Here is a 72089-nt window from a genome sequence, read left to right on the forward strand (position 1 = left end):
TTGACATTTCTATATGCTCCCTGAGCATTGTCTTGGTATTAGTTGCTTTCTCCATTGATTTATTCTGAATGTATCAAGTTTATGTGCAGAATATGATAGCATCCTTACAAAATCCATCATAAATACAGTGTGAAAATATTTGTAAATTTTATTCACATGATAGTAAATTCGTTTTTTTCTTTTTCTCTCTTATTCAGTAGGAAAGGTAGCCTAATAATACTATATAATAATACCATAAAATACTATACTAAGAAGATCAAATATATTTGCAAGGTTAATGTAAAGAAGTAAATATACTTGCCATCTCAATTTATGATGTTTTTTTGTTCATATTGTATACTTTAGATAACTTTTAAATTACATATAAAACACTGCAATTCAAAAATATATACAAAGCAAAGCAGTAATTATATCTATCCCCAAGCATTCCTATTCTCCATGTATGTAAATTGATACAGCCTATGGCCTCTTCTTTGACCAAATGGAGAAATTCTGATGGACCCCCATAGCATAGAGAATATTCATCAAGACTGTGAGCTCAACCTGATCATTTCTGGGCTTCTCAGTGAACCAAGAGATTTCAGATGTCATAGTCCAGTCACCCTCACATCTGTGTGTGTATGCTGTAGGCAAACATTAATAAAAACCCACATATACACACTTGGTCCCCCACAACAGTCAGCATTTCTCTTTGTCTCTTGTTCCCTTTTGTTATGCATGATTCCCCAGGGAACTGCCAGGGCAGAACAATTAAAACCTAGATACAGTACATTAAATGTTCTCTCAGAGTACTAGCAGTGTTTATATAGCATGACCACCCTGGAGGGAATTTTCAACAACTGTCTCAAATCACAGTCTACTAAGTGTTCCCTTGTTGTGTCCACAAGATGAAGTGAAGTGAAGCGTTCAATATTTATTGGATCAATTAAAAGATACTTGATTTTGACTTTCAAATATTTCATCATCTTTTGTTCAAATTATAGGACTTGTCTGAAGTATAAGAACTGAATTACCTGAATCATTGTGTACTACTTTATTTATTTGAACATTTTGTTGACTTCTGGGATATTATGTTTATTTTTCTCTAAAACAATTTCATAGTAAGTTATTTGCTTCAGTAGCCAAAGAGCAAGGCAAGGCATCTTTGCTTCTTTACTAACACAATTTTTCACTGTAGAGTTACATATGGAATCTTAGGTAGTTCTCGACCTACACTCATATTCAAGGCTTACTAGACTATGATGGTGGTCACCTACATAGTAGTAGTTGAGAAGCTCAAAGAAAAACCTTTCAAATTGTCAACAGCCTGTGGCTCAGATCATGAACTCCTTATTGCCAAATTCAGACTTAAACTGAAGAAAGTGGGGAAAACCACTAGACTATTCAGGTATGACCTAAATCAAATCCCTTATTATTATACAGTGGAAGTGAGAAATAGATTTAAGGGACTAGATCTGATAGAGTGCCTGATGAACTATGGACGGAGGTTCCTGACATTGTACAGGAGACAGGAATCAAGACCATCCCCAAGAAAAAGAAATGCATAAAGCAAAATGGCTGTTTGAGGAGGCCTTACAAATAGCTGTGAAAAGAAGAAAAGTGAAAAGCAAAGGAGAAAAGGAAAGATATACCCATTTGAATGCAGAGTTCCAAAGAATAGCAAGGAGAGATAAGAAAGCCTTCCTCAGTGATCAATGCAAAGATAGAGGAAAACAATAGAATGGGAAAGACTAGAGATCTCTTCAAGAAAATTAGAGATACCAAGGGAATATTTTATGCAAAGATGGGCTCAATAAAGGACAGAAATGGTATGGGCCAAACAGAAACAGAAGATATTAAGAAGAGGTGGTAAGAATACACAAGAGAACTGTACAAAAAAGATCTTCATGACCCAGATAATCACGACGGTGAGACCACTCACCTAGAGCCAGGCATCCTGGAATGTGAAGTCAAGTGGGCCTTAGGAAGCATCACTACAAACAAAGCTAGTGGAGGTGATGCAATTCCAGCTGAGCTATTTCAAATCCTGAAAGATGATGCTGTGAAAGTGCTGCACTCAATATGCCAGCAAATTTGGAAAACTCAGCAGTGACCACAGGACTGGAAGAGGTAAGTTTTCATTCCAATTCCAGAGAAAGGCAATACCAAAGAATGCTCAAACTACTGCACAATTGCACACATGTCACACACTAGTAAAGTAATGCTCAGAATTCTCCAAGCCAGGCTTCAGCAATACATGAACTGGGAACTTCCAGATGTTCAAGCTGGTTTTAGAAAAGGCAGAGGAACCAGAGATCAAATTGCCAACATCCACTGGATCATAGAAAAGGCAAGAGAATTCCAGAAAATCATCTATTTCTGCTTTATTTACTGTGCCAAAACTTTGACAGTATGGATCACAATAAACTGTGGAAAATTCTGAAAGACATGGGAATAGCAGACCACCTGACCTGCCTCTTGAGAAATCTGTGTGCAGGTCAGGAAGCAACAGTTAGAACTGAACATGGAACAACATATTGTTTCCAAATAGGAAAATGATTATGTCAAGGCTGTATATTATTATCCTGCTTATTTAACTTATATGCAAAGTACATCATGAGAAACCCTGGGCTGGATGAAGCACAAACTGGAATCAAGATTGCTGGGAGAAATATCAATAACCTCAGATATGCAGATGACACCACCCTTATGGCAGAAAGTGAAGAAGAGCTAAAAAGCCTCTTGATGAAAGTGAAAGAGGAGAGTGAAAAAGTTGGCTTAAAGCTCAACATTCAGAAAACTAAGATCATGTCATCTGGTCCCATCACTTCATGGAATATATAGGGGGAAACATTGGAAACAGTGTCTGACTTTATTTTGGGGGGCTCCAAAATCACTGCAGATGGTGACTACATCCATGAAATTGAAAGATGCTTACTCCTTGGAAGGAAAGTTATGACCAACCTAGATACCATTTAAAAAGCAGAGACATTACTTTGCCAACAAAGGTCTGTCTCGTCAAGGCTATGGTTTCTCCAGTACTCATGTATGGATGTGAGAGTTGGACTGTGAAGAAAGCTGAGCGTCAAAGAATTGATGTTTTTGAACTGTGGTGTTGGAGAAGACTCTTGAGTCCTTTGGACTGCAGGGAGATCCTACTAGTCCATCCTGGAGCTGATCTGTCCTGGGTGTTCGTTGGAAGGACTGATGTTGAAGCTGAAACTCCAGTACTTTGGCCACTTGATGCAAAGAGCTGACTCATTTGAAAAGACCCTGATGCTGGGAAAGATTAAGGGCAAGAGGAGAAGGGGATGACAGAGGATGAGATGATTGGAAGGCATCACTGACTCCTTGGACATGAATGGGTAAACTCTGGGGGTTGGTGATGGACAGGGAGGCCTGGCTTGCTGCAGTCCATGGGGTCACAATGATCGGACACTACTGAGCGACGGAACTGAACTGTGGCAGATGCCGTAATTCCACCATTAGTGTATTCTTTCTACAAGTTCTTGTGTGAAGAATATATTATGACATAAATTACCTAGAGGAAACTCATTTTATGAAGTCAGTTTTTATTTTTTTTTTGGAAGCAGGAATGTTGGATCAAAAATCAAGTTTTGAGGAATTCTCCAGTGGTCAAGACTCCACCTTCCAATGCAGGGAGTTTGAGTTCAAAGCTTGGTTGGGGAATTAAGTTCCTACATGCTACAGGGAATGGGGAAAAAAACAACAACAACAACAACCTGTAAAAAGAGATCAGATCTTGGGTTCTTGGGAGTTGAGGGTACACTGAGGGAATGACTGCAGTGAAGACAGTTCAGAGATGAAGAACAAAGGCAATCTGGGATTAGGGATGAACACTATCTGATAACTTCTTACCAAATTCTTATAAGCCAGTATTACCAGACTTTAGAGAAGGAAGTGTGTGTGATGGGGCCCCAGAGCATAGGAGAATGGTCATTTTTATAAGCCATGTAAGTTCAACAGGTAAGTTAGATAAATCTGGACCTATCTGTGGACATTTCTGTGTTTTATTTTAGAAAATAAATCTAGATGGCACATCTCTGAGTATTATCACCTTCCAGAACATACAGGTGGGGTTTTAGATGAGAATGTCAGTGCAGGCTACATAACACAGACTAATTTCTCTATGTTTCCATGAGTCCTTACTTAGCATCCTCTGCATATAAAATCCAAGTAAAGTTCATTTAGTAGCTACATCACTGCTCTGTTATTATGTTTCTCCTTTGGGTCAAATCTTTCTCTCAGATTTACAGCTAGAGCTTCTCTTGACCTCCATAAGTAGGAAATATCCATGTACTGCTGAGTGTTCTGAATCCTAACAGCCAAATGAGATGACTGCCTCAGCCTTAAGCATTGGTTTCAGAGAAGGTTAGAGTATTCAGTTCAGTTCAGTTCAGTTCAGTCGCTCAGTCATGTCCGACTTTTTGCGACCCCATGAATCACAGCACGCCAGGCCTCCCTGTCCATCACCAACTCCCGGAGTTCACTCAAACTCATGTCCATCGAGTCAGTAATGCCATCCAGCCATCTCATTCTCTGTCGTCCCCGTCTCCTCCCACCCCCAATTCTTCCTAGCATCAGACTCTTTTCCAGTGAGTCAACTCGACGCATGAGGTGGCCAAAGTATTGGAGTTCCAGCCCCAGCATCAGTCCTTCCAATGAACACAGAGGACTGATCTCCTTTAGAATGGACTGGTTGAATCTCCTTGAAGACCAAGGGACTCTCAAGAGTCTTCTCCAGCACCACAGTTCAGAAGCATCAATTCTTCAGCGATCAGCTTTCTTCGCAATCCAACTCTCACATCCATACATGACCACGGGAAAAACCATAGCCTTGACTAGACGGACCTTTGTTGGCAAAGTAATGTCTCTGCTTTTTAATATGCTATCTAGGTTGGTCATAACTTTCCTTCCAATGAGTAAGCGTCTTTTAATTTCCTGGCTGCAATCAGCACCTGCAATGATTTTGGAGCCCCCCAAAATAAAGTCTGACACTGTTTCCACTGTTTCCCCATCTATTTCCCATGAAGTGATGGGACCAGATGCCATGATCTTTGTTTTCTGAATGTTGAGCTTCAAGACAAACTTTTCACTCTCCTCTTTCACTTTCATCAAGAGTCTTTTGAGTTCCTCTTCACTTTCTGCCATAAGGGTGGTGTCATCTGCATATCTGAGGTTATTGGTATTTCTCCCAGCAATCTTGATTCCAGCTTGTGCTTCTTCCAGCCCAGCGTTCCTCATGATGTACTCTGCATATAAGTTAAATAAGCAGGGTGACAATATACAACCTTGACGTACTCCTTTTCCTATTTGGAACCAGTCTGTTGTTTCATGTCCAGTTCTAACTGTTGCTTCCTGACCTGCATACAGGTTTCTCAAGAGGCAGGTCAGGTGGTCTGGGATTCCCATCTCTTTCAGAATGTTCCACAGTTTATTGTGATCCACACAGTCAAAGGCTTTGGCATAGTCAATGAAGCAGAAATAGATGTTTTTCTGGAACTCTCTTGCTTTCTCCATGATCCAGCGGATGTTGGCAATTTGATCTCTGGTGCCTCTGCCTTTTCTAAAACCTGCTTGTACATCTGGAAGTTCATGGTTCACATATTGCTGAAGCCTGGCTTGGAGAATTTTGAGCATGACTTTACTAGCGTGTGAGATGAGTGTAATTGTGCAGTAGTTTGAGCATTCTTTGGCATTGCCTTACTTTGGGATTGGAATGAAGACTGACCTTTTCCAGTCCTGTGGCCACTTGTGAGTTTTCCAAATTTGCTGGCATACTGAGTGCAGCACTTTCACAGCATCATTTTTCAGGATTTGAAATAGCTCAATTGGAATTCCATCTCCTCCACTAGTTTTGTTCTTAGTGATGCTCTCTAAGGCCAACTTGACTTCACATTCCAAGATGTCTGGCTCCAGGTGAGTGATCACGCCATCATGATTATCTTCGTCGTACCAGAAAATGTATCAACCATGTGAGATGTCAGTCTCCCTTTGGAGACACATAAGATAAAATTCTAACTTTAAATCATGATCTCCTGATGAACGTTTCTGTCCCTTGTTTTTAAGGAGATACTATTTCTTGACTGCTTGAAGCACATCTTTAGCAAGTCCAAAGTTTTAACACTCTGGCAATAACGGATACAAATTAAAATTACACTATGTTCTTCTCTCCTTCTCTAAAGCCACTTCAAAATAGCTTGTAATTGCTCTGAAGAGGATGCTTTCAAAATAACCTCATAATATTTGCTTAAAATTATGGTAAGGATGTTTTTGGCTCCAGGTGCCACAGGGGGAAAAAATTGCCTGCCAATGCAGGAGGCATAGGTTTGATCCCTGGGTCAGGGAGATCCCCTGGAGGAGGAAATGGTAACTCACTCCAGAATTCTTGCCTGGATAATTCCAAGGACAGAGGAGCCTGGTGGGCTATAATCCATGGGGTTGAAAAGAGTTGAACATGACTTAGCAACTGAGCACGCAAGGATATTTTACACCACCTGGAGGACCATACAGCACTTGAGAGTGATTATCTTCTTTCATTTTGTATTAGTTGCTTCCTGCTGCAAGAGTAGCAGTGCAATTTGCGAATTCTTCTGGGCCTCAAATACTGTATCTAGACGTTCTAAAGTAGCAGAGAGTTCATTGTTGTCTCATTGATTTGATCCAGTTTATTAGATAACTTAGAAAGCTGGCCTTCTCAAGTGATTCTTCCCATGACCCATACTAGGTTCTCAGTCATTGCTTTCAGTACATTGACTAATTTAACTGGAGAGTTTCGTCAACATATCATTCTGTGGTATATTTCAGCTTTGTCAACATGTCATTCTGTGGTATATTTCAGTTAATTCTCCATTAAAAAAAGTAAAAATAAAAACAGGGTGGATGGTTGAGTACTGTTCTTTTGTAGATTGGAATGATCAACTTTAAAACATTCAAATATGCATGGGACTGAGTTGGAAGACCCCCTCCCCCCCAGGAGCCCTGGATGTGGCTGAGGAAGAATGGCTGCCTTCCTTACATGAGTTTATAGGATGACTGCTCTCTGGTGTTTTTTTTTTTTTTTTTGTCCCCTTTCTAGGAAAATGCAAAAAGTGCTTTTCTTCACACCATTGGATAAATTATCTCAGGATAAATTGAATCCTGTTTACAGTCCAGTGGTTTTATATAATCATTTTTTTTTAAACCTGAGTTTCAATCTGGAACACTTCAATAATATAAAAAATCTGAGTAGTTTTAGGAGTCCTTTTTTCAAATGGTATGGGGAAAGAGCAATGTAACTAATTCTGGAAGTTTTACCGGTAATGAGGTCTAGAACAAGTCACTTATACGCTCAATGTCAGTGCATTCGTTGGGTATAATAATACCACCTCTGTTGTTGGTCTGTTGTTGCTGCTATTTTTGCTTGTTTTGTAAAAGTCAAATGACACAATATGAGTGTGCTTTGTAAATTCTCAAATGTTAACAAATGTTGAGTTATTATTTTGCTGATTCTCATTCCTTTCTCCATAAACTGGTCAACAGTCTCACCAATGAGCAATCCTCTTTTAAGCTTTATGTATCGACAAAAGCTGGATGATGAGAAAAGGAGGACAAAGGGGGGCTGTCAGATGAGACAAAGGGAACAGTGAGGGCACAGGAAGAAAGACTGGCATATGGTGAGGGGGGGAGGGCTGAGGCACAGAAGACACTGGTCAGTGGAAGAAACACATGGGCACACACAGTCAGCGCTGCATCTATAGAGACAGCTCTCACATGCAGAAAAGGCCGATGGTAGGGTTGAAATGTCTCTGAATGATCTTTTTAACCCAATGTTACCTGTAGTCAACTGTCAGTTCCAAACTGGCAGCTGCAGCTATGACTACTTCAACAAATTTAACCTCTATCTCATTTCATGGGTGGAAAGAGGCCTTTAAGTGACTCTTCCAGATTTGTTGTTAGGTCTTTATATATACTTATCCTTTAAAGAGGTGAGTCCTCATGTCCATCAAATGCAGAATTTAAGGTACTCCTCTGGCATTCTGGGTGTGTAAACAGTTCTGGAAACACCCTCTAGGGGGCATTATCAATTTCTTAGCCTCCAGGTGTGGTCCTAAGATTATTTGAAGTTGTGATTATATTGCAGATTCCTGGGACTGTCACACTGATTAGATCAATGTCAGTTTTGGTAGAACCTGGGAATATGCATGCTGAACAAAATGTTTTCAGCCTGTTGTTGCCCACCCTCCAAGGCAAGAACCCCTGATCTGGTCAATGTGGCTGCCGACTACAGGGTCCTGGGAGCCAGGCATCCTCATCTGCAGCAACTCCAGACTGTCTGGGAAGCCCGAGGCTCCCAGATATTTAGCTCAGAGTCTTTACCCTGGAGGACAAGTATTGGGTTCTTAGTTTCTCATCCTCCTTCAATCCTTTCTAAATGAGAAGTTTGGAGACACTTCATGGGCAGTTTCCTTTCAGTTTCATTGCTTTTTATTTTTAATCTTGAATCTCATTCAAAGTTCTCTGTTTCAGCTTGCTGGTTTAGTTTTGGTTACGGTTGGTGAGTCACAGAAAACATGAGGCATTTCTATCTGCAACTTTTGGTGTGCACTGGGACTGTGATCTGTGTATTTGGGCTAAAGGAATCTCTTTTCACGATTTAGGAGAAATGCAAAAGAGAAAGAAAACTTGGTATTTAGCACAGGGGCTACTGTCATGCCTCAATCTACATCAAAAGAACTCTGGGCTTCCGGCCCGCCCCCTGCTCACGGTCTGAAGGTCTGAAGCCTTCACCAGCCTCAGACCACGCTCAGCCAAAGGAAGTGTGCGGAAGTGTATTTTTCAGAGGAATTAACTCTTACAGCCAAACAAGCCCATCAGGTTGCTTTAGATCTATCACTTACCTCATAAACGGCCACCTTGTGTTTCCCTTGTCCACACTGGTGTTCTGTTTTGTTACAGCTTTGCAAATTCAATGAATGTTTTGTAGGTGAGGGAATTAAAAAAAGCCCATGGAATCTTTATTGCTTTATTTAAAAAAAACAATCTGTGGAGCAAGAAAGAATGTGACTGCATTTTTATTTATGGTCAATAAGCCTTGATGAATACGAGGTAAACGTTGCTGAGACCCTCACAAAGCAAATCACCATGTCACAAGAAATATTATTAAATTCTATAATTTCCTTTTCTGAAAGTAGTTTCTCAGTATGGAGATGGAAAAAGAAAATTACATTCTATATTCACCTTAACTGAAAAGCAGCTGAGTGCGGTGGCTGAGAGCCTATAAATAGCAGATCTGTGACCTCATTCCTGTTCTCTGCCTTGCCTGGCTGTTTCCAGTTTCAAGTTGAACAGAAAATTGTCAATCATCTGGCAAATCTGGGCGTATGGGCCAGCTTCTTTGGATGATTCTGTTGTTGTTCAGGTACTGTGCCTCCGTTTAAGTGAAGGTACTTTGCCGTCTGTGTCTGTTGGCTCTTTGCCTGCGTGGCCCAGGTAATTTGCAGTTGTGTGGAAATGGCCTCGTGTGACCTTGCAAACTGCTTAACCTTTTGGAGCCTCAGGTTATCCATCTGTAAAGCGAATATTGTACTGGCCTCTCCCTCATTTCAATGGAATGCTTTGAGAATTGATTAGATAGTGTGCATAAAGCAAGTTGACCTCCTCAAGTAGGAATACAATGTATGATTTTATTCCTGGTCTCTGAGCTCTTAGGCCAGGCCTCTCCAGTACAACGTGGTCATTATCTGTGCTTTTGGACTGCCTGGAGAGGAAATTCACACCATTCAGAGCAAAACAATCCACTCCAGTTTCTAAATGGTGGGGATTGTCTATCTATGGAGCACAAATTCAACAGATGGTTGCCAACCTTCCACTTGATTTTGTGACTCTTTAAACTGTGTTCATTAAAACTTCAACTTGCAGACAGCTTTGTAGAGTCTCGGAAGGACGTGTGAATAACAGTTTGTGATGCGTCAGGTACAGCATAATAAAGGCGACCTGAGCGTCTTCTGTCTCTTATTCTTAGAAGCTGTGGTTAAATTAACATGGAAAATAAGGAACAGGATCACTCTATCAGTAATTAGAACGGCTTGAGTTGTTTCCCATGTTTGTGAATCTCCTACTGCAGTCATCTTTTTGGAACTTCACTAATATTTAAAGAATTTGAACACAACCATGTTTCATGTTGAATTTCAAGTTCCTTTTTTTTTTTTTCAAAAGAAGGAACACAAACTTGAACCAAAGTTTTGGGGAAACAGAGACCAAGTCTGTTTCAGTTTTTGTTTTGTAGTCCTTTCCATTTAGAGATGGCATGATTGACTTAATTCTTTCTGCCTCCTGTGGGTCTGCTTGTGTACATGTATTCACTATTTAGCTTGTAAAGTTTTCATTTATTTAGCAAAAGTCTTGCTTTGCTGAACATTTTGACCATTTCAACGGACCATTTTGTGGCAAGAAATAAATGTGCTCTTTAAATGATTTATTTCTTTTTCTACCATCTTGGGAAACAAAATAAAATTGACATTCTCAGAAAACAAAGGTGCTGTTGGATGTGAAAACATTTACTCGGAAATAAAAATTTGTGTTTACTCAGAGTTCAGTTTTTGTTGAAAAACAAACATCATAGACCCTCAGAAAAAGAAGAGAAGACCCCTGCTGACACACACTATCCTTGATTGATGATGTTGTCTTGGTTGAGCGACTTCAGAAATGGCAATCAGGGAACAAACGGGCTGGGTTTTATTCAATAAAATACCTTTGAAAAAAGAAAAGAAATCTCAAAATTCAAGAAATTGTATTTGAAACCAGTGAAACACAGTCATATGAGTTCATTCTTTGAAACATAAAGAAAATGGGACTGTGCCTTGGCCTCAATCCTAGGACGTCAATCTGATTTGAAGGACAGCAGGTCACACCGCCGATGTGAGAAAATGGGAATATGGCATCTCTGTTTCCTACTGGATCATTCTAGCCAGTGCCAACCTGAGTGAATATGTACTTACTGAGGTGCAGAGAGATGGGGGAGGAAATGAGTGAAATGTTTACAGTGGGCCAGGCCAAGTGCATTACATGTATTAACTCAGTTTATCCTCAGGTTGGTCTTATGATTAGTCTTTTATACAGATGAGGAAATAGTCTAAAGTAGTTCAGTCACTAACTAGAGATCACAAAGTAGGGAAGAACAAAGCTGGGATTTGAACTTCAGTAGTCTGATTCTCCTGATTTACTGAAATGAGAATATAATAAATCAACTCAATATATCGACAATTTAGTACAAAAATAACTTCTGAATTGTCACATTGTTTTCTTTTTTTTTTTATTTCTAAAAAAGAATTTTATTAAAAAAGCACAAATGCAAAGAAATGAACAGAGGAAAATTTATGCGTCGAACCTGGACTGGTCACTTATGATAATATACTTGCTACAATTCCATTCTCCCCAATCATTCCACCTTCACCCTCTCCCACAGAGTCCCAAAGACTGTTCTAAATGCCTATGTCTCTTTTGCAGTCTCTTATACAGGGTTCAGGTTACCATTTTTCTAAATTCCATATATATGCGTTAATATACAGTATTGATGTTCTTCTTTCTGGCTTACTTCACTCTGTATAATTGGCTCCAATTTCATCCACCTCATTAAAACTGATTCAAATGCATTCTTTTTGATGGCTGAGAAATACTCCATTGTGTATATGTACCAAAGCTTTCTTATCCATTCATCTGCAGATGGACATCTAGGTTGCTTCCATGTCCTGGCTATTATAAACAGTGCTGCAATGAACATTGGAGTACATGTGTCTCTTTCAATTCTGGTTTCCTCGGTGTGTATGCCCAGGAGTGCGATCGCTGGATCATATGGCAGTTCTATTTCCAGTTTTCTGAGGAGTCTCCACACTGTTCTCCATAGTGGCTGTACTAGTTTGCATTCCCACCAACAGTGTAAGAGGGTTCCCTTCTCTCCACACCCTCTCCAGCACTTATTGCATGTAGACTTTTGGATAGCAGCCATTCTGACTGGTATGAAATGGTATCTCATTGTGGTTTTGATTTGCATTTCTCTGATGATGAGGGATGTTGAGCATTTTTTCATGTGTTTATTAGCCATCTTTATGTCTTCTTTGGAGAAATGTCTGTTTAGTTCTTTGGCCCATTTTTTGATTGGGTCACTTAGTTTTCTGGAATTAAGCTGCAGGAGCTGCTTGTATAATTTGGAGATTAATCCTTTATCAGTTGCTTCATTTGCTATTATTTTCTCCCATTCTGAAGGCTGTCTTCTCACCTTGCTTAGAGTTTCCTTTGCTGTGCAGAAGCTTTTGATTTTAATTAGGTCCCATTTGTTTATTTTTGCTTTTATTTCCAATATTCTGGGAGGTGGGTCTTGGAGGATCCTGCTGTGATTTATGTTGGAGAGTGTTTTGCCTACGTTCTCCTCTAGGAGTTTTATAGTTTCTGGTCTTACATTTAGATCTTTAATCCATTTTGAGTTTATTTTGGTGTATGGTGTTAGGAAGTGTTCTAGTTTCATTCTTTTACAAGTGGCTGACCAGTTTTCCCAGCACCACTTGTTAAAGAGACTGTCTTTTCTCCATTTTATATTCTTGCCTCCTTTGTCGAAGATAAGGTGTCCATAGGAGCGTGGGTTTATCTCTGGGCTTTCTATTTTGTTCCATTGATCTATATTTCTGTCTTTATGCCAGTACCATACTGTTTTGATGACTGTGGCTTTGTAATAGAGCCTGAAGTCCGGCAGGTTAATTCCCCCAGTTCCATTCTTCTTCCTCAAGATTGCTTTGGCTATTCGAGGTTTTTTGTATTTCCATACAAATTGTGAGATTATTTGTTCTAGTTCTGTGAAAAATATTGTTGGTAGCTTGATAGGGATTGCATTGAATGTATAAATTACTTTGGGTAGTATACTCATTTTTACAATATTTATTCTTCCAATCCACGAACATGGTATATTTCTCCATCTATTCGTGTCCTCTTTGATTACTTTCACTAGTGTTTTATAGTTTTCTATGTACGAGTCTTTTGTTTCCTTAGGTAGATATATTCCTAAGTATTTAATTGTTTTCATTGCAACAGTGAATGGAATAGTTTCCTTAATTTCTCTTTCTATTTTCTCATTATTAGTGTATAGGAATGCAAGGGATTTCTGTGTGTTGATTTTAGATCCTGCAACTTTGCTGTAATCATTGATTAGCTCTAGTAGTTTTCTGGTAGAGTCTTTAGGGTTTTCTGTGTAGAGGATCATGTCATCAGCGAAGAGTGAAAGCTTTACTTCTTCTTTTCCAATTTGTATTCCTTTTATGTCTTTTTCTGCTCTGATTGCTGTGGCCAAAACTTCCAGAACTATGTTGAATAGTAGTGGTGAGAGTGGGCACCCTTGTCTTGTTCCTGACTTTAGGGGAAATGCTTTCAGTTTTTCACCATTGAGGATAATGTTTGCTGTGTGTTTGTCATATAGAGCTTTTATTATGTTGAGGTATGTCCCTTCAATTCCCACTTTCTGGAGGGTTTTTATCAAAAATGGATGTTGAATTTTGTCGAAGGCTTTCTCTGCATCTATTGAGATAATCATATGATTTTTATTTTTCAGTTTGTTAATGTGGTGTATTACGTTGATTGATTTGCGGATATTGAAGAATCCTTGCATTCCTGGGATAAAGCCCACTTGGTCATGATGTATGATCTTCTTAATGTGTTGTTGGATTCTGATTGCTAGAATTTTGTTAAGGATTTTTGCATCTATGTTCATCAGTGATATTGGCCTATAGTTTTCTTTTTTTGTGGGGTCTTTACCAGGTTTTGGGATTAGGGTGATGGTGGCCTCATAGAATGAGTTTGGAAGTTTCCCTTCCTCAGCTATTTTCTGGAAGAGTTTGAGTAGAATAGGTGTTAGCTCTTCTCTAAATTTTTGGTAGAATTCAGCTGTGAAGCCGTCTGGACCTGGGCTTTTGTTTGCTGGGAGATTTTTGATTACAGTTTCAATTTCCATGCTTGTGATGAGTTTGTTCAGATTTTCTATTTCTTCCTGGTTCAGTTTTGGAAAGTTGTACTTTTCTAGGAATTTGTCCATTTCTTCCAGGTTATTCATTTTATTGCCATATAATTGCTGATAGTATTCTCTAATAATCCTTTGTATTTCTGTGTTGTCAGTTGTGATCTCTCCATTTTCATTTCTAATTTTATTGATTTGGTTCTTCTCCCTTTGTTTCTTGATGAGTCTGGCTAGTGGTTTGTCAATTTTATTCACCTTCTCAAAGAACCAGCTTTTGGCTTTGTTGATTTTTGCTATGGTCTCTTTTGTTTCTTTTGCATTTATCTCTGCCCTAATTTTTATGATTTCTTTCCTTCTACTGACCCTGGGGTTCTTCATTTCTTCCTTTTCTAGTTGCTTTAGATGTAGAGTTAGGTTATTTAGTTGACTTTTTTCTTGTTTCTTGAGGTGTGCCTGTATTGTTATGAACTTCCCCCTTAGCACTGCTTTTACAGTGTCCCAGAGGTTTTGGGTTGTTGTGTTTTCATTTTCATTCATTTCTATGCATATTTTGATGTCTCTTTTGATTTCTTCTATGATTTGTTCATTATTCAGCAGCGTGTTGTTCAGTCTCCATATGCTGGCACTTTTAACAGTTATTCTCCTGTAATTGAGATCTAATCTTACTGCATAGTGGTCAGAAAAGATGCTTGGAATGATTTCAATTTTTTTGAATTTACCAAGGCTAGATTTATGTCCCAGGATGTGATCTATCCTGGAAAAGGTTCCGTGTGCGCTTGAGAAAAAGGTGAAATTCATTGTTTTGGGGTGAAATGTCCTATAGATATCTATTAGGTCTAACTCTTCTATTATATCATTTAAAGATTGTGTTTCCTTGTTAATTTTCTGTTTAGTTGATCTATCCATAGATGTAAGTGGGGTGTTAAAATCTCCCACTATTATTGTGTTATTGTTAATTTTCCCTTTCATACTTGTTAGTAATTGTCTTACATATTGCGGTGCTCCTATGTTAGGTGCATAAATATTTATAATTGTTATATCTTCTTCTTGGATTGATCCTTTGATCATTATGTAGTTTCCTTCTTTGTCTCGTTTCACAGCCTTTGTTTTAAAGTCTATTTTATCTGATATGAGTATTGCTACTCCTGCTTTCTTTTGGTCTCTATTTGCATGGACTATCTTTTTCCAGACCTTCACTTTCAGTCTGTATGCGTCCCTCGTTTTGAGGTGGGTCTCTTGTAGACAATATATATGGGGGTCTTGTTTTTGTATCCATTCAGCCAGCCTTTGTCTTTTGGTTGGGGCATTCAACCCATTTACGTTTAAGGTAATTATTGAAAAGTACGATCCCGTAGCCATTTTCTTTATTGCTTTGGGTTCAAGTTTATACACTCTTTCTGTGATTCCTGTCTATAGAAGATCCTTTAGCATTTGTTGGAGAGCTGGTTTGGTGATGCTGAATTCCCTCAGCTTTTGCTTGTCTGTAAAGCTTTTGATTTCTCCTTCATATTTGAATGAGATCCTTGCTGGGTATAGTAATCTGGGCTGTAGGGTATTTTCTTTCATCACTTTAAGTATATCTTGCCACTCCCTTCTGGCCTGAAGAGTCTCTGTTGAAAGATCAGCTGTTATCCTTATGGGAATCCCCTTGAGTGTTATTTGCTGCTTTTCCCTTGCTGCTTTTAATATTTGTTGTTTGTGTTTGATCTTTGTTAATTTGATTAATATGTGTCTTGGAGTATTTCGCCTTGGGTTTATTCTGTTGGGGACTCTCTGGATTTCTTGGACTTGGGTGATTATTTCTTTCCCTATTTTAGGGAAGTTTTCAACTATTATCTCCTCAAGTATTCTCTCATGGTCTTTCTTTTTGTCTTCTTCTTGTGGGACTCCTATGATTCGAATGTTGGAGCGTTTAACATTGTCCCAGAGGTCTCTAATATTGTCCTCATTTCTTTTAATTCGTTTTTCTTTTTTCCTCTCTGTTTCATTTATTTCTACAATTCTATCTTCTAGTTCGCTTATCCTGTCTTATGCCTCTGTTATTCTACTGTTTGTTCCCTCCAGAGTGTTTCTGATCTCATCTATTGCATTATTCATTGTATATTGACTCTTTTTTATTTCTTCTAAGTCCTTATTAAATCTTTCTTCCATCTTCTCAATCCTTTTCTCCAGGTTATTTATCTGTAACTCCATTTTACTTTCAAGATTTCGAATCATTTTCACCATCAAAATTCGAAATTCTTTATCAGGTAGATTCCCTATATCTTCTTCTTTTGTTTGTGTTGGTGGGCAATTATCTTGTTCCTTTACTTGCTGGGTATTTCTCTGCCTCTTCATCTTGCTTATATTGCTTTGCTTGGGGTGTCCTTTCCCTCTTCTTGCAGTTTGTGGAGTTCTCTTTATTATGTAGTTTCTTCGCTGTGTGTGGGGTTGGACGGGTGACTTGTCCAGGTTCCCTGGTTAGGGAAGCATGTGTCAGTGTTCTGGTGGGTGGAGCTGGATTTCTTCTCTTTCCTTTAGAAGACAATGGACTACTTTTCTGGGAGCCTGATGTCCTCTGCCAGTATTCAGAAGTTGTTTTGTGGACTTTACTCCACGTTCAAATGTTCTTCTGATGAATTTGTGGGGAAGAAAGTGGTCTCGCCGTCTTGTTCCTTCCTCCCCAGAACACTGGATTCTTATATTCCACTTGGTCATGGAGTATCTCTTCCCAGCTGCTCCAGCAAGGCACAGCCGCTGCAGCTTACCTTGGACGAGGGGTATCTCCTCAAGGCCGCCCCTCCTGCTTTGAATGTGGATCAGCTCCTCCCGGCCCTCCGGTGCCCAAGCAGCCACCGCCTCCTGGACGTGGTACAGCTCCTCTCGGCCACCGCCCTAACCCTGGGCGCGGGGCAGCTCCTCTCAGCCACGATTCTGCACGTGGTCGGTTGCGCCGGGAGCCGGGCGTCTCTCGCATCTGCGCCGCCGGGAGCCGGGCGTCTCTCGCGTCTGCGCCGCCGGGAGCCGGGCGTCACATTGTTTTCATATTTTTGTTCTCTACTTTCAGGCACTCTTAGATTTTTTCCTGCTTCCCGTTTGTCCAATGGGTTCTTTTATTTTACTTTAATACTTTTGAACCCATATGTGATAACAATTTAACTTAATTCATGGGAGCTCTCTCTTTGGTTGCTGTAGGAGTCTATAAAATTACTTCAAGCAAATATAAATATCTTTTCCATTTAGTTTTAACTTTTCTTTTTAGCCATGAATACAAGTCTTAAATCTTGTTTTCAAAATATAACTTCAACTACTTATAATCACATCTGTGTTTTCCTCTTAGCTATAGCATTTCTTCGGAGAAGGCAATGGCAAGCCACTCCAGTACTCTTGCCTAGAAAATCCCATGGATGGAGGAGCCTGGTAGGCTGCAGTCCGTGGGGTCGCTAAGGGTCGGACACGACTGAGCGACTTCACTTTCACTTTTCACTTTCACACATTGGAGAAGGAAATGGCAACCCACTCCAGTGTTCTTGCCTGGAGAATCCCAGGGACGGGGGAGCCTGGTGGGCTTCCGTCTATGGGGTCACACAGAGTCAGACACGACTGAAGTGACTTAGCAGTAGCAGTTGCATAGCATTTCTTACGATTTGGGGGTTTTAAGGTGAGGGCATAGTAATAGATGTAGTTTTTCAAAAATGTATCTCCTATTTTCATTCCCCTCATATTTGGGGAGTTTATGTTTATTTTTGTTTACTTTTCCATTGAAATATTAGCAAAATTATTTGTGGTAATAAATGGACATCATTTAAAAGCTTCATGCATGTGTGCATGCTCAGTCATGCCCAACTCTTTGCAACCCCATAGACTATAGCCCACTAGGCTCCACTGTCAATGGGATTTTCCAGGCAAGTATACTGGAGTGAGTTGCCATTTTCTTTTCCATAAAAAACTTCCTAACCATTTATAAGACACTACAGTTAGAGTTTTGACATTTAAAAAAGTATGAGTTTGGATATTAAGTTTATGGGGACCCTTCCTCTAGGTCTTTATATGATTTTATGTGTGCACAAGTAGAATCTTGATCTATTCTCAAATACAGCAAATTAGGAAATTAAGCTCTATTGTACACTTAACCGATGTCGAATTCAGTGCTAAAAGCAATATAAAGACCAGCACATTGAAGACTTTGGGAAGTATAGGTAGTAAAAACTATAGGGTAGTATATCTAAATCTTATATATTATTACAATACGTTTGTTTCCCCATTATCTCACTTATAGTCTTTCTTGGAGCCATGCTGTTGAAGTGGGATCTTCTCTTAAATTTTGTCTACCAACCTGGACCAAAAACTTGATCCACCTTGCAAGATAGTGTTGCTTTAGGTAGCCTCAACACTATCATAATAAAGGCTCATGAAACAAGGATAACAGCAAAACTTCATTAAATGAGAAAATAAGATTGGATTGCCTAGGGTCCTTTCATTTGAAATGTAACAAGTCCACCCACCAGAGAACTTTCCTGGAGTGCTGGAATATGAGTCTGTGTGTCTTTAGTAACCACATTACTCCACTTTTCTGGAGCCCAGTCTTTTAAGCTTCAGTTTTTTAGAAAGATTAAATTTACTTTTGAAGTTCTAATAAAGATTCAGAAAGTGAAAACTTTGTTTACATGAGTCATATGCTGTACCAAAAGGACTAGACATTGAGTTTGTAAAAGCATTTTTTCCCCAGAGATTAGAGAAGATTAAAAAAAAAAAAATCATCATTAGGAAGATAATATTACTGGAATTTATTAGAAAGCAAGACTAAAATAAGAAAATGCAATAAATATCTCAATGAGGATTTCTGGGAAATTGACTCTTCTATAGATGGCTATTATGTTTTGTAACTTTGCTTGTATCTTTAAGCAAAATATCAATACGTCCTGATAAAATTTTTTAGTGACTAGCTTTCCATGTCAGTTTTCCTTTAAACAGACTGAGTTGGTTGTTGAGACTTGTGAATGTCTTGTGTACTTCTGCTTAGAGACGTTAAAAGTAGACATTTCTTGCAAGATGTTAAGTGAGAAAAAATGGAAAAGAAGTAGTGGCTTAAAAGAGAACTATGGTCAAGGGAAGGTCTGAATTGAAATGAGTTTTGAATCAGAAGATCTGGGTTTCCTTCCTTTATATTTATTCACAAATTAGCTCTTGTAACCAGATGAACTGTTCGTCTACTGTATATATGGTAGACATTATAATAGGCTCTTGGGATGCAGAGATAACGTTATTCATTTTCATAGACACTTCTTATAGACATTTATAAATTGCTTCATTGTACAAATAATTTGAAGTAAGAGAAATGAAAACCACCTTTAAGTTGCCCTTCAAGGGATCAAAGTCTGTCAGACAATATACCAAATTCACCTATAGAAAAATTTCAGTAAATGATATTACAAAGAGATGGGCAAAGTACCGTGGGAGCACAGTAAGCTTAGTAACTATATCAACAGTCTGTTAATTTGCAGCTGCTTCTTTTACTGAATCCTTCAAATTTATGTGACTCCACTACATGCTCTGGGAGAGTCCTAGTTTTCTTGATAAACAGAAAATTTGGAGTAACCATACAACCTTCCAGGCTTCCCTGGTGGCTCAGCTGATAAAGAATCTGCCTGCAATGTGGGAGAACTGGGTTCAATCCCTGGTTTGGGAAGATCCCCTGGAGAAGGGAATGGCTACCCACTCCAGTACTCTATCTCGCCTTGAGAATTCCATGGACTGTATAGTGCCTGGGATCGCAAAGAGTCAGACACGACTGAGTGACTTTCACTTTCACATGCAACCTTCCTAGATACAGAAATTGTTCATAAAGGAGTCCTGATAAATATATTAATACTAGATCCTCATGCATTTTTTTTCTAGTATCTCTAAAGCCCCATAGGTCAAAAGCACAGATGATCTAGACTTGATCTCTAAAGACTTGGAGCTTTTCTATGAGAATCCACTATGCCCAGAAATCTTGGGTGTTTAAGCAATGACTATTCTCTTATGGTCCTACTATTAGTAGAAGTGTGTTAATCTTTGAAACCTTTCAGTTCCACTGGTGATATGTGTGAGTTTATTTCCTTTTTTGAGAAACAAAAAAAGAAGAAAGAAAGGAAAGGGACTGGGTACCAATGAGTGCAAGTTCTCTTTTGTGGCATTTGTTCTTCTGGCTGGACAGAACTTTGTGTTCTCTATTTCAAATTCACACATAATTATACACAGTAAGTGTGTGTGCATGTAACTGGTTCTATGTGGTTGAGTTATATATGGATGGGGTTATACCAAGAACAGAAGATGAGGCTAAGTAGAATTATTGGTAAATCATTTCCTTTCTGACTTTGTTCCTGGCAAATAAATACATTTGCTTGAAGTTGAATGTGAACAGCTTTATATGAACTGGTGAAGTCAGATTTTGTAGTCTCAGGCAAAAACATTTTGTGTTGTGCTAATAGCTTTAAAATTATAATTAAGTGTATTTTATATTACAGCTTCTCCTACACCTTCTGGTAGAAGTAAATTCATGCTGAGTCTTGGCAAATTTCATCTTTAATTTTATTCCTGCAGGAGGGTCAATGATAAAAAGTTTTAAAATAGGAAATCCAGGGATTTTCCCTATTTCCTTCTTAGGGGTGTGTTGTAAAGGAGGCCACAGGTGAATTCATATATTTATCAGAGTAATACAAAGGTCAGTACATTCCTGATTGTCTGTTCTATCTCCCAATACAAACTGTTAATCACAAATATTTTCTGGATGAAGTGATGACAGATGTTACCAAAATGTCCCTATTATAAAATAGTGCTTCACACACACACACACACACTCGTGAAAAACAGCAGCAATAGTTTATTTATCAGGGAGCTTAAGGTGGTTGAAATTCAGTTATTATCCAAGTACAAGCTAAGAATTAGGCAACATTTTTCAAATTCCAGAAGGAATCACAGGGGGAGGGGAGAGAGAACTCATTAGGAGAGTGAGAATTGTATCTTGGGGGAGGGGAAGAGAATGGCCAGCTTTTTACACACCTGCTTCTTCTTCTTTCTGTTTATAGGAAAAAGAGCAGCCAGCAGAAACTAGATGAAGATCAACACGGTGTGAGGGTAGAGAGGCTAGCGACTGCTGAGACAGTCAATAGACAGATTGTTCATCCCGCACTGCCAGAGAAGATTAGCTGAACAAATGCACTGACAATGCTGATTAGCGACTTGAAATGCATCAGTCCTTACTGGGGAGAACAAAGAAGGTCCAGATCCCTGCCCTCCAGCTTAACTGCAATAACGGAACCCAGCTATGCTCAACATCATCTTTAGAGCTAAGAAATGTGGGCAACGTGTCTATCTGTTTGTATTCACTAAATTTTTCTCCTCTCTGGGATGGCCTCAAGAGATATGTATCTTATTTCTACCAGGTCCTCAAGAGACAGTCCTTTTAAAATCACACCCCCGCATATTTCAGCCCCTGGTGAGTTGTGTATTTCTTTCCACTTCATCTGAGAAGGTGGATGTCACTGAATTGTCACAGTTGGGCTTCTTCTTCTTTTTTTTTTTTTCCGACAATGACCTTGTAAATGCAGGTGATCATATTGGGGAAAAAATTGCTCTCAAAATGTGTTTTTTTTTTACTTCCATAAAGAGTGGGTACCAACAGTTATAAATATATTTAAGTACTTTAAAGTTGTGAATCAAAGTGGAAAATATTTGCTTTCTAGCCTTCCTATTAATATCTTCAGAGAAGGTTATGTGTTATTTGTTTTATCTTGATCTTTTTTCTTATTATGAGTCCAGAGACCTATAGCACTTTCCTCCTTTGGAGCTGTGGTTTAGAGACCCAGGAAATAAAATATGATCTTAAATTGGTGCTAATTCTATGATGCTAGAAATTTCATAGAATATTATTATTTTTTACACTATTACTATACCCATCACAGATAGTATTTCCATTTAATTGCTAGTATAATTAAACCTAATAATATCTCTCTTTACTTTTTTTTACACAGGTTAAAATAATCTTACTGTTATTTATATATTTGTGCTATTCTTTATTAGAAAGCTTTCTCTTCCTTAGATAAAAGAGCTTTACTTTAGTCATAATGCTCTTAACAGGATTCATCTAAGAGGAAAGCACTACAAAGCTGATGTATCTTTCATGGACATTTTATTCCTTATTGGCTTTGCAGTTTTTCTTCTTTTTAGGTATTTTTAAATACCTAACCTCACTTTATTTATTCATTTGCTAACATCTGATTCATTTCCATGACTCTTTTCTAAATTAGGGCAACAACAACAAAAACTTCAGAATATTTTATAGGAATAAAATTTTGTTTTTTTGCAGTTAACCATGCCACAGTTAAAAATGTAAAACTTATCAGAGGGAATTATTTGCACCAAAACTCAGAGACAACAAATTGTTAGCAATAATATATAAAGAACTTCCACAAATAAATATCTTAGAGAAAAAATATGTCAAAAAAAAACCAATGACAAAAACAGGCAATGTCTATAAATAAACATTCAGAGATGAAATGCAATAGCTAACCAACATATGAAAAATGCTCACTCTCACTGATAAATTAGGTTAAAAACAGACAGAAAATAGATTGCCATCAAATTGACACAAATTATTAAAGATGGATAATATCCAGGGTTGGCAAAGAAATGGAGAAAAGAGAAATAGTGTAATTTGAAGATGTTTTATTTTTAGGTAACTTGCCAATATCTGTCAAAATGTAAAACTGTACAGGTTTTCATCCATTGATGCTATTTCCAGAATTCTACTGGAAATACAGATGTGAGGATCAATACTTTTTTTTCCCTCTTTGAAGAGTTTTTTTAGAGAGACAAGTTAATTGATATAACTGCTGTTACAGTCACAAAAGTATAGAAATGGAATATTATATAGCATTGGTGAAAATGATGTCCTAACAGAAATATCCATGCAATATATTAAATCACAGAATGAAAAAATGAGTCTCAGAAGCATAAGCATTGAATGATTGGATAGATGCAAAATAAAAAGAAAGCCACCTATCTACCCATGTGTGTAAAACTGTAACAAATATCTGGAAGGGTAACCCAGGAGTGTTGCTCAGTTAACTCTGGGGGAAAGAGATAGGATTGCAGCATGGAAAGGTGAGGAATGAATCACTAAATTGTTTTAGATTTTTACAATTATGTTTTCTTTCGGTAACTCAAACAGATAAAAAGAATGTACTTTCAAGTACACAGATTGATTCAAATTAAACTAACAAAAATGCTAGCTAACAGAGGGCTGCAGGAAATATGCTTTCATGAATGAATAAGAAAAAGGCATTATTTGTGACTAGATTGTCATATAAAGTTAGTTCAGCTCTAACACTCATCTTGAAAATGCCAAATTTTCGAGTGAGATTGATGTATTAGGGAATAATTTGAGAATAACATAAATTATGCTGTTTCTTTATGTTTCATTTCACTGAAGAGAAACACTAGGTAAATCTGGAAAATGGTACCCAGCTCTGTTCAGTTGAGAGGCAGACACAAAATGTACACACACACACACACACACACACACACACACATGCCTCAAACATCTGCCATCTATCTCAGTTCACCAGGTGTGTTGTAAGCCACACCCATGTCTATCTGCTGTTATGACTTTCCATCTGATTTCAGATAATCCCCTTTCACCACTTCACAATAACTCAAAACTGAAACTCTCAACATTCACTTCCACAAGCAAACCAAGTTTTTTTTTTTTTTTAAGGGAAATTGTTATATTTATTGGAGTATTTACATTTTAGTTAATTATTTAATATGTTTAAAACTATACTACTCTTTTTATTAGGTTCTTATATTATTTTTAATGTGTCGTTGAAAAGTTTTTGAGTGTCATGCTCCTAGCTTCATTCCCCTCCCCCCAATCTTGTTTTATTGCACAATTTTACATAGGATGGCACTTTTAAGGAATGCATATGTTGTATTATTGTAGAACAGACTGTATTCTATGCATGGTAGACCAGTCTAGAACTTGGCTTTTATGGGAATCAATGAGTGACACTTGTTGGAAGACAGTTATTCAAAGGCATCTCACTCTTCCAACCACCTTCTGAGCAGAGGCACAAGGTGTCTTTCACCTAGATGATCTTTTCAAGGATGTTTGTATAGCAAATTGCCTTGGCAGTTAGAGAAAGTGTCTCTCTCTGGTGCAAAGGGCACATTTGCTTACAGTCTTGAAAGATGCAGGATTTCCTTTCCAGAGCAATGAACAGATATGCTTACTGCCCAGTATAAGTGGTCTGGTTCCCTAAAATTGAGATTTCTTTCCTGCAATCAGCTGTGTGTCCACATGTCAGTTGACCCTCTTTGTATCATCCTGTGGGAATTGAGGCTTGGAGAACTAGTGTAAAGAGAATCATTATCTAGCTACTGCTATTGCTTTGAGTAATAAAGTTTCCTTTGGTTTTGACTCAAGGGTTTCATGTCTCTTGTCAGCATCCATGAAACTGTGGCCAGTGAACAGACTGACTTGCTAACAGTAAAGATCTCAAGCTCTTCATAGTTTTTGACAACATTCTGTGTGATGTCACGATATTAAAAATTTCAAAAAAATTTCAAAATTTTTTTCTTTAGTATAGTTCAGTACTTACTGCAAAGATAGCAACATCAAATACTTTCTTTTTCACTTTTTTTCAACTTTAAAACATGATGTATCTGACAACAGGAAATTAAAGAGTATGTCGGAGAACTTTTGAACTAAGTCACTTTTTCAATGGTCAAAAGGTAGGATGGAGAATAGTTCTAGGTTTCATTTTATTTGACTGAGTAAACAACACTGTTTACATCACCAAAAGCAAGAATTATTTAGGTCAACATTGTTTTGCTATATGTAACTGATAATCTTTGAAATTCTTAGAAAAAACTTATTTGGTAAAATGTAAATAATTCTGCTATAACTTTCTTTATTTGATCAGACAAAGTGCATTCTTTCTATCCTATAAAAAGCCCTATGAGGATATAGGAATGAATAAGCACTTTCTGTGTTTTCAAAAGTTGAAACCCTAGTATAAGAGATAAAACGAAAGAAATATAAGCATTATACAAGGTCAGTCAGTCAGTCAGTTCAGTCGCTCAGTCGTGTCTGACTCTCCGTGACCCCATGAATCACAACACGCCAGACCTCCCTGTCCATCACCAACTCCCGGAGATACAAGGTAGTAAGTGCTAACTCCAACACAATAGTATCATGGGCATTCTGAGGGGAGAAAGACAGAAGATTTCAAGGTGATGAGATTAAACTAAGAAAGAGTACTTGAAAAATAAAAAGTTGTATGAGAAGGCAAGAAAGTTAACAGGCTAGTGGAAGAGAAGGCAAGAAAGTTAGCAGGCTAGTGGAAGAAAAGCCAAGAAAGTAGTGGAAACAGATTCTCAATCATAAGAAGTCATGAAAGATTCAGTTCAGTTCAGTCGCTCAGTCGTGTCCGACTCTTTGCGACCCCACGAATCACTGCACGCCAGGTTTCCCTGTCCATCACCAACTCCCAGAGTTCACTCAAACTCATGTCCATCGAGTCGGTGATGCCATCCAGCCATCTCATTCTATGTCATTCCCGTCTCCTCCTGCCCCAAATCCATCCCAGCATCAGAGTCTTTTCTTGTGAGTCAACTCTTCGCATGAGGTGGCCAAAGTATTGGAGTTTCAGCTTTAGCATCAGTCCTTCCAATGAACACCCAGGATTGATCTCCTTTAGAATGGACTGGTTGGATCTCATTTCATCCAAGGGACTTTCAAGAGTCTTCTCCAACACCACAGTTCAAAAGCATCAATTCTTTGGTGATCAGCTTTCTTCACAGTCCAACTCTCACATCCATACATGACCACGGGAAAAATCATAGCCTTGACTAGACGGACCTTGGTTTGCAAAGTAATGTCTCTGCTTTTTAATATGCTATCTAGGTTGATCATAACTTTCCTTCCAAGGAGTAAGCGTCTTTTAATTTCATGGCTGCAATCAGCATCTGCAGTGATTTTGGAGCCCCCAAAAATAAAGTCTCTCACTGTTTCCACTGTTTCCCCATCTATTTCCCATGAAGTGATGGGACCGGATGCCATGATCTTCGTTTTCTGAATGTTGAGTTTTAAGCCAACTTTTTGACTCTCCTCTTTCATTTTCATCAAGAGGCTTTTTAGTTCCTCTTCACTTTCTGCCATAATGGTGGTGTCATCTTCATATCTGAGGTTATTGATATTTCTCCCAGCAATCTTGATTCCAGCTTGTGCTTCTTCCAGCCCAGCATTCCTCATGGTGTAAATGTGGTCCACTGGAGAAGGGAATAGCAAACCACTTCAGTATACTTGCCTTGAGAACCCCATGAACAGTATGAAAAGGTAAAATGATAGGATACTGAATGAGGAACTCCCCAGGTCAGTAGGTGCCCAATATGCTACTGGAGATCAATGGAGAAATAAAGCCAGAAAGAATGAAGGGATGGAGCCAAAGCAAAAACAATACCCAATTGTGCATGATAGAAGCAAGGTCCGATGCTGTAAGAGCAATATTGCATAGGAACCTGGAATGTTAGGTCCATGAATCAAGGCAAATTGGAAGTGGTCAAACAGGAGATGGCAAGAGTGAATGTAGACATTCTAGGAATCAGTGAACTAAAATGAACTGGAATGGGTGAATTTAACTCAGATGACCATTATATCTACTACTGTGGGCAGTAATCCCTTAGAAGAAATGGAGTAGCCATCATGTTCTACAAAAGTGTCCGAAATGCAGTACTTGGATGCAACCTCAAAAATGACAGAATGATCTCTGTTTGTTTCCAAAGCAAACCATTCAGTATTACAGTAATCCAAGCCTATGCCCCAACCAGTAACGCTGAAGAAGCCGAAGTTGAACGGTTCTATGGAGACCTACAAGACCTTTTAGCACTGCTGTTGCTGCTAAGTCACTTCAGTCGTGTCCGATTCTGTGCGACCCCATAGACGGAAGCCCACCAGGCTCCCCTGTCCCTGGGATTCTCCAGGCAAGAACACTGGAGTGGGTTGCCATTTCCTTCTCCAATGTGTGAAAGTGAAAAGTGAAAGTGAAGTCACTCAGTCGTGTCCAACCCTTAGCGACCCCACGGACTACAGCCAACCAGGCTCCTCCATCCATGGGATTTTCTAGGCAAGAGTACTGGAGTGGCTTGCCATTGCCTTCTCCGGGAATGCAAAAGTAGGAAGCCAAGAAACACCTGGAGTAACAGGCAAATTTGGCCTTGGAGTATGGAATGAAGCAGGGCAAAGGCTAATAGAGTTTTGCCAAGAGAACCCCCTGGTCATAGCAAACATCCTCTTCCAACAACACAAGAGAAGACTCTACACATGGACATTACCAGATGGTCAACACCAAAATCATATAGATTATATTCTTTGCAGCCAAAGATGGAGAAGCTCTATACAGTTAGCAAAAACAAGACCAGGAGCTAACTGTGGCTCAGATCACGAACTCATTGCCAAATTCAGACTTGAAGAAAGTATGGAAAACCACTAGACCATTCAGATATGACCTTAATCAAATCCCTTACGATTATACAGTGGAAATGAGAAATAGATTTAAGGGACTAGATCTGATAGATAGAGTGCCTGATGAACTATGGATGGAGGTTTGTGATATTGTACAGGAGACAGGGATCAAGACCATCCCCATGGAAAAGAAATGCAAAAAAGCAAAATGGCTGTCTGGGAGGCCTTACAAATAGCTGTGAAAAGAAGAGAAGCAAAAAGCAAAGGATAAAAGGAAAGATATAAGCATCTGAATGCAGAGTTCCAAAGAATAACAAGGAGAGATAAGAAAGCCTTCCTCAGTGATCAATGCAAAGAAATAGAAGAAAACAACAGAATAGGAAAAACAGGAGAACTCTTCAAGAAAATTAGAGATACCAAGGGAATATTTCATGCAAAGATGGGCTCGATAAAGGACAGAAATGGTATGGACCTAACAGAAGCAGAAGATATTAAGAAGAGGTGGCAAGAATACACAGAAGAACTGTACAAAAAAGATCTTCACGACCAATTAATCATGATGGTGTGGTCACTCACCTGGAACCAGACATCTTGGAATGTGAAGGCAAGTGGGCCTTAGAAAGCATCACTATGAACAAAGCTAGTGGAGGTGACGGAATTCCAGTTGAGCTATTTCAAATCCTGAAAGATGATGCTGTGAAAGTGCTGCACTCATTATGCCAGAAAATTTGGAAAACTCAGCAGTGGTCAAAGGACTGGAAAAGGTCAGTTTTCATTCCAATCCCAAAGAAAGGCAATGCCAAAGAATGCTCAAACTACTGCACAATTGCACTCATCTCACACGCTAGTAAAGTCATGCTCAAAATTCTCCAAGCCAGGTTTCAGCAATACGTGAACTGTGAACTTCCAGATGATCAAGCTGGTTTTAGAAAAGGCATAGGAAGCAGAGATCAAATTGCCAACATCCACTGGATCATGGAAAAAGCAAGAGAGTTCCAGAAAAACATCTATTTCTGCTTTATTGACTATGCAAAACCTTTGACTGTGTGGATCACAGCAAACTGGAAAATTCTGAAAGAGATGGGAATACCAGACCTCCTGACCTGCCTCCTGAGAAATCTGTATGCAGATCAAGAAGCAACAGTTAGAAGCAGACATGGAACAAAAGACTGGTTCCAAATCAGGAAAGGAGTACTTCAAGGCTGTATATTGTCACCCTGCTTATTTAACTTATATGTGGAGTACATCATATGAAATGCTGGGTTGGATGAAACACAAGCTGGAATCAAGAGTGCAGCGAGAAATATCAATAACCTCAGATACCCAAATGACACCATCATTATGGTGGAAAGAAAAGAGGAACTGAAGAATCTCTTGGTAAATGTGAAAGAGGAGAGTGAAAAAGCTGGCTTAAAACTCAGCATTCAAAAAGCGAATATCATGGCATCCCATCTCATCATTTCATGGCAAATAGATGGGGAAACAATGGAAACCGTGACAGACTTTATTTTTTGAGATCCATAATCACTGCAGACGGGGACTGCAGCCATGAAGTTAAAAGACCCTTACTCCTTTGGAAGGAAAGTTATCACCAACCTAGATAGTATATTAAAAAATAGAGACTTTACTTTGCCAACAAAGGTCTGTCTAGTCAAGGGTATGGTTTTTCCAGTGGTCATGTATGGATGTAAGAGTTGGACCATAAAGAAAGCTGAGCATCAAAGAACTGATGCTTTTGAAGTGTGGTATTGGAGAAGACTCTTGAGAGTCTTTTGGACTGCAAGGAGATCAAAGCAGTCCCGAATATTCATTGGAAGGACTGATGTTGAAGGTGAAACTCCAATACTTTGGCCACTGATGCGAAGAACTGACTCATTGGAAAAGACCCTGATGCTGGTTAAGACTGAAGGCAGGAGGAAGAGGGGACGACAGAGGATGAGATGGTTGGATGGCATCACCAACTCTACAGACGTGAGTTTGAGCAAGCTCTGGATGTTTTTGATATACAGGGAAGCCTGGCCTGCTGTAGTCCATGGGGTTGCAAAGAGTTGGAATCGACTGAGCAACTGAACTCAACTGAGAATATGTTAACCAATTTTGTGGCTAACATACTTCTAAAAAAATTTATGCAATATTTGTCAAGTATTAAATGACTATTCTTCACTAATCTACAGTTTAGGAATTAATCTATTATCATCTTTAATTCTTGCAAAATTCCTGAGACAGGAAGTAGCTCAATTTGATAGATAAGGAAAGAGGGAATAAGAAGTTTTATAAGTAGTGCAAAGGCATAGAGTTAGTAACTAAAATTTAAATGTATATAGTTTTGCGATTTAAATCCAGTTCTCACTTACTCTCAGAAGTAGTCTGTTAATTATGCAATTCTTTTTATAATGCATTTTTGCTTAACCACAGTCCTGAGAAAGTTCTTGATCACTTAGGTGAGTTTTCATTATGTGGAGAGGAGGTGATGGGAGTGTCAGACAAAGTTTCTTTGAGAAAGTAACTGAGGAATCAAAGATCAATCATGTAATTTGATCTTCATTAAGATTTAAAATATTTGTTATTTCATATAGTTATGTTTATTAATATCATTCCATATATATTTAAAGCTTTGATAAAGTTGATACAGAAGCACTGGTGAAGCTCCCATGCGTTTAGCTTGCTGAAAACTGAACAGTCATGTGAAATCTTCAACAACTTCTCCTTATTAATGAATGTTAGTAATTTAATTTAAAATTAGAATAAATAGCTTTAAAATTATTTTGCTTTTTGTATTATTTTCAATTAATACATAGAGAGTTGAGACTCAGAGATGTTGAGTGATTTGCCCAAGGTCACACAAAAAGGCAATACAGAAAACATGATTTCTAAATATGCTTGAGTATCCAGTGTTATGTAATCTGAGACACACCATCATCATGTTACATAACAAGACTGGCCACCTATTGGCAGTTTTAATTGTTGGGTTTTAAATAGGGTCCTAAGAGAAATCTGCTTGTAGTTGCAAACCAAAAACACTCCATCCCTCAAAACTCCCTTTTTTCACTCCCTCTACTGTTTAAAGTACATTGTTCATTTGCTTTTCCATCAACACTTTTTATTCTACATTAAAGCACCTCTGGAATTAGATTGTCCTGTACAGACTTTAAAGAAAAGCTTAATTTTCCGTTTGGATACTATAAGTTGAATATGGGTTGTTAAAAAATTAATCAATCTTAATGTGAAGTGAGATGATTTATTTCAGGTGGATCTCAAGGAAAGGACTTTTCAAGAGGCAATTGGGGAAGCCCAAGCTGAAATATAACTCAAGAGGTTGGATTAGAATGTTTCCAAATGGGCGAAATGGTAAATATAGGACAATGTGATGGAGAGCATCAAGTTGGTAAGCACTTTGAATTTTATTTGTTAAAATATTCTTTTGAGGTTAGAGCTCTCTTAGCTCAATTCATAAATATTGCTTCCCTAGCTAAATTTGTTGTTTTATGTTGTACTTATACAATAAAGCCTTGGAATTTTGAACTTAATATGGAAAAAATCAGATCATTAGAGCTGCTTCTGTAAACTTTCTCTTAATTTGACTTAATTTACTATGTTGGATTATGGATTGTATAAAAAGGATTGGTTTGAGTGGTTGCGGACATTAAACAGTTCACCCTGAGCTTGAACCATGTGTTATTTTTTTTAACCTGGAAATTATGTGCTAGTTTAGGATAATAATTTGGGACATATCCACCATGAATAAATTAGACTATTTTCATATTTTAGGGAAATTAAATTTTAGATTTCTTGAGTAATAATTACTATAATAAGAACTAGTTATTATAGAACCCATGATATGTGTTCTAAAATAAAATAGACAGTGTGACAGTACATGCATGGTGTATGACTGATTCATAATAATAGACTCACAAATTCTCAGTAAAAATTGAAAACAGAAGTCTTTTGGATATTACCATTCCACTAAAAAAGTCTCTAACATCATAATTAGATAAGCTAAGCATTTCCTTTTTTATAGGAACTAAAAATGGTGAGAAGTGTTTCAGTAAAGGCAGGCTCTTGGAGAGTTGGATTCATCTTTATGCATTAGTTGTACATATTTTAGACTTATTAAAGAAGATTTATGATAATCAACATCACTTTCTCAATGTTGGCATCTGACAAAATTGAGAAATTGAAATGCAAAATTGTATTAATATATATAAACTTAAACAAATAAATGGGATATAATATTACATGATGTGATATATGATTATGCTATGAATTGGACATAACATTATATAATATTATCATGATATTTGAAATAATATTTTTTCAAACTTAAACTTCCCATAAGTTTTTTTTTTTTTTAACATTTGAGAGCATAGTTTTTAGACCCTTTTCAGAATACTGGCATGTCAAGATTGAGTGACAATGAATTAGGGTTCAATGGATCTTTATGTATACTTCATGGCTGTCCAGATGGAAGGTTCCCAAATAGGGTAACAACAATGGGTACTCCTTCTACCTCTGACTAAAGGGAGACTCCTTCTCCATGGGAGCAGAGAAGTTACCATGAAATGGTAGTTTTCTGACTTGGCCTCTATCAGTTCCCAACTTTCCAAGTGATGACTAGAGAAATGTGTTGTGTATTAAAGCTACATTTATTAGACTTGCAACAGCAAAGGGAAAATGCCACCTTGACAGAATCTTAGTGATGTCTCAGAAAAGGGAAGATGAGAATACTTCTAATCTCCAGAATGTGGACTGACTGATTTTAAGGTCTTTTAAAGCAGGGAACTAGTTGGGAGAGACAATATTTATAATAGTTTTGGTTTGCTGAGCCCAGAGAGGCAAAGATCTTGAAGCACATTGTGAACAAAGTGTTAGTTGTAATAAGTAATTGGTTGTTAAGGCTTTTGAAGCAAGCAACTAAGTTCAGTTCAGTTGCTCAGTTATGTCTGACTCTTTGCGACCCCATGGACTGCAGCATGCCAGGCTTCCCTGTCTATCACCAACTCACAGAGCTTGCTGAAACTCATGTCCAAAGAGTTGGTGATGCCATCCTACCATCTCATCCTCTGTCATCCCCTTCTCCTCCTGCCTTCAATCTTGCCCAGCATCAAGGTCTTACCAGTGAGTCAGTTCTTTGCATCAGGTGGCCAAAGTATTGGAGCTTCAGCTTCAGCATCAGTTCTTCCAATGAATATTCAGACTGATTTCCTTTAGGATTGGCAGGTTTTATCTCCTTGCAGTCCAAAGGACTCTCAAGAGTCTTCTCCAACACTGCAGTTCAAAAGCATCAATTTTTCAGTGCTCAGCTTTCTTTATGGTCCAACTCTCACATCCATACCTGACTACTGGAAAAACCATAGCTTTGACTAGACGGACCTTTGTTGGCAAAGTAATGTCTGCTTTTTAACATGCTGTCTAGGTTGGTCATACCTTTTCTTCAAAGGAGCAAGAATCTTTTAATGTCATGGCTGCAGTCCCCATCTGCAGTGATTTTGGAGCTCAAGAAAATAAAGACTGTCACTGTTTCCATTGTTTCCCTGTCTATTTGCCATGAAGTGATGGGACTGGATGCCACGATCTTCATTTTTTGAATGCTGAGTTTTAAGTCAGCTTTTTCACTCTCCTTTTTCACATTCACCAAGAGGTTCTTCACTTCTTCTTTACTTTTCTGCCATAAGGGTGCTGTCATCTGCATATCTGAGGTATTGATATTTCTTCTGGAAATCTTGATTTCAGCTTGTGCTTCATCCAGCATGGAATTTCACATGATGTACTCTGAAAATAAGTTAAATAAGCAGGGTGACAATATACAGCCACCTTTGCTTGTTCTCGGTATTCTGAGATAAGAACCTATGCCCAATGATGCAGGTAGTGTTTAACTTAAGGGGAAAGTTGATTTTAGTTTGGTTTACATAATGGTTATTCCTTGCTCTAAGCTGGAAGACAAGTGATTATCATGTGGGGACATGATCACTCCCAATATATACATTAAGCACCACTGCTTAATGTATAGAATTTCTGATGGTACCTGTTCCTGCCTTTGTATTTGCCAGGCTTTCTTGTTCTTTATGTGGGAATATTATTTGTTGAATTGTTTGCCAGACACTTTCTGCATAGTAGTATTTAAGGCTTTGGAGATCACATATCTGAGGATTATTTATCATCATTTGTAGCACATTTCTCAGAGAAGGCAATGGCATCCCACTCCAGTACTCTTGCCTGGAAAATCCCATGGACGGAGGAGCCTGGTTGACTGCAGTCCATGGGGTTGCTACGAGTTGTACACAACTGAGTGACTTCACTTTCACTTTTCCCTTTCATGCATTGGAGAAGGAAATGGCACCCCCCTCCAGTGTTCTTGCCTGGAGAATCCCAGCGATGGTGGAGCCTGGTGGGCTGCCGTCTTGGGGTCACACAGAGTCGGACAAGACTAAAGCAACTTGGCAGCAACAGCAGCAGCAATAGCACATTTCTAGGCCAAAAGCCAAGAGTTTCCATTTTAGAACAAAGAGATTCCTTTTTTAATCCAAAGAATCTGTGGAATCAAATAAGGGATATTGTTTCATGATTTTGTTGTTTCTGACATTTATTAGTAGTATATCAATACTTGCAAGATACATATGGCATATAAATGTACCGTAGTGAGCTCAGTAGTGTCCAAATGTTTGTGACCCCCATGGACTATTAGCCCACTAGGCTCCTCTGTCTGTGGAATTTTCTAGACAAGAATACTGGAATGAGTTACCATTTCCTTCCCCAGGGGATCCCCCTCACCCAGGGATCAAACCCATATCTCCTGTGTCTCCCGCATTGGATTCTTTGCCATTGAGCCATCTGGAAAGCCCTGTAAATGCAGTACTCTTTCCTTAAGGAAGCACTTATTCCATTTTGACAGCCCAGTTTTCAAGAGTCCCTGTTTTGATCCACTACTGTGAAATTTTCACGATCCTCTTAGAGTTTATGGTAAGTAGAATAAAAGCTCTCATATATGCCCATCTCCTATTACCTGGAACCTCCGAATATGCTTGTCATGTGGCAGGGGAGAACTAAGGTTGCAGGAGAAATTAAGGTGACTAATCAACTGACTCTAAGATGAGGAATTTTTTCTTGGATTATCCAGGTGAGCCCCATATAATGACAAGGGTTGTTATAAGTGAAAGAATGAAACAGGAGAGTCAGAGAAGGAGTTGTGACAATGGAAGCAGTGGTCAGAGTGATGACATGGTTGACTTTGAAAATAGCAGGCCATGAGTCAATGACTACAGGCAGCCTCTAGAGTTGGAAAAAGCCAGGAGACAGATTTTCCTCTAGAGACTTCAGAAGGATTGCATCCCTGCTTTGATTTCATCCTAGTATTATACATTTTGGACTTTTGACCTTCAGACGATAATTCGCTTGTGTTGTTCTAAGACACTAAGTTGGTAGTATTTGTTATGGAGACAATATGAAACTAATACTGCCTTATTGACATAGTTCAATTCACCTGCTGTATTCTGAACCATAATATGTATAATTTTTCTCATTTTTTAGGTCCCTTGAAAAACATGAAATAAAGGAGATTTGAGACAGAAGAAAGCAGTCCAAATTTCCGTTCAATGACTAAAGTTCTTTTAGACTTAATTCAAGGCTCAGCTTTTGTCTTTGAGCTAAACTATGTCCAAATCCCTTCTCTCAAGATGGGAAATTGGCAGGCAAGTGAGACTCAGGGATATCAGGGCTACACTGAAGGGAGGTATCAGTTTACAAAGATAACACAGACCCTTGCCCAGTTTGTAGGTAAGATGCAAGAAAATTCTGTGTTTCAAATCCAATGCGAGAAGACCACACAATGAAGTTTTCAGTCAAAATATCTCTGTGCGGTTTTAAAATATTTTGGTACCATTCATTAAACATGTGATCCAATTATAGAAAAGAGTTCATCAGGTAGATCTGAAGACAAGGAGTTTAGAGTATAGCGAAAGTGGTATGCTGTTTTGCTAAGGTATGTAAAAGTGAGATAGGGTTTCCCTGTTGGCTCAGCTGTAAAGAATCTGCCTGCAATGCAGGAGATGGAGGAGACATGAGTTTGATCTCTGGATCAGGAAGAACCCTGGTGGGGGAAATGGAAACCCACTCTAGTAATCTTGCCTGGGGAATCCCATAGACAGAGGAACCTGATGGGCTACAGTCCATAGGGTTGCAAAGAGTTGGACACGACTGAGCACGCACACATGTAAAAGTGAGACAGCATCCAAATATACAGGCTCTGTCCCCTCTTTAGTGTCTAACCCCTTTAAAAGTTCTATAGGTGGTGATTTCTGTGAAACTTCCTTTTTTAGATTTGACTTAAGAGAGGATTTTATATGTCTATCTTTCTAGTGTATATATTGTTTTTTATCTAGAAGTTGCTTAGAAGTGACTAAAGAAATCAACAGATTCAGTTTACAAGTTACTCTTATAAAAGGGAACTGGATGACATCTAGGAAAATGAGCACAAACCCTACAGTCATTTAAGTTGTGTGTTTTTACCAAATCATAAGCAAATTATAGCCAGGCATTGAATTTATATTAATACTAATGAGTGACTAAGAATGTCAAAGGCAGTGTTAAGCAGGGAATCTTTTTATAAATATCTCAGTTAAGAGGTAGCAAGGGTCTGTTAGAAATCCAGAGTCTTATAACAGCTAAGAGGAAAGAAAAATTACTGTGAAAATAAAAAACTGAGCGTGCAGATTGAAGTGTGACAGTCATGGTTCTTGTTTGTTGGTCTTACATAGGAGCTGTTAACAGTTATCTTTACAGAAGAGTTTTGAGTGGAAGCTTTCTCTTCCTAACTGTCTGCTTGTTTTCAGACCATTGTAAAGAATTTTTCTAGATTGAACATGACTCAAAGAAGATGTTTGTGTTTTTTATTGAGAAATGTGAATCTAAGGAACAACAGCCTAGAGTCTAATACCTTAGTCATGAACAACATCTAATATGGTCTTGTCAAATAAAGAAAATTTTCTTGGCATGGAAATTTTACATTTTCAGTTGACTGTTAAATTTATGTTCCTCTTTTTCATTTACAAATATTTGAATAACCATTACTGTAACTTTTAATGTATATGTGTAGCAATACATATAACAATGAAAGAGGTGAAGTTAAGTTTTTAATCTTATCTTTCCAATATGATTAACTTAATTACCTGTACATAATCAGCATGTATATATCATTCTAATGCTACCATTTCAATAAACTAGAACAGGCCTCTTAAAGAACAAAGTGTATTTATTGTCTTATATACACATTCCTGTTTCTCTGTAATCATATTAATTACAACCTTTAACTAAAGGAGCTAGCTTTTCTTTAGTGAATAATTTCTAGAAAAAATTAGACGGTAGTACATCAAGAATTAGCTAGCTATTTTCTTCCCTATAATCACATTTTATACAGTTTTAATATATTTCAATATGACAAAATAAATATATGAACAATGGCATTTAAGGAATTTGTATACCCTTTTAATATATACTCAGTCCATATATAAAATAAGAAAAAAGGATTGATTTAAAACAATATTTAATGACCAAAGCATGTAGTATTTTTTCTGATTTAAAACTTATCACCAGCACAACTTTGTAAAGCAATTATCCTCCAATTAAAAAAAAAGAACTTGTCTATCTATAAAAATGTATTTTATTAATTACAACTTAATATTAAGCTAATGTCTTAAAGTTGACTATAAGTCTGGAAATTTTGAATTAAGTGAACACATTACATACTTGTGTTTATAGCGTGATTAAGAATACATAAAATTAAAAAGGTCTCTATTAGTTTCATTTAGGTAAACATATTTTGGTATATATTTGTACTCTTAAACTGTTTGTAAAAATAATTTAATTGACTCATGGAAGAATAATATTTTCTGAAAGTTTAAAATATAATAAACTCAAATCATGTATTAATTAAAATATTGTGCTTGCAGTACTGATTTTGGTAGTGATATTATGAAGGCTGAAATGGTTTTAGGAAACACAACAGACATGGGTTCAATCCCTGTGTCAGGAAGATCGCCTGGAGAAGGAAATGGCCACTTGCTCCAGTGTTCTTGCCTGGGGAATCCTGTGAACGAGGAGCCTGGTGGGCCGCAGTCACAGAGAGTCAAACACGATGAGAGGCAGAGCACACAAAGAGAACTGTTTCAGGCTAAAATTAGTCATTCTAATTTATCTAAGTGATCATCTATTCGGGCTTCCCTGGTGGCTCAGACAGGAAAGAATCTTCTTGCAATACGGGAGACTGGGTTCGATCCCTAGGTTGGGAAGATCCCCTGGAGAAGGGAATGGCAACCCACTCCAGTATTTTTGGCTAGAGAATTTCATGGACAGAGGAGCCTGGCAGGCTACGGTCCATGGGGTCGCGAAGAGCTAGGCATGACTGAGAGACTAACACAATCATCTTTTTATGTTTTATGTACTTAAAAGTACAAATTAACCCTGTATTTATGTAACAGAAAAATCAATTAAGATTGTGAACCCATGTCAAAAGTTCTAAATGCCTAGCTTATCTTTTTATCCAACAAGAGCATAATCCAAACTCACAGGTTCTTATTACTTACAGTTTTGGCAGGTTGAAAAAACACTTAAAAAATTTCTTGAGTATTTATGTGGATTAGATATTCCTAGAATGTGTACAGAAAAATAAAACAATTATTTTTTGGTCAATCAATCCCTAAAGTTAGCCCAAAAATCAGAAAAAGGAGTTGGAAAGGAAAAAAGAAAGAAATGAGAAACTGCATGTTTCAGACCAATATTAAATTATCACTGCAAAAGACAAATTTGTCCTTTGCAAACAGAGAGGAAGTCTTAGCTTCAGGAAAATATATTTTTATACATACACACATGTATACTCATATATTACATGAGTATAGAGAGAAAGAGAAAAATATAGTTAATTTAAACAGTAACTCAAATTCTATCCAGCTGTGTGCTTTTTAATTGTACTTCAAACTTTGAAGGCTGGTCATATCAGAGAGAGTTTTAGACAAGAGATCTCTCTTTGAGACAGACGAGTCAGAAAACCTATAATCTATTTGTTTTAATGCCTCTCTAAAATGAACATTCATGTTCATGCCAAACATTTCCCAAAGGCCACTGAAGTGTCATATTATCCTGGGTGGAATTAGGTTGAAAAGACACGCATGTAAGTTAGCATGTGAAAGAGGTCCTTTTAATCGGTATAAGCCAGAAAGAGGTTACAATTCCTATTTTGTATCTTTAGACCTTTCCAAAGGTGACTTTTTAAATGCTGGGCACTCAGGGCAGACAAAACTAAATGGAAACAAGTACTTTTAATGGAAGTACTTTCTTTAAATGGAAACAAGTACTTTTATGTTCCACTGGGAATTAAACCCAGGATTTTCTGTGTGTCAAGCATGCGTGATGACAACACCATAGAACCTGAAGATCCAGCTTTGAGAATCAAAGAGCCTCAGGGGAATATACTTCTCCAGGTATTTGTATAAGGGATGAAGGCGTGTTATTGGTTGCCTATGGGACCTCCAGGTTTGTCAACTGTCGACTTCTTTAAAGTCTACTGGAAATACCTACTGATCAAGGAAAACTAGGTGAGGAAGAGGACCCCCTTGGGTATATCTTAACAGTGTTTCAGAAGGGGGAAGACAGGGTAGGCTATCAAACAAGATTTCAGGGCCTGGACTGGGAAAGTTTTCAGTCAGGTCCTATATATGTCAAGTCAGGTCTTGTACATAGAGTTGGGATTGGCGAGAGTATATTACATGATAGTTTTGGACTGATGGGCTTAGAGAAGCCAGGGCCTGGAAGTTATTCTCCACAAACAAGCTGTTAGTTTTAAATTGGCTATTTAGTTGGTTCACATTCTTATCCACAGGAAACAAGTACCTTTGGTGCAAGCAGCAAAGTTGAATTCGTTTTGCTTTCAAAAGTATCATTTCCTGTAAGAGCAAAAAATTATGTTTCCTTATGTTGCCAATTTTTCATTCCCTACTCCTCCCCCATCACTCCAGCTCCAGAAGAACTTGTTTCAGGTTTCTAGAGACTAGGACTGCAAAATGATTTCAATTAAAGTGTTGTAGAACTGGGCTATTGTAAGGGGGAGAAGGCAATGGCAATCCACTCCAGTACTCTTGCCTGGAAAATCCCATGGATGGAGGAGCCTGATAGGCTGCAGTCCATGGGGTCGCTAGGAGTCGGACACGACTGAGCGACTTCACTTTCACTTTTCACTTTCATGCATTGGAGAAGGAAATGGCAACCCACTCCAGTGTTCTTGCCTGGAGAATCCCAGGGATGGGGGAGCCTGGTGGGCTGCCGTCTATGGGGTCACACAGAGTCGGACACAACTGAAGCGACTTAGCAGCAGCAGCAGCTATTGTAAGGACTCAGACCTCAAAATGCCCTATTTGGAAGGCCAGTAATAAGCTTTATCCCACTGCTCTCCAATTAAATTAGCCATATTTGTTAGTGTATGTTGATTGACATACATACAACTTTATGATGGACTGTTTTGCATTTGATAATAATTTTCATGTACATCTGTGTTTTATAAACACATTACGTGTGTGTGCATGCTTAGTCACTTCAGTCATGTCCAACTCTTTGCAACCCCATTGACTACAGCCTGCCCACCTCCTCTGTCCGTGGAATTTTCCAGGCAAGAATACTGGAATGGGTTGCCTTTTCTTATTCCAGGGGAATCTTCTTGACCTAGGGATTGAACCCAACATCTCCTGCATTGGCAGGTGGATTCTTCACTACTGAGCCACCTGGGAAGTCAAACACGTTAATCCCATGACCAAATAGCAGGTCATCTTGAATTGACTCTTTAAGTTCTTTCGTACTTCTATCAAGCACATGGGCTGGGAGTCAATCCTGGAGATTAAGTTAGAGAAGAAATTAAGTGGTGACAATGATGATAAGTGTAGCATCAGTGTCAAAGTGGCAAATAATAAGGTCCGAAACTCATATCACTGCATCAGGAACTCACATCATCAGAAGCAATAGGAAGGCAGAATGATAAACCAAGAAAGGGGACAAACCCCTCACACTGCATGAAAACATCTTGATGCCCTGTTCAGGGCAACATCTAGAACTTAGCATACTTTAGGTCCTAAGGAAATTAAGTAGGTTTCTATATGTAATGGCTTTAGAGAGAAAAATAATTAACGATCACCAGTGGAAATTTAAGCCACTCTGGAGCTGTATCAAGAGAACAGAAAAACACGGAGCAAGTGAGTTCTAGCAGTAACATTTGTATTGTCTCAGAAATAGAGTACAGACTACCCATATTTCCTTGACTGAGCTCTCCAATGCCAGGTAGATGGATGCTAAAAAGACAAGGGTCACATTCACAGAAAAGAAAATGAACTGTTAAAACTCTAAAGGGATGTCAAGGGCACTACGATCATAATGCATTAAGAATGGATGAATCTGACCCATAAAAAAGCACCATGACAAAAACCTGAAAGTTGATTTAAGTTGCTCTTGAGCCTGGGAAGAGATAAGAAATTTAGAAACTACAGCATCTCCGTGGACTATTTTGAAAAAGGAAAATGACTTTTAAATTTGAATTTGGTCATTTGACCTTTTAGAAAAATTCTCTCAATTTATAAAATCACAAAGGAGATGGCTCCATAAAATTCTAATTACTTGCCATGTGCACCAATGCTTTCTGATAGAAATCACTAGCCCTAGAAATCGCAGGACCTATGACCAGGTGCTAGAAAATGGGTGGCTTTGTCGGTTTCAGGAGGCTTGTACTTGTGCAAATATTAACAGAGAATCAGGTTTGGATTACTTTCCTTGGATGGAAGAAACCACATGGTCCTCCAGGTGATTCCCTTCTCTGTTTGGGAACAGCAGCTGCTAATGGCACCAAGTCCTGAATATCTGTCTTTGAAGGAATGGAATCTTTAATGATCCTTTATTGGAAACTTTCTGGACTTTATTTTTTATAAGTGAACTTAGTGGCAGTTCTTCACAGCTTTCTGAAGGAAAAGAACCATTGAGTATCATTCTTAAACCTGTTAGTTTATCCCCTGGGGCTTCAGTGAATTCAAGGAAAAAACACTAGCCTGCAGTCAGTCAGCCTGGGGGCTGTAAAGTTGTCAGATCTCATAAGCTAGGCATAGTGTTTGGGTCTGGACTTGGATAGGAAAACTCAAAAGAAAAAAAAGTTCATGGAACACACATCTGTTATGCACCAGATGGCAGCTGTTATTTCATCTCCTGTGGAACTTTTTCCTATAATTCTTGTTACACTTCTTCTACTGCAGTACTTATGGGTTTTAAGGAAAAAAAAGCAAAATATTTTGGGAAAAAATGAGGTGAATGTAACATTAAAACCAAGGCTTTAATTGTTCCAAAACTCAGGATTTGCAGAGTTAAGGTTCCCACAGCAATCCTCCAACTGTGCAGCGTGCATTATAATAGGAGCCCTCATTACATAATCATCAAACCCCGGGTAATGTTACAGAGTGTTCAGCAGATAAAGGGCACAAAATAATGGAATGGAACTGCACTTTTTCTCTAATCTTAGATGTACAGAGAATATTATGTTACTGCATAAATATTACATGATCATGTAACAAAATATACTAATGAAATACATAGATGCAAAGCAAGAGTGCAAGGGTTGAGATTGCACTGGGAACAGTTAAATTGATTTTCTTATTCTTTGCTAATTCAAATTCAAACTTAATTTAGCATTTGTGTCTTTTTATGAGAATATAATATGTCATTGGAGACTTGACAGTTTCTAATGGTTTATAAAATGGTGCTTAGGGTCATTTAGACATACGACAATAATACTGTCTTTCATGTCCCAAATTTCTGTCCCTGACTGTAACTTAAGCATTTCATTATTGACCTAGAGGTTAATTTTTGTGCAACATATCTTCTACCTTGAGAGTAGAGTACATCGGTTCTTTATATTGAGGACAAAGATGTTGCCTTTTGGGTTTGGTGCATTTCTATTTGCTGGTGACAATATTTGTGTGCGAATTTGTCAGTCTATTCTGATAGACACACTCTACCAAATGATTTACATGGCACCTACTTGTATAAAGAGCTCCATTCTAGATTCTGATGTGATCAAAAGTAATTGTCATGGTCTTGCTTAAGAAATTAAGACCTTCAGTAACTGATGACTGTGTTAATTATATTCACTTTGAGTCAAGTTGTGTTGTGCACCCTAAAGCATAGCTTTGACAGTGCTGGCATATTACATCTTATTACATTTTTTTCTTTCATTTTACTAAAGCTCTATTTTATGCAAACATCTCTTGTGATTCTTACCACCAACATATGCTCCTTTTCTCCCACTTTCCTTTGATATTTTTATTTTTTAAAAACATTTTTATTAATGCTTTATTTTCTTAGAGCATTTTTAGGTTCAAAGAAAATTTGAGGGGAAGGTACAAATTTCCCAAAATACACCCTGTTCTCACACACTCACAGCCTACATAATTATCAACATCCTCCACTAGAGTGGTACATTTTTTTACAATTGATGAACCTCCATTAACACATCATTACCCAAAGTCCATAGTTTACATTCCAGTTCAGTTTTGGTGTTGTATGTTCTATGGTTATGAGCAAATGTATAACGATGTGTATCTATCGTTAGAGTGTCGTACAGAGTATTTCTGGTGCCAGAAATTTTTTGTGCTCTGCCTTTTCATCACTTGCTTCCCTCCCACGTCTTACTAACCCCTGGCAACCACTGATATGTTTCCTCTCTCCATAATTTTGCCTTTCTAGAATGTCATATAGTTGGAATCAGATGAGATGCTGTCTTTTCAGATTGCCTTTTTTCATTTAATAATATACATTTAAGATCCTTCCATGTCTTTTCATGGCTTGATAGTGCATTTCTTTTCAGTGTTGAATAATATTCCATTGTTTGGATGTACCATAGGACATCTGTGAAAGGCATCTTGGTTGTTTCTAAATTTTGCCAATTCTGAATAAAATCATGAACATCCATGTGCACATTTTTGTGTGGACATGCTTTTAACTCTTTTGGGTAAATCCATGTAAGAGTATGAATCCTGGATCGTATGGTAAGTGTACGTTTAGTTTTGTAGGAACCACCAACTATCGTCTAGCGTGTATATATACTATTTTGCATTCCCACCAGCAATGAGTGAGAGTTGCTGTTGCTCCACATCTTCACCACCATTTGGTATTATCAGTGTTCCTTTCCAGTTTGGGCCATTCTAATAAGTGTGTAGTAGAATCTCATTTTTGTTTTAATTTGCATTTCTCTGATGACATATGCTTATTTGCCATCTGCATATCTTCTTTAGTGAAGTGTTTGTTAATAACACTTGTGGCTCAGCTGGTAAAGAATCTGCCTACAATGCAGGAGACCTGGGTTTGATCCCTGGGTTTGGAAGGTCCCCTGGAGAAGGGAATGACCACCCACTCCAGTATTCTGGCCTGGAGAATTCCATGGACTGTATAGTCCATAGGGTCACAAAGAGTCGGACATGACTAAGTTACTTTCATCTATTTTTTAAATGGGTTGTTTTCTTATTTTTTTAAGTTTTTTGATTTTGGTATTAGTATAATGCTAGTCTCGTAGAATGTGGAGAAGGCAATGGCAATGCACTCCAGTACTTTTGCCTGGAAAATCCCGTGGACGGAGGAGCCTGGTAGGCTGCAGTCCATGGGGTCGCTATGAGTCAGACAGGACTGAGCAACTTCACTTTCACTTTTCACTCATGCATTGGAGAAGGAAATGGCAACCCACTCCAGTATTCTTGCCTGAAGAATCCCAGGGATGGGGGAGCCTGGTGGGCTGCCATCTATGGGGTCACACAGAGTCAGACAGGACTGAAGGACTTAGCAGCAGCAGCAGCAGCAGCAGTCTCATAGAAAATATTAGAAAATATTTTCTCTGAGATTGTAGAGAACTGATATTTTTTTTTCCTTAAATATTTGTTAGAGTTTGCCAGTGAACCTGTATAAATCTTGTAGTTTCTGTTTTAAAAGGTTATTAATTATTGATTCAGCTTCTTTAATAGATATAGGCCAACTCAGATTGTCTTTTTCCTTTTGTGTGAGTTTTGGCAAATTGTGTCTTTTTAGGAATTGGCCCATTACATCTAGAATGTTTGTGGGCATAGAGCTGTTCATTGTATTCCTTTATTATCCTTTATTGTTCAGTGGTTGATGATTGTTTTTTCTGTATCCTCTTTCTTTTGTTCTTAGATTGCCTAACTGGAGTCTTATCAATTTGATCTTTTCAAAGAACCAGTTTTTGGTTTTATTGATTTTTCTCTATTGATTTCCTGTATTTAACTGCATTGAGTTCTGTTCTAATTCTAATTATTTCTTTCTTCTGCCTACTTTGGACTTATTTTGCTCCTTTTTTTTCTGGTTTCATAAGATGACAATTTATATGATTGATTTTAGATCTTTTGTTCTAATGTATGCATTTGATTCCATAAATTTTCCTTTATTCACTGCCTTTGCTGTATCCCACATTTTTAATAAACTTCATTATTATTATTTTTTTCATTTAGTTCATACGGAAGACTCTTGAGAGTCCCTTGTACTGCAAGGAGATCCAACCAGTCCATTCTGAAGGAGATCAATCCTGGGTGTTCTTTGGAAGGACTGATGCTAAAGCTGAAACTGCAATACTTTGGCCACCTCATGCGATGAGTTGACTCACTGGAAAAGACTCTGATGCTGGGAAAGGTTGGGGGCTGGAGGAGAAGGGGACGACAGAGAATGAGATGGCCGGATGGCATCACCGACACTGTGGACATGAGTTTGAGTGAACTCCAGGAGTTGGTGATGGACAGGGAGGCCTGGCGTGCTGTGATTCATGGGGTCGCGGAGAGTCGGACATGACTGAATGACTGAACTGAACTGAAGTGAACATGCTCTTCATAGACATCATGGGGTATGTAGTCCTTTGTGTGAGGTTACTCTCAACCTTGTTATTGACATACTGTTTGTATCAATATTTTGTCAAGCAAAACAACCTTTATAGAATCAAAGAATATCATAACTGAAAGCAAAATTAAAAGATATCTAATTCCTTTTAGGGCTTCCCTGGTGGCTCAGAGGTTAAAGCATTTGCCTCCAATGCGGGAGACCCGGGTTTGATCCCTGGGTCGGGAAGATCCCCTGGAGAAGGAAATGGTAACCCACTCCAGTATTCTTTCCTGGAGAATCCCATGGACGGAGAAGCCTGGTAGGCTACAGTCCACAGGGTCGCAAAGAGTCGGACACGACTGAGTGACTGAACGGAACAGAATGGAATTCCTTTTAAAGAGGAGGAAATTGAGGCTCAGAGATGTTAGAGCTCTCCAAGTTCACATACGTGTTAGTGGCAAGGAGTGCTAAGAACAGATCTTCCCCTTTATGTGGTATATCTTCCTTGCATGTTAAGTTCTGTATGTTGGGCAGTGGTTGGTTATATGGTTACAGAATAAATTTGCTTTCAATTACATTCAGTGCTTAAGAAGTTAAACATATTTTGAAAAAGAAATAAACGAAAAAGCCTAGGTAGACATTAAGACATGAAAATGTAGACACAAAACTCTAGTAAAAAAAAAAAAAGAGAAATATTCTAAATAAACACTTTCATCACTGCATTAAATGATGCATCTTATTTAGTCAATTCCTTTTACTTAAAACTGTAATTTGACCTTAAAATTTTTTGTTTTTCATTTGTTTTTAAAATATCCCTTAGATTTTATTTACATTATTAAAAAAAAAGTTTTTTTGAGGTTCTTGGTGAAATCACAACTTGTTACAGATAATTGTTGTTTCTTTATTCTACATCCCATGAGGTTAATTTTGTAATTCAATTGTCAAATAATGTACACTTAGTGAAAACTATCTTTTTCTCATCAGTACCATAGAAATATGTGCTTATTAAGAATGATGTAAATATACAAATTTGAAATACCCAAATAATTTTAAAATAAGAAAAATTGTCTCTAAATATTGTGAGAAAAAAAATTAGTGAAGTACCCATAGTTGTTGATAAAATGTAGAATATTCCCTACCTACTATGGGTTTTTGCTTAAATATATCTTAACATGAATTTGCATTTTCCTTGGTGATGACAGTCGACTATATATCTCCAACAAGGAAACAATAGAACAGGGAGTAACTGGAGGAATGGAAAACACCAATAGGACCAAAATTTACTGCAGTAATTCTCAATGGAATCAATCATTAGACATCTGAGAAAAAGTATTAATATATATAGCACAAAACAAGTGTGAAATAATACATTAATTAGATAGGAATAAAGCAGTATTATAGTTGAGAAGATAGTTGCAAAGATCTGAATTAACATATTATCATGGAGAATTAGAATACCGTGGGCAAAACTGAAAAATCATGAAAAAAATAAAAGGAGATACACATTGTGAAGCAATAAATGAAACAGCTACACAAAAAAGCGCCCCATGGTAGGTAGTTAAATGTATTCTAAGTTAGTGAAAGTATTAGTTGCTCAGTCATGTCCGATTCTTTCCGACCCCATGGACTATAACCTGCCAGGTTTCTCTTTCTATGGAATTCTCTAGGCAAGAATACTGGAGTGGGTATCCATTCTCTTCTCCAGGGGATCTTCCCGATGCAGGGGATTGGGTATCCTGCATTGAAGACGATTCTTTACCATCTGAGCCACCAGGAAACAAATAGTTTCCAAAGTGTTTCAATCTGCATCACAATATCTTTATTTTAGGCATACTGCAGAGCCAGCCTTTACTTTTACTTGGCGTTAATTCTCCTCCTATAATATTACTTAGTCTTTTGCAATGTTTGAACGTTGCCTTGGTATAACCAGAGTTAAAGAAACCAAAAGGGCTATTGGAAGACTTTCCCAGTGCAATTTTTCTCTTAAGATATGCAGTGTTCATTTTATGGTATGAAAGCAGTCTCCCAGAGACTTTGAAGGCTTGGTGTTCACAATGGTCTACAGCAGGGATCAGCAAGCTATGGCCTATAGACTAGCTGTTTCTTTTCACAAATAAAGTTTCATCAGGACACAGTCATGCTCATTTGCTTACTTCCTGTCTATGGCTGCTTTCTAGATACAAAGTCAGAGTTGAGTAGTTGTGACAGAGTCCTTAGGGTCTGGAAGACTCAACTGTTTATTCTTTACTATTAAGTAAAATTTAAGAAAAGATTCCCTGACCCATGATGTAGAGAGGCACTTTCCTATAAATAGAACTCTTTGTGATGATAGAAATATTCTGTACTTGTGCTATCCAGTATGGTAGCCAGTAGCCACATGTAGCTAAATAGGTACTTGAAATGTGACTAGTATGGCTGAGGAATTAAAAATTTAACTTCACTTATTGTAATTAATGAAAATGTAAGTTTGAATAGCCACACAGGGCTAGTGGCCACTGTATTAGCACATATATAGCACATTTCTGGAGAAGGCAATGGCACCCCACTTCAGTACTCTTGCCTAGAAAATCCCATGGATGGAGGAGCCTGGTAGGCTGCAGTCCGTGGGGTCACAAAGAGTCGGACACAACTAAAGTGACTTAGCAGCAGCAGCAGCAGCACATTTCCAACATCATCGAGTCATACTTCCCTAGAACAGTCAGAAAACTATTTCATAAATGGCCACATAATAATATGACTCTGGAGCAACTGAAATGTGGCAGTGCAAATGAGAAACTAAAGTCTTATTTTTAATTTTATTTTAATTAAAATTCAAACAGCCACCCATGGCAGGCAGTTACTGTAATGGATAAAGTCTGCTAGAGTGGTGGTTCCCAAAGTGTGGTACCAAGATCAGTAGCATCAACATTAACTAGGAACTTGTTAAAAGTAAAATTCTTGGTCCCTACACCAGATATAGTGAATCAAAAACTCTAGGGATGAGGCCCAGAAAACTGCATTTTAACAAACACCCCAGGGCAACTTTTCTCAGTTTAGCATGCATCAGGATCATCTGGCAGGCCTGTTAAAAACCCAGATTGCTGGACTTTGTATCCAGAGTTCTAATAATTTCCCAAGGGATGCAAATGGCTGCTGGACCATGCTTTGAGTAGGACGTGCCTAGAGCTGTAGTGTGCCAAGTCATATGTGTACTTGGACAATCTACTGAGTAGCAGGAAAACATATCAGAGATTTTTGCTTGTATTTACTTTTCACCTAAAAGACTACTAAACCTGCATTATTCTCTCAGTTAGTTCCTGTCAAATGGTCATAATTCTGATTGGTTGACTTTGGTCTCATTTACCTTTTATTTTTAATTCTATGCTGCAAAACCATCATACAGTAATTTAACTTTTTTTTGTTTGGTTGGTAGATCTATAAATCATAACACATGTATAGAGTCATACAACCACCACCATAATTAGGATACAAAACTGTTATATAGTCATAACAGCTCCCTTGAGTTATCTCTCTATAGCTACCCTTTTCTCCACCCATAATCCCTAGCAACAATTCTCTACTGCTGTGGAGTTATCTTGTCAGAAAGTGAAAGTGAAGTCGTTCAGTCCTGTCCCACTCTTTGCAACCCCATGGACTGTAACCTACCAGGCTCCTCTGTCTATAGCATTCTTCAGACAAGAATACTGGAGTGGGTTGCCATTTCCTTCTCCAGGGGATCTTCCCAACCCAGGGATCGAACCCAGGTCACCCGCATTGTGGGCAGATGCTTTACTGACTGAGCCATGAGGGAAGCCTTATTTTGTCAAGAATTTCATAAAAATGGAGTCATACAAGACATGACTTTGGAGACTGACTTCTTTTACTCAGCATAATTCCTATGAAATTTGTTCATATTGCAGTGTGTATTAATAGTTTGTTTCTGCTTATTGCTGAGTAGTATTTTATTATGTGATTAAACCAGTTTTATCCATTTACTCAATGAAATCCCTCTGAGTTGTTTCCAGTTCAGAAAATTATTTTAAAAAAGAGCAATTTAAACATTTGTGTACTGGTTAAGTGAACATAATTTTCATTTATTTAGGGTAGATTTTCAAGAGTGGAGTTGCCAGATCATATGGTAAATATATGTTTGACTTTATAAAAAACTATCAACTTTTTTTTGAAAATAACTATCATTTTGCACTTTCCCAGCAATACAGAAGACAGCTCTGTATTCTTGTCAACAGCTGTTATTGCTGGTATTTTTTGTTTTAGAATCCTAATAGGTGTATTGTGGTAGCTCATTGTGATTTTTAATTTGTATTTTCTTAATGGCTAATGACAGTAAGTATCTTTTCCTGTGCTTATTTCCTATTCTTACATCTTTTTCTTTTTTTGTAAATTATCCATTCTTCACACTTTTGCCATTTTTTGAAATTGAGTCAAATTGTTATTTTCTTATTGTTGGGTTTCAAAAACCCATTATGTATTCTGGATTCAAGTTCTTTATTGGAAATGTAATTTGAAAAAATTTTCTTTGCATTTCTTATCCTCTGCATTTAATAATGTGATATACTGAATTTCATTAATGTGAAGCTACATTAACTTGATTAATTCATTACATTATCCAGGTTAAGAAGTGGACAAAATAGACAAACATCATTATTAATAAGATGCCTGTGAAGGAAATTGGCTGAGAAATTACTAATCAGGCAGGTACAAGAGAACAAGAAAATGGCACAATTGACACTTTTGTCCCTCATAGTGGCTTTTTAACTAACAAATTGTGAAAAAATTCCTGTCTAGGTAAGTGATCTAGTACATATATATTTGTAAATGTGCCATTTTTAACAAGTAGTGTAAAAGCAATGGCTTTTGAAAGATATTTATGCCTTGGAGAAAGCTTTTAAAAATCCATACTAGGAAAATTCAGAGTGATTTTATTGCTGAAAGTAATGCAGATGTATTGTCAGTTTGAAGTCTCATATCTGAACAATTAAAATTTTGAAATAGAGGATTCCCAAACTTGTTTTGATATATAACAGTGGAGGAAATTGAACTGTGCCTATTTTTTACCAGTATAAAATTATAACATCTTCAATTTATTTCCTCAGAAAACTGAATGACATTAAGGAAGTACAGATTTCTAGGTCCGTTTCGATAGAAACTTTTCAGAATTACGGGTGGAGTTGAAATATTGCTTGTATGATGTTATAAGTGCAGACAGTGATGTACTTCTTCCATGTAAATATCCTTTCCTTTGAAAAATGTCTTTTTCAACTGTGACAGCCATGAAAGATCAAGAATCTAAATAAATTGAAGTTATCACTATATTTTTGAATTAGTATACCTTTAAGTGTTAAACCAAAGCTTTTATTTTTATTTTTTTACTTTTTTCCCTCAGCTTTATTGATGTACTGAAGAGGGAATGGCAACCAACTCCAGTATTCTTGCTGAAAAATCCCATAGACAGAGGAGCCTAGCAGGGTACAGTCCATGGGATCACAAAGAGTCAAACTTGACTTAGTGACTAAGCACAGCACACCATTGATTTACATTGTGTTAGTTTCAGATACATTGAAGGTAATCCATTTATATATACATATACATATCTCTTGAGAAACCTGTATGCAGGTCAGGAAGAAACAGTTAGAACTGGACATGGAACAACAGACTGGTTCCAAATAGGAAAAGGAGTACATCAAGGTTGTATATTGTCACACTGTTTATTTAACATATATGCAGAGTACATCATGAGGAACGCTGGGCTGGAAGAAGCACAAGCTGGAATCAAGATTGCTGGGAGAAATATCAATAAACTCAGATATGCAGATGACACCATCCTTATGGCAGAAAGTGAAGAGGAAGTCAAAGGCCTCTTGATGAAAGTGAAAGAGGAGAGTGAAAAGTTTGGCTTGAAGCTCAACATTCAGAAAACAAAGATCATGGCATCTGGTCCCATCACTTCATGGGAAATAGATGGGGAAACAGTGGAAACAATGTCAGACTTTATTTTTTTGGGCTCCAAAATCACTGCAGATGCTGATTGCAGCCATGAAATTAAAAGACGCTTACTCCTTGGTAGGAAAGTTATGACCAACCTAGATAGCATCTTAAAAAGCAGAGACATTACTTTGGCAACCAAGGTCCGTCTAGTCAAGGCTGTGGTTTTTCCCGTGGTCATATATGGATGTGAGAGTTGGACTGTGAAGAAAGCTGATCACCGAAAAATTGATGCTTTTGAACTGTGGTGCTGGAGAAGACTCTTGAGAGTCCCTTGGACTGCAAGGAGATCCAACCAGTCCATTCTAAAGGAGACCAATCCTGGGTATTCATTGGAAGGACTTATGCTAAAGCTGAAACTGCAATACTTTGGCTACCTCATGCGACGAGTTGACTCACTGGAAAAGAGTCTGATGCTAGGAGGGATTGGGGGTGGGAGGAGACGGGGACGACAAAGAATGAGATGGCTGGATGGCATCACTGCCTCTATAGACATGAGTCTGAGTGAACTCCGGGAGTTGGTGATGGACAGGGGGGCGTGGCGTGCTGTGATTCATGGGGTCGCAAAGAGTCAGACAGGACTGAGCGACTGAAATGAACTGATACATATATATATATATAGAAATTTTTTTGGTTCTTTTCCCTGATAGTTTATTACAAAAATTTGAATACTATATAGTTATCTGAGAAACCAAGGTTTTTAAAAAGAACAGAGTGTTTTCAATATGCTTTCCTTAAAAATCCATTACCACTGAAAGCATATTTTCTGAAAGCAAAAATTTTTGTACATCATAGGACAAAGAAAACCATTTCAAGAATATGTATTTCTTCCCATTTCATTCTGTTGAAATATCTATTTGTACATGTGCTAAGTCACTTCGGTCGTGTCTGACTATTTTCAACCCTACGGACTGTAGCCCGCCAGGCTCTTCTGTCCATGAGATTCTCCAGGCAAGAACACAGGAGTGGGTTGTCATGCCCTCCTCCAGGGGATCTTCCCATTCCAGGGATCAAACTCTCCTCTCCTGCAACTCTTGCATTGCAGGCAGGTTCCTTACTGCTAATTCTCCTGAGAAGCCCATTTGTGTGTGTGTGTGTATTCACAAATATTTATGTATACACATATATATGCTTACAGTTATATATTAGTGTGATAGTGTGATGTATAATAAGAAATATATATTTGGTCTTTGTCCAGACCCTCCAGAGCTCCAAAAAGCCTCAGAATTTCCTGAGAAGCAGCTGCTGATATCTTTTGCTGTGCTAATGAGATGACTTCTGGAATGCCCCTAGGTCACCTAAGAATGGGAGCTGGTCACCAAAATAAGTTGTCAAATGATTATAGGGTTGCAGCCCCACCCTTGACCCTGAAGAAGGGAAAGGGCTGTGGAAATTGAACTAAATCACAAACTACCAATGATTTAATCTATCATGCATATGTCATAAAGCCTCCATAAATAAAGAAAGAAAAAAAAGAATGAGGGTCAGAAAAATTCTGGGATGGTGAACCAGTGAAGAGTTCAGAAGAGAACCACCTCTGGAGAATGCATGGAAGCTGCAAGCCCTTCGCCCACACCTTGTCCTGTGCATCTCTTCCATGTGCTGTTCTTGAGTTAAACTGTTTCATAATAAACTAGTAACCTAGTAAGTAAGCATTTATCTGAGTTCTGTGAGCCACTCTAGCAAATTAATCAAATCTGAGGAGAAGGTTATGGGAACCTCTTGGGAACCTCTGATCTGTATTTGGTTAGTTGGAAACCCAAGTGACCACCTGGACTTGTGATTTGCATCTGAATTGGGGGCAATCTCTTGAAACTGAGCCCTTAACCTGTGGATTCTGATGCTATCTTTGCATTGTTTGGAAATAAGTAAAAAACCCACACATTGGAAGTGGAATTGGGGTCAGAAGTGTAAATGTATAGCATAAATCAGTTTGTAAAGATTTTATTGATTGTTAATAAGGTCAAGTCATCACCTCTCGGCGAATTTTGAGATGCCTAGGCATGTCAATATTCTTGGGAACAGTGGATCTTCATATGGATTTTGTTTGAATATTCTGGCGAGGTAAAGACAAAAGAGAGAGAAGGCAAATGTCATGGAGTCCACTCTGAAGCCTTCTATTATTAAGCTGAAAGAACTGAGGCTGAGGGTAAACACAAAAGGGGAGAATTAAAAGTTGAACATAATATTGAGCCTGCTTTCACAGATACTCAATTATAATGAGAGGGTCAAAGACACACCACTTAAACAACCTCCTACTCTGTAATTTTGCCAAGAATTACTTTTTGGCTGAACTTTCAATATTCTCTAGAAGACTCTACCTTGATAAGAATAATCTGTATTATTTTGAATGCAGACAGCAGGATAAAGATACCTGTACTTGTTTAGTCAAAATACCCATAAATGTCATGGCCACCAGACCAGATGGGCCCAAAGGTCAGATGCAGGATATTCTCTCTTTCTATAAGGAGTGGTGGGATAATATAAACTGAATTTAATCAACACAACAGAAACATTTGTGTGATTCTAATTAAACATACAAATACTTCAAAAGTTTTGAAGTCATGTAGAGAACCACAGTTGAAATATTTTAGCTGAGAAGATGATACCATTAAATTTATAAATTAATGATTTTCCCAGGTTAAACAGTTTAATTTCTTAAAAATAGGAAGTAAAACTTACCTTGCCCCAGATGGTTTTGGTTACTCCTCAATATTATTTATGCACACAATTTTTTTAAAAAAGAACAATCGAAATAACAGGCCAAAAAATAATGGATAGGATCACAACAAACTGTGGAAAATTCTGAAAGAAATGGGAATACCAGACCACCTGACCTGCCTCTTGAGAAATCTGTATGCAGGTCAGGAAGCAACAGTTAGAACTGGACATGAAACAACAGACTGGTTCCAAACAGGAAAAGGAGTATGTCAAGTCTGTATATTGTCACCCTGCTTATTTAACTTAGAGTACATCATGAGAAATGCTGGGCTGGAGGAAGCAGAAGCTGGAATCAAGATTTCCGGGAGAAATATCAATAACCTCAGATATGCAGATGACACCACCCTTATGGCAGAAAGCGAAGAACTAAAGAGCCTCTAGATGAAAGTGAAAAAGTTGGCTTTAAAGCTCAACATTCAGAAAACTAAGATGGCATCTGGTCCCATCACTGCATGGCAAATAGATGGGGAAACAGTGGAAACAAGTGTCAGACTTTATTTTTTTGGGCTCCAAAATCACTGTAGTTGGTGACTGCAGCCATGAAGTTAAAAGATGCTTACTCCTTAGAAGGAAAGTTATGATCAACCTAGATAGCATATTAAAAAGCAGAGACATTAATTTGCCAACAAAGGTCTGTCTAGTCAAGGCTATGATTTTTCCAGTAGTCATGTATGAATGTGAGAGCTGAGCACTGAATTGATGCTTCTGAGCTGTGGTGTGGGCTTCCCTGGTGGCTCAGAGGTTAAAGCGTCTGCCTCCAATGTGGGAGACCCGGGTTCGATCCCTGGGTCGGGAAGATCCCCTGGAGAAGGAAATGGTAACCTACTCCAGTATTCTTGCCTGGAGACTCCCATGGATGGAGAAGCCTGGTAGGCTACCATCCACGGGGTCGCAGAGAGTCGGACAGGACTGAGCGACTGAACGGAACGGAACGGAACGGAGCTGTGGTGTTGGAGAAGACTCTTGAGAGTCCCGTGGACTGCAGGGAGATCCAATCAGTCCATCCTAAAGGAGATCAGTCCTGGGTGTTCATTGGATGGACTGATGGTGAAGCTGAAACTCCAATAATTTGGCCACCTGATGGGAAGAACTGACTCATTGGGGAAGGCCCTGATGCTGGGAAAGATTGAAGGCAGAAGGAGAAGGGGACGACAGAGGATGAGATGTTTGGATGGCATCATGGACTCAATGGATATGAGTTTGGGTAAACTCTGGGAGTTGGTGATGGACAGGGAGGTCTGGCATGCTACAGTAGATGGGGTCACAAAGAGTTGGACATGACTGAGTGACTGAACTGAACTGAACTGAACCATCTATAGGAAAATGTAAAATTGATAAATGTTTAGGGTGGAGAAAGAATGGAAGACTTGAGATTGGCCTAAAAATGCTAAAGGAACATTGTTAATCAGACATATTAATTACTCTTATTAACAAAGGGTGAGTGGTTTTAATTATAAAGTAAAATATTTTTATAAATTATTATTCATTGCAAGAAAAAACATTAATTAGAAAAAAAAATAAGTCTAGTAAGCTGTCAGAAAAATAGTGGAGCAGCTTTTTGAGAATATGTTCAGAAGATGAGAATCTAATTTGTCAAACCTTGCCATTGTATACAGGTCTATAACAGTACAAATGTGGACTATTTAGCCCATAACACTGGAAATATTTCCTTATCTCATATGATAGCCAACCTAACTATTTCATCAAACTTTTTAATATGCTGGAAAAGATAAATGAGTCAGTTGAAAATGGAGATAACATTTATGTTTGACTAGTACTATAGTACTATTAAACTAATAAATACATACTCCCGTGTGTCCACAGAGCATAAGGTTAGAAACAAAAGAATACTTTATTCATTCCCCTCACTATTTCTAAAAGTTCTCAAAGTCTATTTTATATAACCATTTGAGAGGTGTTTTCAACCTCTTGTAGCTCAATTGTTAAGCCTATTTTATGGATGGCAACAGAGACCAAGCATTATGTTCAAGATTAAAGAAAAAGTGGGAAAGAATCTAGGAGATAAATGGAATTCAAAAATAAAATTTGCTGGTCCTTATCTCTTTCCAGGTCTTTGATTTCTTAGGACTGTGTCCTGTAACGTTACACTCAATCAGAAAAGCATCATATCTCCCAAATACTTTAAAAATCAATCTCCTGTCCCCTCTTCATTCCTATTTTCTTCCCAGCCCCAGCTCACACCTCCCATCATCTATGAACGGCAGGTCCCTGTTCACGTGTTTGTGAATGAGGTCTCTCAGGGTGTTTGTCACTGTCATGTTCTGATTGTTTGTCTACAGCACCCAGACTTTGTTCCATCTTTGGCACACAGACATTGAAATGAAACGGTATGTCGGAAAATCCAGGTTGCCTTTATAACAAAGAGCATGTTGCCTCTTTAGGGAACAATGAAGCACGATGAATAGCTATTCAGTTTTTTGTAGTACTTCCAGCACTGGATAAAGCAAAAATCTGGCCAACGTTGAGAGTGGCCATCTCTTTTGTAGCCAGTACTGGAATGGTTAATTACTTTGCAGTTCTCCAAGAAGCAACTATGAGCCAGCTCCTGCCACTACATCCCCACCAAAAACAAAACTGACAGATCGCACTCCACCGCTGAAACAGATGGTTGCTTACAGGGCTGACAAAGCGAAAGTAAACTGTAGAGGCTTTCTTCTCTGCTGAAGCCCCAAAGAGGTACGGAGGTGAAAAGAACACCTTCCCTTTGGAAGGACATACACACACACACCGCCCCACGACACCACCACCACTGCCACCGCAAAAGCTAAACCCTAGTATGCTTTCGCCTCATTAAACTATTGCAAAATATTAGCTATGCAAGAGGGCATTCAGGTGAAGTTGAAATGTGGCCCTGTGCTTTTCCACAAACATAAAGAATAATGGACTTTTCAATACTGGAGTGGACAGGGAAGAGAAGAAAATGCGTCCATCTGAACCTGTTTCTGACTTACGGCTGACAGTTTTTCAAACCACTCAGTTTTAGAACCGAGGGAGGCAGAACATTTATTCGTATGTTGAAAAGTCATAAAACCGGAAGAATGGTATTTTAAAAATTAAATAGAGAAAATAAGAGAAAAGCAGGTCTGTTAATGAACATTCAACACCCAGATGTGTGTCCTTTGGCTCAGCAGTGGTTGGATGCATGCTATGTTCACTGGCAGTGTACCTACTCAAGATGGTAATGAGATGAAAGGCAGGGGCAAGTTCAGGGAGACCCTAGTGGCTACCAAGATGAGGGCAGGAATGGGGTACAGAAAGGGGGACTGTGAGCTGAAAGTTATGAAAACCAACTTGGCTTCAGTTGCTATTCTACTTGGGTATATTCTTGCAAAATAGCTCTATCTTCCGCATGGCTTCAGATATTCTAAAACTCAGATCAAGTTATAGCTAAAACTTGCTATAGATCATGGAAGTGCTGACCCTTGTAGAAGAGAAAGACGTCTGACTCTCTTAGAACTGGGCAAGACTTGATTGTGTTCTCTGTGGCTAGAGTCAGCCTCTCCAGCATCACCATCTATCTCTACCATTTGTTTCCCTGGTGGCTCAGATGGTGAAGAATCTGCCTGCATTGTAGGAGACCTGGGTTCAATCCTTGGGTTGGGAAGATCCCCTGGAGAAGGGAATGGCAACCTCCAGTATTCTTGCATGGAGAATTCCATGGACAGAGGAGCCTGGCAGGCCCTATTCCATGGGGTCACAAAGATTCAGAAATGACTGAGTAACTTTCACTCACCATCAGCTGAGGGAGGTGTGTGTGGGAAATACACTGCAAAGAATTGTTTGCTTTATAAAGATTCTGGAGGCCTGGAGAAGAGGGCGCCCTTCAAACTTGGTCTCAGTTAATATTTGTGTTACTTGATTGATCAAGATAATTGACTTGTCTCCAGTTTGTATCATTTTTCTGAAATCAGTTAAGTGTTCTGTTTAGCATTTGGGTCCCTTTACCTCATCAATTTCCTATTTTATTTTACAGGCTTTCTCTTCCCCTTTCTACTAAATTTAATACTTCCTCTTTCTAATCCACTGTATAATCCAATTCTTTTTATTACTTTGCTGTTTCTTTCAGTGCCTATCCCATCTTTCTACTTGCCCATTCTGTCTTCTTCATCTGCTGTTTTACTTAGGGGATCCTATTAAGTCACCAGGGCTCAGCTGCCACCTGCTGTGCATGTTAATGACCCCTCAGGCTCCGCCACCCCCCTTCCTAACTCTCCCCTGCTTGCATGCTTCTACCTTCCTCTTGAGTCTCAGATGTGACCACCTGGGCAGCAAATGAGGTCAATGTGCTCCAGACTACAGGGGTGGGGGTGAGGAGTGGGGCACTTCATAAAACAGTTTATTGTTTATATTTTCCCTACAGCATCTCTTCCTTACCACTTTTCGGCTCAGATGGTCAGTCACTCTTTTTATTCCAACATCAGTCCTAAAGGAAATCAACCCTGAATATTCACTGGAAAGACTGATGCTGAAGCTGAAGCTCCAGTACTTTGGCCACTTGATGGGAAGAGCTGACTCATTAGAAAAGACCCTGATGCTGGGAAAGATAGAAGGCAGGAGGAGAAGGGGACGACAGAGGATGAGATGGTTGGATGGCATCAGAATGGCCATGAATTTGAGCAAGCTCTGGGAGATGGTGAAGAACAGGGAGGCCTGGTGTTCTACAGTCCATGGGGTTGCAAAGAGTCAGACACAACTTGAAGGACTGAACAACCCTTAAAATTTGGAGATCATTTCACTTCTTCTTCTCCGTGTTTACACAGTCCCTTGACAACTAGTATTTTTAAAAAACTTCCAACCTCTTCCTCTCTGATATTTTCTTGTGAGCTGGTATATTTACCATATACTTTTCATTATATCCTCTCTGACAGTATCTGCTGAGCCCCATAGAATTGCCTTATCATGGCATTGTTTTGGGGGAACCCAGCAGAAGATTGAACATATTTTCTCTTTACTGTCAAGAGCTGAAAAAAAAAACAGGCAAATGGAAAATTATGAAATGTGACTTATTCTCTTCTTAAATGGCATGGTTCTATCCCTTTTAACTTCATCTTTATGTGCAAGTTCCTATTGTGTTCACTCAATTCTCTTGTCCTCTGGGTTTTCCCACAGGCTCTTTTTGTCATTTCCAGTGAAATGTTCATAGCTGAAACATGTCTCCTCCTGTGTAACTATGTATATCCTTTTTGTCTGATTCATGTTCATGCCAGGAAAATCAAGCCCTGGATGTTTGAAATATAAACATTGTTTCTTGGTGATCCAAATCATCAATTATCATGCCTCTAGTTATACATAAAATTTTGATTCCTCAGTTTGGACTCTTTTCACTTGAACATTTTAGATGAACTGATGTATATTTCTGGTGATTGACATAGCTATTGTTCTGTTTGGATGCTCTGCCCTGAAGGAACTGGCCTTTGGAGTCTTATTTTTCTGGCATCTGATGATTCATCACCTTTACTGTGGTTTACACCAAAAAGTGGGTAGGTCAGGGGACGGAGAAGAACTCCATTCACTGCCAGGCTTCAGGGTATCAGTTTTAATGATGGATGAAAGTTCTCAGCAAATAGCTTCTGTTATCCTCAGATCTTAAAAAAAAAAAAAAAACCCTTGCAAATATTTACTCCAGTTCTCTAGTGGGAATCTCCTACAAACCAAGCTGTACTTTAAAGGAAAAGCTGTTCTCTGAAAATGTGCTTCTGAAATTGCTTCTGTTAATATTCTATAATGTGTCAACATTCATAATTGGAAATTCTATCCCTACTTTATGGATGTGAAAAGTACAGAAGACTAGATCCGTGTTCCATGATGACAGGATTTGGTGCTCTACTAAGATGGTTTATAAATAATAAATTATTTTGCTTATGTGATTGTATATCCATGACCTAATATATTAACCACAGGGTGACATATTTTTTATTTAACCCAGATGTCTGGAGGTGGTAATTTGTTCTAAAAAATGAGCATGAAACTTGGACTTTTAGATTTGAAGGGAAGTTGGTGGTGATGTTGCTGTGGGGAACTGATAGTCATCTTGAGTGTTCACGATCCGCTCTGTTTACGACCATTCTTGGCAGAATTAAAACTAGAACTCAGGGGTTGTCACTTCCATTCACTGTTCTGCTTTGAAACAAAACTATTAATTTTATTCTCTTTGTCTTGGGATACTGTTATAAGAATTTCTTTGAAGTGCTGAGTGTCTTTCCTGAAATTTAAAATTCATTTGAAAATTGACAATAAGTAATATGTCATTTTTAAATTGTAAGTTTCACAGTTTATCTTTTTCCATCTTGATACTTAACAATTATCCCAATAAAACAAGAAAATATTTTACCTGTGGAAATTGAAGCAAATGTCCCTGCATTTTATTGTTAATTCTCACAAAGAATTACATACATACACAACACAAATATCTGTGCATTTTTTCCCTACTGCCAAAAGTGTAGAAAATGAATTTTAAGGGAATCCTCAGTCTAAATTCCTGAATAGTATACGATCTAAGTATTTGGATGTTGGGTGTAGATGTAATTTGTCTCCTGGCTCTGTGATGGTAAATTTTATGTAGTAACTTGGTGAGGCCTTGGAACCCAGTTTAGATCAATCAGTGGTCTAGCTGTTGATGTGAGGGTATTTTAAAAGATGTGAGTAACATTTAAATCATTAGAATTCAAGTAAAACTGGTTACCTTCTGAAAAGTGATAGGCCTTATCCCATCAGTTGAAGACCTTAAGAGAAAAGACTAACATACCTCAAGAAGAGGGAGTTCTGCCAGCAGATCTTCTTTAGACTTGAATGAAAACACCGACTCTTCCCTGGGTCTCCAGCCTACCCTGAAGATTCAGACTTGCCTGCCCCCATAAACATGTAATCCAATTCCTTAAAATAAATCTCTCATAATATATACACATCCTGCTGCACTGAGGAATGCTTTCTAATACAGGTTCCATCATTTAATAGCCAGTTGACTTTGAGCGAGTTATCTAATTTTCTGTGCATAAATGTCTTCATTTCTAAAATGGATATCATAATAGTACCTACATTTGTGGGTGCCATGATGATTAAATGACTCAGTGTAAATAAGATTCTCAGAACAGTGCCTGACACAAGGTTAATCATTAAGTCCTAGATATATAATTGTTGTTATTGTTTGCTGTTGTTGTTTAGTTGCTAAGCCATGTCCCACTCTATTGCGACCTTATAGACTGTAGCCTGCCAGATTCCTCTGTCCATGGGATTTCCCAAGGCAAGAATACTGGAGTGGATTGCCATTTCCATCTTCAGGGGATCTTTCTGATCCAGGGATTGAACCAGTGTTTCCTGCAATGGCAGGCAGATTCTTTACCACTGAGCCACCAGGGAAGCCCATTGTTATTGTTATGTATAATATACATAATACAGTTATATATAATAAGACTTATTATTACTTTTAACCATAGGTAGCAAAATCCTATGGCCTGTAAGAGGTTTGGGGGGTGGTGTCTGTTAATTCAGCAGCAAGTTTTATTAAGTACTTCCTCTGTACCAAGCTCTCTGTCAGAAACTAGATATCACAGTGGTGAACAAAATATAGAGAAGCTTTCACTCAAGGAGTGTTCACAGTGTGGTGGGGAAGAAAAACCAACATAGAAATAAATATATAATTTCAAATTGCATTGTGTAACTTACCAGAAAACCCATGAGTTTTATGAGAGAAAAATCTAGAGGTTTCATACTAAAGGTGGGGCAAGAACTCAAGTCAGGCATCTCCAACTTTGAGTCTGAAGTCACAGGTTGAGTGTGATTTAGCCAGAGGGGAGGACTGAAAGGACGTGGACTAGCAGAAGAACTGTGGGTATCTGAGCTGAAGCAAAAAGGAGTCTAGACGCTTAAGGGGAAAAGGAAAGAGGGATTAGGGGCAAAGAAGTGGTTGCAATTGGGATTGGATGTACTTCAGTTTGTAAAAGATGCCAACAGAGTTAAAATCTCATTGTAAAGATTTATACCTTATCCCATTGTAAAATGTATTATTCTGAAATCCATTATTGACCTTTCTTGTTGTCTTTAATACTTTTCCCTATCTTTTTTTCTTTTCCGTATTGACTAAATTATGGCTTTTACTTCGTATGAAATCTTATCTCTTTTCTGTTCTTTCCTTTCTTTATCATTTTCTACCTATTAAAAAGTTTTTTCATCAGTGTGAAGCCTGGGATCTGGTTTCATGTTCCCAGCTAACTGGGGACCTGGTCCCTTTAATCCTATCATTCCTTGTGAGAGATGTACTTGAAGAATGTTCTTTCAATACATTTGTCCACTCTTGCATGTACATACCTACATCTAATTTTAGTAAGACAGGAAAATGAGGGTAGAAAGTTTGAGCCTGAGACAGAAACTAAGAAAGGCTTTTTTTGTGTCTTTATTTAAAAATTTTGTTTTGTAGACAGTTCAGTGTTAAATATCTTTTAAATTAGTCCCGCTGAGTCAGATTGCTACTAATGGATTTTTGCTTTGGGGTGAAGCTGGCATCTCTGTTTTCCCCACTGATTACTATTTATTATATTGCCTTTGTTTTTCAAAGTCAGCCCTGAGATCACAGAGCTTTGTTTATCTACAACCTGATGACTCAATGATAATTCTAAGAAATATTTTACAACATGCCACTTTTTCATGATTTCTATGTATAGGGAGTTTATGGTTATGAATGGAAACGTTCAGTTGACTCTGATCTATGGCTCATTACGAATGTGGAACATTTGGCGTGTGTGTTGATCTTCCTGCCTTTTCCGCAGCGCACCTCTTCCGTGATTCATGTGTGAACAGGAGGCTGTTTCTCTTCAGTCTCTCCTTAAATCTCATCTCATATGCCTCACAATTAGAGTCAGTTGAGGAGGTGAGCTCGATGGAGGCCACTGAGTGATTTTACATGCCGTGGGCTGCCAGCACATTGTGACTCCCTAGGGATCCCTGGAGCCCATTACCAACCCAGTGAATCACTCACTCTGTTTGCTTTTCCACAAAAAAAGAAATGTGCAGCTGCTTACTTCTGCCATAGACTTTGGAATTTTGTTCCCTTTTCCATCTGCCTTTTGTGTAAAGAAATTCTGCCTGAATAATTACTTGTCTGTCCCCTTTGCTCGTTCCCAACATCATCATTCTTCAACCTTCTGTTTCCAATTAGTTCTTATCTCAAATGGCTTATTGGCATCAATCTGTTCTCAGCATCAGCAAAGTGCACAAAACTACCCTGAAAAGTGGGGGAATCTTAAAAAGGCTAAAACTTACCGGTCAGTCCAACGGAGTCTCTGATTTCACTTGAGCGTTTTCCTTTTCTCAGGAAATCTGAGATAGGAGATGGTGTGGAGACGTGTTATTGATACAGCACATTTTAGAGCGAAATGACATGTGTCAGCCTTGCAGGGACTGTGTAAGGCCTGTGAAAATAGCCATTGTTGGACATCTGGTGTCGAAAAGAGCTGTTTCAAAATAAGTTCCCAGTGTTAAATCATGGTGTAGACAGCTACTGAGCAGCTGTCCACTGCTGGAGAGGGTGCTCTGCTTGAGACCCGCTTGTCCATGCTTACACTTGAAGCCTTGCTAGTCATTGCATCATGCACAACTTTGTGCCACAGGAACATGGTTACAGTTTGGCTAACAGAACCCTGCTGCCATTACTAGCCAGCTAGGCATGAAGAGTGGTAATAAGATCAGGTAAGAAAAATAGAGGGTTACTGAGCTTGGTTGGTTGAACTATGGCATGAATAAGCTCAAGGATACATGTTTGATGACTGTATAGTTACCTATGTTCAGAAAAAGGGGGCTTTAAAGCTTATCTGTCCATTTGTTTTCTATAGAAACTGACATCCAAGAGTATTACATGGTTTTTCCAAAGTCATAGCTAATTAGTGGTAGAATTAGAATTCTAGTTTTGTTTTTGTTTGCTTTTTTTTTTAATTTCCCAGTAATGTGATTAGTCTAATGAATCACATTGCGAAGAACGTGTCTGGGAGAAATAGTGTAACTCATCAGTCAAAGCCACACTATACATTCTATGAAGGCCTAGAGTTGCCATTCTCAAGGCTTCCTTGGTGACTCAGAGGAGAATATGCCTATGATGCAAGAGGCCCTGGTTCAGTCCTTAGGTTGGGAAGATGCCCTGGAGAAAGGAATAGCTATCCACTCCAGGATTCTTCCCTGGAGAATTCCATGGACAGAGGAGCCTGGTGGACTACAGTCCATGGGATCACAAAGAGTCGGACTCGAATGAGTGACTAACACATTCACGTTCACATCATTGCTTTGCCCCAAGGTAAATGTCAATGCTTAGAACATAGGAGACATTTAACAAATACATAGTTTTTTGAAAGAATGGAGCATGCCCAGCTGTTCAGTGGAGTCCGACTCTTTGTGATCCCATGGACTGTAGCCTGTCAGGTTCTTCTGTCCATGGGATTTCCCAGGTAAGAACAAGGGAGTGGGTTGCCATTTCCTTCTCCAAGGGATCTTCCCAACCCAGGGATCAAATCCACATCTTCTGTGTCTCCTGCATTGGCAGGCAGATTCTTTACCACTGAGACACCTGGGAAGGAAAGATTGGAGAAATAAATCTAATTACAGTAACAAATTAGCATGTGTTGAGTATCTCCTATGGGCCAGACACTTTTCACAAGGATTTGATTACCATTTTGATAAGTGGTTCCTGGGACAGTTCCATCTTCCTGGAATCTAGACTCTTACAAGAAGCCACTTTATAGGAGATTTTCTCTGGTCACAGAACCAGTCCCAAAGGAATTTAAAAGTGTAGTTACTTAGATATTATAAAAAGTCCAGGGAATTTGACTCTGACGTTACGGATTTGGGAATCACTGAAAATTGGGGATTGGATTTTAACTCTCATTTTAGATGTGTTTGGTTGGGGTTGTCTGGAATATCATAAGACCTGTCTTCCTGGCCATCCTGTCAAAGTCCACCTTTAAACATTTCTTCACTGTAGATGTGATTAGGTTGCCTTCCATGCCACTCTCTTTCCCTGCCTAATCTCTCTTTGCCTCCAAAGAGCCAGACTCTACCAGTCCCACTGGACCTGTAAGACCAGGGTTTACTGAGAGCCTTTCTCTGAGATAGTGTAAGGCCATAGACATGAATGTGGCTGGTCTGACATCCTCCTCATATACTTACTGGGATCTTCTGACATAAGTTCTGTTATTTTCTGGCTTGTGAGACAAGAAGAGGGTTTCTCAGGGTTAATGTCTGTCAAGATAACACTGCAGTCCTTCTTGGCTGTCAGTGTGTCCAGTGCTTATGGGGAGGGGTGAGGATGTGTAACCCTGAACGCGCTGAGCTTGCTGGAATTCCTTCCCTTCCCTTATCTTCCCAGTGCTAGAGGCAAAGGATGTCATTAAGAGTTGCTTGAGTTTTCATTTACACTCTGAGTGTCAGCTTCTATAAAGTGGTACATTCATATCAAAGGGGATAAAATGTTATTTTACTTTCTCTAGAATAGAAAAGTTAACTTTAAACAAACAGATAGCTATTATTTACACATAAAGAAACCAAGATTTAAAAAAGTCTGTGTGTGTGTGTGTCTGTGTTTCCAAACTTCCTCAACTAGTGAATAGGAGAAACCAGAATGAAAATACAGGTTGAATTAATTCAGAAATCCACATTTTCTTCTGCTACACCACAATGCTTTTATATGAAAGAAGATAACATATGAGAGACAATACTGTCCCCTTCTTGCTGTTAATAAATAAGATAAAAAGAAAGTAATTTGCAAAATTATAGCTCTTTTCATTTGCACAATGGCTTGAGAGAAAGGGAGCAGGTAAAGGCATTGTTCATTCATATTTACATTTAGGTGTGTAACTGTGCAGTGCTTAGTCATTCAGGATGTCCAACTCTTTGTGACCTCATGGGCTGTAGCCCACCAGGCTCCTCTGTCCATGAGGATTCTTTAGACAAGAACATTAGAGTGGGTTGCCATGCCCTCCTTTGGGGGATCTTCTCAAACCAGAGATTGAACCCAGGTCTCCCTCATTGCAGATGGATTCTTTACCATCTGAGCAACAATAAAAGTCAGCAAAATTTCATGACATAGTTATGCAAAGTGCTATTCTCCTCGGTGCTCTCAGCTTTTTGGGATACTCCTTTACATTTTGAGACTCTGCCTCCAAAGGCAAAAAGTGATCTGATTGTGTCCAGTGCTGGACTGTTAAGAGGCCATTGTGAGCTCAATGAATTAAAGAAATCAATGGATTTCATCCACTGCTACAGCTCCTGGATTCATTGGTTTACCAGATTTTAGTTTATATAAAAATATGACTCCATACAATTATCATGAAAATATCAGCAAAGTTTTTCAGAAAATTGCTCTAGACAGACTTGTAAATCTTTTTATCAAAATCTATCTGAAAAGAAAAAAAAGTAGGTCCCATAGGCTTGTGGACAGAATAAAACTCATGATTATTATGGTTCACATATCTAGCCAGAGAGGTACGTTTTCAACCTAAGCTTCTTATTTTCCTCTTTATATTAGTATTTTTATATAGTTTTTAGCATTTAGTGACCACAGACCCTTTAGCAAACAGTGTGGAATGAAATAGGGTCTCTACTTCTCTGAAGACAAAAGAAGACTCAGTTCTGAATTTGGGATTGCAGTGCTCAAAATGCTCACTAGCTGTTGCTGATTGATTGGTTGATTCCTTGATTGATAATTCGATGTGCATTGAGCTTTAGGCATGGTACATTCACATGTCATTCTCTAGACAACTTTTACCATCACCATTTCACAGATGAGGAAACTGAAGCTAAGAAAGCTGAAGCCACTTGCCCAAGTTCGCTTACCTAATATTTGTCAGAAATGAGATTGCAACCCAGGTCTAACCACAAAGATCTTGCACTGTTCAGTTGCATTTATTATGATAGAAAATAGTTTCAAATTTTAGGCCAATAGCTTTTTTGTAAGTGAAAAGAAACTACATCTTCATAAGTGACATATCTCTGAAACTTGTCTTTCTATTATGCAAATTAGAGCTTTGAAATAACATTTTGATGGTCTAAAATCTCCATGAAACTATGTAAACACATCAGTACAGCAAGACCTTAAATGTCCACACAAACTGTACACCTATCAGTGTACACTGTTTGAGGGCAAAATCTTGATGCCTCTCATTTCAGTCGCTCAGTCACGTCTGACTCTTTGCGACCCCATGGCCTGCAGCATATCAGGCCTCCCTGTCCATCACCAACTCCTGCAGTTTACTCAAACTCATGTACATTGAGTCAATGATGCCATACAATCATCTCATCCTCTGTGGACCTCCTCTCCTCCCACCTTCAATTTTGCCAAGCCTCAGGGTCTTTTCAAATGAGTCAGTTCCTCATATTAGGTAGCCAAATTATTGGAATTTCAGCTTCAATATCAGTCCTGCCAATGAATATTCAGGATGGATTTCCTTTAGAATGGACTGGTTGGAGTGCCATGCTGTCCAAGGGACTCTTAAGAGTCTTCTCCAACACCACAGTTCAAAAGCATCAATTCTTCAGCACTCAGTTTTCTTGATAGTACAACTCTCACATCCATACATGACTACTGGAAAAACCATAACTTTGACTATATGGACCTTTGTTGGCAAAGTAATGTCTCTGCTTTTTAATATGCTGTCTAGGTTGGTCATACCTTTTCTTCCAAGGAGTAAGCATCTTTTAATTTCATGGCTTCAGTTACCATCTGCAGTGATTTTGGAGCCCCCCCCAAAATTCTGTCATTGTTTCTCCATTTATTCACCATGAAGTGATGGGACCAGATGCCATGATCTTAGTTTTCTGAATGTTGAGCTTTAAACCAACTTTTTCACTCCTCTTTCTTTCACCCAAAGGCTCTTTAGTTCTTCTTTGCTTTCTGCCATAAGGGTGGTGTCATCTGCATATCTGAGGTTATTGATATTTCTCCCGCCAATTTTGATTCCAGCTTGTACTTCCTCCAGCCCAGCGTTTCACATGATGTACTCTGCATATAGGTTAAATAAGCAGGGTGACCATATACAGCCTTGATGTACTCCTTTTCCTATTTGGAACCTCTGTTGTTCCATGTTCAGTTCTAACTGTTGCTTCCTGGCCTGCATACAGGTTTATCAAGAGGCAGGTCAGGTGGTCTGGTATGCCCATCTCTTTAAGAATTTTCCACAGTTTATTGGGATCCACACAGTGAAATGCTTTGGCATAGTCAATAAAGCAGAAATAGATGTTTTTATGGAACTCTCTTGTTTTTTCTATGATACAGCAGATATTGGCAATTTGATCTCTGGTGCCTCTGCCTTTTCTAAAACCTGCTTGAACATCTGGAATTTCACTGTTCATGTATTGCTGAAGCCTGGCTAGGAGAATTTTGAGCATTACTTTATTAGTGTGTGAGATGAGAGCAATTGTGCGGTAGTTTGAGCATTCTTTGGCATTTCCTTTCTTTGGGATTGGAATGAAAACACATTTCCAGTCCTGTGGCCACTGCTGAGTTTTCTAAATTTTCTGTCATCTTGAGTGCAGCACTTTCACAGCATCATCTTTTAGGATCTGAAATAGCTCAACTGGAATTCTATCACCTCCACTGGCTTTGTTTGTAGTGATGCTTCCTAAGGCCTGCGTGATTTCACATCCCAGGATGTCTGGCTCTAGGTGAGTGATCACACCATCGTGATTAACTGGGTCATGAAGATCTTTTTTATACAGTTCTTCTGTGTATTTTTGCCACCTCTTCTTAATATCTTCTGCTTCTGTCAGGTCCATACCATTCCTTTATTGAGCCGATCTTTTCATGAAATGTTCCCTTGGTATCTCTAATTTTCTTGAAGAGATCTCTAGTCTTTCCCATTCTATTGTTTTCCTCTATTTCTTTGCACTGATTGCTGAGAAAGGCTTTCTTATCTCTCCTTGCTATTCTTTGGAACTCTGTATTCAGATGCTTATATCTTTCCTTTTCTCCTTTGTTTTTCACTTCTCTTCTTTTCGCAGCTATTTGTAAGGCCTCCCCAGACAGCCATTTTGATTTTTTGCATTTCTTTTTCCTCGGGATGGTCTTGATCTCTGTCTCCAGTACAATGTCATGAACCTGTGTCCATAGTTAATCAGGCACTCTGTATATCAGATCTAGTCCATCAATCTATTTCCCACTTCCACTGTATAATCAGAAGTGATTTGATTTAGATGGAGAAGCTCTATACAGTTAGCAAAAACAAGACCGGGAACTGACTGTGGCTCAGATCATGTCCTTATTGCCAAATTCAGACTTAAATTGAAGAAAGTGGGGAAAACCACTAAACCATTCAGGTATGACCTAAATCAAATCCCTTATGATTATGACCAACCCAGATAGCATATTAAAAAGCAGAGACATTACTTTGCCAACAAAGGTCTGTCTCGTCAAGGCTATGGTTTTTCTAGTAGTCATGTGTGGGTGTGAGTGTTGGACTATAAAGAAAGCTGAGAGCTGAAAAATTGATGCTTTTGAACTGTGGTGTTGGAGAAGACACTTGAGAGTCCCTTGGACTGCAAGGACATCCAACCAGTTCATCCTAAAGGAGATCAGTCCTGGGTGTTCATTGGAAGGACTGATGTTGAAGCTGAAACTCCAATACTTTGGCCACCTGATGTGAAAAGCTGACTCATTTGAAAAGACCCTGATGCTGGGAAAGATTGAGGGCAGGAGGAGAAGGGGACAACAGAGGGTGAGATGACTGGATGGCATCACCTACTCAATGGCATGAGTTTGAGTAAATTCCAGAAGTTGGTGATGGACAGGGTGGCCTGGTATGCTGTGGTCCATGGGATTGCAAAGAGTCAGACTTGACCGAGCGACTGACTGGAACTGAACTGAAGACCATATCATATAAATATGATTTGGTTATTTAAGATGGCAAACACAATAATTTATTCAGTATCAGACTGATCCATCTTTGTTATCTATGTGTCTGGTAACTTAATACACTTAAATTATCTACCATATAACTTCTGCCAGAAACTTGGAATGACACTGATATTCAAACAAAGTATTATGAGTATTTACTCTTGTTTTCTACGTTGTTTAAGCATAAGTTTGCATTAAGCCATATTGCAGAAACATGAATGTTTGTGCTTTTTCTTTCTTCCAACTTCTCCTTTTTCTGTCTATTCCCCACCTCACTTCCCACTCTGCTTTTATAGAACCACAACTTTCAACATGCACTTGGCTTCAGTTTCAGAGTACTATAAGGAATAACCATGTGGAACATCTCTATATTGCTTGTAAAATTGTTATGGGGACATTATGGAGCTCACTGTCATTATATAAAGATCCTTTTGAAAAATTCATCTTTGAACTCAGGGATAGGAAAGTTTATTTCTGTTGATGAATTGGTGTGCTTTCCTTTTTTAGAAAATGATAGCCCTGTAATCCATCATATTGTCTCTTTGCTTCGGATATTAGGAAACTATGCACTAAGACTTGGCCCAATGATAGCTGTGTCCCTCAGGTAGGATTTCCTGCCTGTGTTCTTCCTCTGATTTTCCCTTTTGGCATTCTTTTTTTCTCCTTATTTTTTTAAATTTTTTTAAATTTTTTAATTTTTGGTAATTAATTTATTTTTTATTGGAGGCAAATTATTTTACAATATTATATTGGTTGGTTTTGCCATACATTGACATGAATTCGCCCCAGGTTTACATAAGTTCCCCCTCTTGAACCCCCCTCCCACTTTCCTCCTCCCTTTATCCTCCCTCTGGGTCATCCTTTTGATCTTTATCTCTGCATTTAAAAAATAACTTATTCTGCTTAGGATGGAGAAGGAAATGGCAACCCACTCCAGAATTCTTGCCTGGAGAATCCCATGGAAGGAGGAGCCTGGTAGTCTACAGTCCACGGGTCACAAAGAGTTGGACACGACTGGATGACTTCACTTTCACTTTCACTTTTCTGCTTAGGATTAGGTGAGGGTGTAAATAAGTTAACAAAATTATATGTTTTACAAGTCTCTGAATTAATGCATGTGTTCATGTGTATGTATTATGTTGTGTGTATATGTATGTATATGAGGAAAAGAGAGAGGTAATTGAAAAAGAGATATATTTCTCCAAGATTTGCAAACTACTTTTCATTCCTTATCTTCACGTAATCAAAATAAAATTATCCAAACTTCAGGGTGAGCATGACATTGTGCTAGATATATACAGAAGAAAATATAATGAAAATCTGAATTTGTGAGACGGAAGATGATAAAAACACGTGTGCTTAAAACTGACAAGATTCTGTTTAAAGAATTTCAAAGCTTTTCATAATATATAAGAAAGTGATTGGAGAGATCAACCAGGCTATATTACTCAAATACATAGGTAACATTTTCCTAAATGTACCTCCAATTAAATATAGTAAAACAGATTTATTTATTTTTATTCCTTCTGATTTCCAAAAGATTTTAAGCAGTTAAATTAATATGAGCTAAATAACTGAACTGAACTGAAATATCTAATTGACATGTAATTAGATTATAGTGAAGTTCATGCCTACACGGTTAGGGCCCAGAGTTTAATCAATCCTTAATCTGTTGGTGTTATTACTTCTAAAGAATTCAGCACTGTTGCTTTTACTTAAGAATGGAAATCACCCCCACTAATTTAATGTAAACATTTGCTTATAGCTGATAGCTGTTTACTACTGAAAGTTTGTACCATTTGACCACTTTCATCCAGTCAGAAAATAAGATAAAATTATAGCATGGTGATTATAGCTAATAATACTACATTTATATTTGAAAATTACTTAGTATCTTAAAATGTAATCACCACAAGAAAAAAATATGTAACTATGTAAGGTGGTGGAAATTAACTAGACTTATCATGGTGATCATTTTACAGTATATACAAATATTGTATACTTGAAACTAATATAATGTTCTATGTCAATTACGTGTGTGTGTGTGTATGTGTTTGTGTGTGTGTGTGTGTGCCCCAGTCGTGTTCGATTCTGCAATCCCATGGACAATATCCTGCCTGGCTCCTCTGTCCATGGAACTTTCTAGG

The sequence above is a fragment of the Moschus berezovskii genome, chromosome 10 (genome assembly GCF_049115385.1).
Source record: "Moschus berezovskii isolate FMDL1 chromosome 10, NW_MosBer_1.0, whole genome shotgun sequence".
NCBI classification, from domain to species: domain Eukaryota; kingdom Metazoa; phylum Chordata; class Mammalia; order Artiodactyla; family Moschidae; genus Moschus; species Moschus berezovskii.